Source organism: Centruroides sculpturatus, unplaced genomic scaffold (assembly GCF_000671375.1).
Source record: "Centruroides sculpturatus isolate CEXI.00-Female unplaced genomic scaffold, Cexi_2.0 scaffold2167, whole genome shotgun sequence".
NCBI classification, from domain to species: Eukaryota; Metazoa; Arthropoda; class Arachnida; order Scorpiones; family Buthidae; genus Centruroides; species Centruroides sculpturatus.
Genome location: NW_019386363.1, coordinates 1 through 56,259, shown reverse-complemented (window position 1 = coordinate 56,259; position 56,259 = coordinate 1). Strand labels below are relative to the sequence as shown.

The following is a 56,259-nucleotide window of genomic DNA, read 5'->3' as shown; positions in this document are numbered from 1 at the left end:
TTAAAAATTATTTTTTTATTTTGTACAAACAAAATAAATATATTGAAAAATATAAAAACAATAAAAAATTATACTTCAGAAGTTAATTTAGTATCAAAAACGTAAAATATTTGAGTAGCCCAAGACATAGCCAAAGATTGCAGCACCACAGCACTGGTAAAAATTTATATTTGCCGACTGGAATTCTTTCGGATAATTGATGTTTCAGATAATAGACGCTCTACTGTATTACAGTTTTCCTGTTTTTAATTTAATCATACTAGTGTTCTTAAGTTCTTTTTTGATTCATCTGCAAGCACCTCCTATATAATATCCAAAATCATTTAGGACATCACTATATAACAAATTATTAAAAATAAACATACACAATAAATGCATTTAAAATTTACATGTAGAAGAAACACGGTCTTCACAATCATCCTTCTAACACCACATTTAAAATCTCAGATAGTTAAAAATATTATTATTTATTCCTTTCTGAAACACACATAACTATAATAAATAATCAATAAATTACTAAATAATCACAATTCAAGTGTGATAAATTGTAATGATGAAACATTAATGCTTCTGCATTCACAGGAAGTAAGCAAATTTTCTTGGTTGTCATAAATACTTCCAGCTTTGCTGAACTTACTGTACATTCACTAAACATTACATTTTGTGGAGCTGCCAAAAACTGACAGGCCTCAATGACAAAATTTAATTTTTTACTTTTCATTACATAATAATAACTTTTTAATGTTAAAAATGTATACAATCTTTATTATTAAATAGAAAATGCTGCTCTCCACTTTATTCTAATGTAAGGTGACCAGATTTTAACATTGTTGAAGCAGGACAAAATTGACAAGGGAGGGGTTGTCTTGTTGAAAAAAATTGTTCTAGAGCAACAAAATTTTATCACCAAAGAACACAAAAATTGTATTGTATTATATTTTTTTAAATTTTAACATATGTAAAATTTACAAATATAATAAATATATATACTATTACAAATCTTTAAAAACTCTATTATTTTGCATATTTCTCAGTTGATTGAATTTTTTTAGTAAATTGCTATCATTTAAAATGTTATGAAATTTTTCACAAGAATTTGTTAAATTATATTTCACATATAATATGGCTTTCAAAGTCTCAACATTTAATTGTGATTTATCAGATGCCCACACTTTATTTAAGGTAGAAAAAAAATGCATTCAGTTGAGGCATTAGTTTATGGTAAGGACAGCGTGTATTCCACAATTTTTAATGCATTATTGTATGGAACATAATTTGTTTCAAAATGATAAAATATGTCTAACCATTTGTTCTCTGTTGAGATTTTTGATGATGCCCAAGATTTAATCTTTTCCTTATCAATATATTTTTTTAATAATGACTAAGACAAAAATATTAAAAATCTTAAATAGTTCTAGCTCCAAATGAATAGTTTTTTTAATGATGATACTTCATTAAAAAGATCATTTTTGGAAATATTACTATCTGGAAAATGTGATCGAATGATTTTTACACATCTTTCCAATTAAGTTCTTGTTTTAATATAACCCAATGAAAATGTTCAATATCATTGTAATGTACTGTCCACTCTTCTAAATAATCTAAGTTGTTACTATAGAACTTTTTGACGTGATTCATGAAATCTGTTAGAAGAACAAGGTGCAATAAATCATAAAATGATTTATTGCACCTTGTTCTTCTAACTGACTTACACTATTACAGATTATACTATATTTTACAATTATTTTAATCCTTCTTATTTCTTTCTAAATAATAACAATACTAACTTGTATTACTTTTCCTCTGAATTTGCCCTGAGTGTCACTTTATTATTGTAATTTTTTATTATATAATACTGTCAAAACCAAAATGAGCCCCAGCCCAACTGCTAGCAATAGAACAATGCAAACCAATGTGCTTACTCTTGCTAGTCACTAGCTTTCTACGGTGGCGACAGACGAGAGCTCTGCACCATGTAACATGCAAAAAACAAAATGTTCACTTGTTTGGACAGCCTGTGAACACGCGCTGCTCTGTTGCATGCCCCAAACCATTTTCTGTTGGTCTTTGCCACAAACTCAAAGAATTTTGTCAGCACAGCATTCTTTATTTCCGATGCTTACACACACCTTGGTATTGATACGTGTGATACAAAATAAACTTTACAAATTTTAAACATAAGACATGTTTATGACACATAATTGACAAAAACTTAATTTTTCCAAAACTTGGGCCTTTTTTAAAATGCTGCGGGATGCAGGACAAATTGTCAAAAATCAGGACTGTCCCACCAAAAGTGGGACATCTGGTCACCTTATTCTAATGCTGAGAGTCTAAGCCTTCTGTTTCAGGCAGTTCTAAATAAAAACAGTTGATATTAGGCTATATATTTGGTATTCAGTAGTCAGAAAAACAGGAATATTTGGTATTTGGCAACAATAACATCCAAATGATTATTTAGTATTTGTCCAAAAACTCCTATTTAGTGCATTCCTATCAATAATATTCCCACATACTAATAAAGGAAAATTTAAATAAGGATTTTTTTTATAGATTCTTGGTTTTGTATTTTATTTGAGTGATCTTAAATTATTTGTGAGTAGTTACAGTAAAAGTCATTAATTGACAATTTATGTTTTAAAATGAAAAGCTAAATTTTAAACTATTTAAAAGCATCATCTTAAATTATATTTAATTGTTGTTTCAAGTCAGGTTGCTCTAATTCAGTGTTTCTCAACCTCTAACGAATCATCACCCCCTTCAACATAGTATCGCTCCTTCAATAAAACCATTACGTAGTATTGTCCCCTTCACTTCAAGATTCCAATGCCAAGGGCCACGGCTAATGCCAAATTCATACTGCATTGAATAGATTAGTGACTAGTATAATGTTATTTGTTTAATTATTGTAAGCTATAACGAATAAAATATCTAAGTATTCTTAATATAATGTTTTACTATATCGCCCAGAAAATTGTTTTTTGCCCCCAAAAATATATATTGTTACTAATCACCCCCTCAACATGGAAAAACGCCCACATGAGGGCGATATCGCCCCAGTTGAGAAACACTGCTCTAATTCAAACTCCAAAAATGTTGAAATATGAAGATTAAGTTACAGACTTTGAAAACATTAATTCTATTACATAAATTTCAAATTTCTCTACTATTAAATATTTTTTGAATTTCTTCAGATCATCAAATTCAGAGAGAGAAAAAACATAATATATAAAGTTATGAATATACAGGTACCCCCGTATAACACGGGAGTTACATTCCAGAAAATTGCTGTGTTATGCGAATCTGTGTTATACAAAACAAAGAACTAGTGCAAAAAGGGGGTTAGGTTCCAAAAATTAAAAAACATGTTGTTAAATCCTTATTTAAATCGGATTTATTATTCATTTTTTTTCCATAGGTAAAATACATATTTATTATTTAAGTAAATATTTTACCAGAGGATTATTCATTTTATATGATGATCTCAGCATAAGCATCATCAACTGGTAACAGTTTTTGGGTTCATTCTGTGTGTGGTTAATAGTGGTCACTCTGCAATGGGAGTGCGCTGCTGCTTGTAAGCATTTAGGAATGACAGTGAAAGAAAGATGGCAGTGCCCACACTATCGATAGTGTCATGTGGAAAAATCTATAATTCTAAAATGAGCTTTTAGAGGCAAAAGAAGGGTCCCATTTGTAAATTTAACCATTAAACGGATTATTTGTTGAAAGAGCATTCAAAGTAGCCACGAAAACAATTAGAATGTTCGCGTGGAGTTACGCTGAGGTATAAAAGAACGCACCCTTTATTACATTTTATGTTGTACGAGGGTTTTACCCAATTCCCGAACCGTGTTAGAGTGAACCTGTGCTATAAAAGCACTGTGTTATACGGGGGATGTTCCCAATTCTTGAATTGTGTTAGAGTGAATCTGTGCTATAGAAGTGCCGTGTTATACAAGGGTTACCTGTACTTAAAAAAGTAAATGTGAATATTAAAAATTAAATTATATACAACATATATATTTATCAAAATGTTTTACATGTTTTGAATATTTAATATTTTTTGCTTTCCTAAATAACTGATAACAATTATAAAACAATTGTTTTAATACAAAATTTTATTTTGCAGTGAACTTTATATCATCATTTATTCAGATTATAATAAAAATGATTATTATAATCTAAAAAAAATAACCAAATAAGAATATATATTTAAAATAAATTCAAATCTTAATGACTGTAAAGTTTTATAGATAAATTTACAATATTTTGTCTTGTTTTAAAGTTTTTGGATTTCTCTATAATAATTCTTTATGTACAATATCACATCTTATGTCATCAACCAAAATTTAATTTTAAAATACCAATTTTGCATTTTTTGTAATGACAATAGTATCTGAATTTATTTAAATAAATATTTAAGTTGGATGTTGTAAGTACATAGTAAGCATAAGTTTTAATGTATTAGCATTTTTATATTTATACATTCTCTAATATTGTAGAAAAGTTTACTTATAAATAATATAAAATATAAGATTTATATTAAACACATGACTATATTTTATAAATTATATTCATTATTATATATGAAGTATATTACATTTCTCTATTATTATGTAAACATAATAATAGAGAAATGCTATAATTTATCTAATATAACAATCATTAATATGAAGCAAAACCATCAGAAATTTAAGAAGACATGCTACTTGTGTTCACATGAAATTTAATATGTTCATAGATATAACAATGGTAATTTTTTTCTAATAATTGATTTTTTGATTAATCAATAATTTTGTATTCTATAATCAAGATATCGATTAATTGGTTTGATTCAATATTGAATATATTCTAATCGTTAGTGCAGTAGGCCTAAACACAACACACAAAAAAGAAAAAACACCCATATACACACTATGTGATATTACCATACAAAATCCACTTAACCTCACATATTGTAAAAGATTTTTTTTAATTAACAAAAAGATGCAGAAGCACTAGTAGGATTTCATATTGAAAAATGAAAAACAGTGGTGAACAAAGCAGCAGTAATAAAAACTAATTTAGAAGAATAACCTGGAAAATGTAAATTGATAACACTTCTATAGAACTATCAAACAAAACAATTACATTCTATCTCCTTAAATAAAGATAATGTCAAACTAGCAATAACTGTAAAAATCATGTATGCAATGAACATTCATGTTGTGTATGTGTAAATTGTCATAGTAGTAGTTTTTTCATTTCATTTTGTGCAACTTAGAATAATAAATGAAAATTCACAATCTATGCATGTTTTTGTTTATAAACAAATCCAATAACAAAAAGAATAAAATTGCAAAGATGTTTTTAAATTAATATTATTGCAAAACATTACATTGAGCTGTACATTGTAAAAATATATATGTGAAAAAGTACATTGAGCATATGACACTTTGTGTATAAACATACAGATGCACTCATAATCATGTTATGATAGCACACGATATGGGTGTATCTGTTATGCTTCATACACAAAATGTCATGATATGTCATAATCGTAGTTTAATTATGAAAGGAACATAATCAATCTCGGTGATTAATCTGCATTATAAAAATATTGATTAATGCAATTATTTTAATCACGATTTATCGATATTTATCTATTATAAATGATTGACCGATTGTTTAATTTTCATGACCATTGTTTAATAAATGACTGTAATATAGATAAAAATAATGTTAAAATCCTATACAAAGAGAAAAATATGTATAATAGAAAATTTAAAGAAAGTATCTCAATCTTAACAGCCAAAAACTGTATCAAATAAATCTGTAATCTGAAAACTGTATCAAATAAAAATTTAAGTGTAAAAATAAATGAGAATTGGATGAAAATATTATAATATACGCAATATACATTAATGTCGATTGTAATTATCTATAAGAGTTATGCTGTTGTTAATATTAATAATAACTTCCTTTGTAATATGCAAATCAGTACAACACTGCAATGCAGTATGTAANCGTCTTATGTAAATTAGAGGAAAGAGTCTTAGTAAGCTTACAACACAATATCCTTAGCTATACGCGTTATTTGTAGATGATATTTTGATTATATGGAAAACCAAACCTGATATAGGAGAGGTGTTAAAAGTTTTTAACAACAACACCTACGGCCTAACACTAGAATTAGATCAGGAAAGTCGCACAGAGGTTAGCTACTTGGATATCAAGATTAGTATGGCGAATAAAAATATAACCACATCTATTTACCGCAAACCCACATACATTTCCCTCTTTATACCTGCTAACTCAGCAGACCCTTGGCCTTTTAAGGTAGCGGCTTTCCGGGCTCTAGTTGCTAGGGCTTTCTCCCATTGCTCGGACATTTCCAATACACACATGGAACTGAAATGCATCAAGTCTATAGCATCTGCACACGGGTACCACCAATCCTTAATAAACAGGCTCACTGCCAATCAGCTATCTACGATAACTACCACCGACACGAGGCTTAATGATGCAGAATGCAAGCGGGTGGATATAGCTTACGAACCATCCCTCCAACAGAACAAAACAAATTTTTCGAATCTTATCTAATGCAAAAGACAAGTCTGAGGACAAGAAAGCATCAGGAGTGTACCGCATTCCATTGCAAGATAATCGTTTCAATAGGCATATAACATACATCAGGTCAATGTATCAATCTCTAAAGACTAGAATACAAGACCACAAGTATGATGTGTCCAAGGGGAAGTATAATACTGCACTAGCCCAGTATGCTACTGAACCCGGAATTTCTCCTTGTTGGGATGAAGCTACGCTTTTACACAGGGTGTTTGACCAACATGACTTACGTTCGTTGGAGGCTATTGAAATTTATATAGTGGGCATGAAGGGAGGTTACATTAACTCCAACTATATTTCAATTCCACAATCCTGGAAGTATTATTTACAAAGCCACAAAGCATAACTATGATTTTTTAGCATAAAGTTAGCTTTAGGCGATGTAAAGGAAACAATTTTTCCCTATCGCACATTGTTTATACATTAAAACATCAGGCTAACTTTTAACAATGACTATATTATTACCACCATATATATTATTTTATATATTAACACCATATATATTATTATTGTATTTATTTAAAACTTTATTTATAAATATTTTAATTATATGTTGTAATACATAATGATCTTTGTATTCAACATTGTTTAAATGTTAAAAATTAGAACACAGCTATGTTTGAAAACTGTGAAAAAGATAGAACTGTTTTTCTATTCCATGCAATTTTTCCTGACGAGGGCATCTGAAAGACGGCCGAAAACGTTTGAACATTAAAATTTTTTTGTTGTTCATTTGCTGGAATTATCGCTTAGGTGTGAAGTGGTTGCTTTAGTATATATTTCCAGTTTGTGTGCCAGTTTTATGTCTGATCTACGCCATCTAGCACCAGTGCCCGTGGTCTTATCCACTTGGCTATCACTGCTAAACTTTCAGACTTAGGCCTCTGAAAATTCATTGTTTAGCTTATATTTTTCAGAAACAATTGAGAAGTGGGTCCTATTATTTGGACAAGGAGCTTTTGTGTTTAAGGCTACATGCTCACCAGGCTTCGTTCAAATCAGAGAGTCAAACGTATGGCCCTCTTCTTGTTAGCAATAAGGAGAGGATGCTTTTTGATTTAATTTCAAACTGAATGTCAAAATAAGCAAACTAGGCTTTTCATCATCACTTGCTACCATCAGTATTATATTTTTATTGCCACATTAATAAATGAAGTGCGATCCCTGCCACTGTGAAATGATTGTTCTTGCATAACTTGATGGATTAATCGATAGGATGATATTTGGTATGTGTCATTAGATGATGTTGATGGACAAAATTTTACATATCTTTTTATCTATTCTAAATAATTCAAAATATTTTTAAAAAAATTACACTGGAGTATAGTTCTGCTCCACACTGTAATCCCTCTTTCTGCATAAGGGGACCACTTTGAGCTTGTCTCTTTGGTGGTCACATTAGCAGGTTTCACTGTATTTTGTATATTTACACTTGATGTCATTGGCTGCATTCAGCAGACTCAACAGTTGTAACTGAGAAAATCTGTAGCCGTTACGTAGCAATCTGGATCTACCGAACAACAAGTGATGTATGCATTGGAACAAAAAGCTTCATTGGTCAGTTTCAGGTAGTAATAGGTAGCATAAATGAAAGACACTACCAAATGTGACATCAAAACACCAAACATGTTCTGAAAGAGCGTTGCTGTAGAGAGCATTCGGCAAAAAATACTCAACAGTTCCGAACTGTCGAGTTTGCTAAATGCAGCCATTGTATTGATAAGCTACATTATTTTATTGTACTTTTATATAATCTATTTTGTTTGTTAAAAACACATAGCAAATTACTTTAAAAAGACTTTAGATTGGTATTATATCAAAGATTTTTCAAGCAGAATTTTTATTTTACACATGATGATTTGGACTGATTTGTTTAAATAAAAAAATTGGGAAAATCCTCATATTACATAAAATTATATACAATCTATTTGCCATCTATTTTACTTACCCATCAGTTTTTTCACCTTTCGCTAACTTTTCAGCGCATGAAAAAGCACCTTTGTGTAACCAACAATAAGTATCTACCGCAACTGTACAACCACTAAAATTTTTAATATTAACTTCTTTTTTCGCTTTTTTCAGAAACGGCAATAATCCTTGTATACCCATTCTGTTGTCAATTTCCAAATTCCCGCGATTTCTCACTATCTATCAAACTTTCCCGGAATTTTCCCTGAACCGAATAAATAATTTACGTAAAATTCTTACGCATCCTTACATATACCTTATTAAACCTTAATACTATTAAGTTTAAATAATAATATGAAATACTGGTATAAATTAATAAATTAAATACAAAATTAATTGACGAAGATAAAATTTACTTTAATAATTTCCCTTTTTTAAATCAATTTATAAAAATAAATTTCTTACGTATTAATTTTGTATTCCTAACAAAAAAAAATAATTTATCTTATAGAATAAACTTTTCATATTTCTAATTAAAAATATTTATTTAATTTATATTTCTATAATAACAAAAAATATTTCTCGTTTCCAAAGGGATATTTCCTGGACAACGGTATCGATGTAGAAAACGACAGTAAAGCCATCTTTTGATATCATTTAGAACTATAATGGCGAATCTCCGTGTTAATATATTTGCATCAAATCGAATTCTATATACAGTAATATGAGTAAAAATAATTTTTAACTATTTTTAGTCTGTAGCAGAATATTAACGATATTGACGCAAACGTTATATATATAATAACATTTTAAAAAATTAATATTAATATTTATAATACGATAAGTTTATGAGTGAGGTGTAGCATCACGTTAAAGGGACTTTAAATGGTTTAAAACTTAGCAAATGTTTACAATCTGATTCTATGGTATCCTCTGTAATTACGAATTTTAAACTATATCCATCGATATCTTCGTAATGTATAATCAGGGATTCAATAACGAGAATGGACAAAGTTCAGATTCAAGTTCAAATACATCCACTAGTTACGTGAAAATTGGTATTGATGGCACAGAACCATTTACGAATGATGATTCCAGTCGCAACGCAATGCATGTAAGTGGTTCAACGATTAAAGAACGATCAGAATATAATTTAGGTTTGAAAGATGTGGATGATTTTGCATTTGTACCATCTACAGATACCTCAGGTAAGGATATTTTTATGTGAAATTGAAACAATTTTTATTCTGTACATTTCACAAGCTTCAGATTATTTGAAATTATAATGAGTCATACTGTTACTAATACAAACAATAGAAATATTAATTATGCATTTGAAACATTTAAAAGTTATTCATTTCAACTTTAAAATATTTAAAACTATATATTAATACATATATTTTTGAATAAAAATAACATATACCAGTATATGTAAATTCAATTTACATGGTTGTTTAAATCTCAGCTCTCTAATTAAATAAATGCTTTAAAATTTATTATAGACGTATGTGCAGTTTAATTATTATTAACGACTGTTTATAAGACTGTTTTATGACAAAAAAAATTAATAAATAAGCAAAATTTTCAAATATTTTGTATCAACTGGATAGATTATAATAAAAAAACCACACCTTTAAAAAATCCAGCAATGAAATTTAATAAATAAATAAAAATCAATCGAAAATGTTTATTTATTAAATTTCATTGCTGGATTTTTAAAGGTGTTTTTTTATTTATTAAAATTTTCAAAGTAGGATGAAAAAATAATGATAATCTATTGCAGGGATGTCCAACCCACGGCCCATTTAATATTTTTATGTGGCCCACTACACCCTAAATTTTTTACATACATTTTTCATTTACTGTATTTTGGTAAAGTATGTTATAAAAATTATTGTTTCACTGGATACACTTTGTTATCGTAATGACATAATTAATGCTTGAAAACTGTACTATCCCACATGCATAACATACTGTTGTGAGCAATTCTTTTCGTGCATGAAAAACATCAAAACTGCTGAAAGAAATAAGTTGAGTGATTCCTATTTAACTAAGATTCTTAGAATTCAGACTAGTACCATAAAAGCAGATATTGACAATATTATACAAAAATCACATTGAATTTATTTTTATTTTGTGTGAGTATAATTTTTTTTTTTCGCTGTCAATAATTCAGTATTTTTGTAATTATATATATTTGTTATTAAAATTTGATATTCACATTTTGAACTTTTTAAAAGTGTATATTTATATAAAGTATTTTTGTGGCCTACTGAATATATTAAAATTTCTAATTTGGCACATTAGGAAAAAAGGTTGGACAATCCTGATCTGTTGAATTAAGATTAATAAAAAATACTTTAAATGCATGAAAAATACAATAAAATTTGGACAATAGATTGATTAAAAGAATCATTTTGCAAATGACATAAAAATGATAAGAAGAAAATAAAATTGGTGACAGGTAGATTTGAAGAAAAAATTTGGAATAGTTTGGAAACAGAAGTACCAGTACCTTAGAAAAATTTACTAAATGCATGAAATGAGTCATTATTGAGGATAGTAAAGCAGAATTCAAAAGTAAATTTACTAAAAGTAGCTTCTGAGATGGAAATGTTTTTTGGGAATTTTTAAATTCAGAAACAATATTAAAAAACAACAAAAAAGTGAAGAATAACTAGAAATAAACTATTGGAAGTCTTAATAAGATGACAAAATTACAAACCTTTGTTCCTAAATTTTTAGGAGTTTTAAATTTCTTTTATAAGTATTAGCTATTGTTTATAACAATAATACTTTTATCAAAAATTCAAAACTCCTAAAAATATATATGTTATGGACTAAGTGATTATTATAGGCATTATTCATGTTGCCTGTTTTTCATTATGAATAATGAAAAACAAAATTGGACACTGTAATAAATTTCAGGATTTTTATCACAATTTTTTAGATTGATCGGTCACTATGAATACTGCTATCACTTGGTCGGGCAAAGTGATGATAATACCTCGAGGAGTGATCATCTGACTTACGGTAGCCAATCGGCACTCGTTGCTGATTTGCACATGCAAATTGCATATAGTATCAAATTTAAAAAATTTATGCGATCAGTAGTTAATATTGTATGAGAGTTTAATTTTACTTTTGCCTCTTAAAATATTGTTTTCTTCAATTAGTAATTAAAATTCACTGTGTTTAGTGTTATTACTCGTTTTTTCGTTAATTCGAGTGCTTTCGATGAATATATATTTCCGTCGTCTTCAGGCGAATAAAATGTTTTAATCGAACATGAACGTTCGATAGAAGAACACATAAATTTAAAATTAAATAATTTTCCATACGATTCCGCAACGGTTTGAATTACGTGCGATGTTACGAATATTACATCATATTCGTAACATCGCACGTAATTCAAACCGTTGCGGAATCGTATGGAAAATTATTTAATTTTAAATTTATGTGTTCTTCTATCGAACGTTCATGTTCGATTAAAACATTTTATTCGCCTGAAGACGACGGAAATATATATTCATCGAAAGCACTCGAATTAACGAAAAAACGAGTAATAACACTAAACACAGTGAATTTTAATTACTAATTGAAGAAAACAATATTTTAAGAGGCAAAAGTAAAATTAAACTCTCATACAATATTAACTACTGATCGCATAAATTTTTTAAATTTGATACTATATGCAATTTGCATGTGCAAATCAGCAACGAGTGCCGATTGGCTACCGTAAGTCAGATGATCACTCCTCGAGGTATTATCATCACTTTGCCCGACCAAGTGATAGCAGTATTCATAGTGACCGATCAATCTAAAAAATTGTGATAAAAATCCTGAAATTTATTACAGTGTCCAATTTTGTTTTTCATTATTCATAATGAAAAACAGGCAACATGAATAATGCCTATAATAATCACTTAGTCCATAACATATATATTTTTAGGAGTTTTGAATTTTTGATAAAAGTATTATTGTTATAAACAATAGCTAATACTTATAAAAGAAATTTAAAACTCCTAAAAATTTAGGAACAAAGGTTTGTAATTTTGTCATCTTATTAAGACTTCCAATAGTTTATTTCTAGTTATTCTTCACTTTTTTGTTGTTTTTTAATATTGTTTCTGAATTTAAAAATTCCCAAAAAACATTTCCATCTCAGAAGCTACTTTTAGTAAATTTACTTTTGAATTCTGCTTTACTATCCTCAATAATGACTCATTTCATGCATTTAGTAAATTTTTCTAAGGTACTGGTACTTCTGTTTCCAAACTATTCCAAATTTTTTCTTCAAATCTACCTGTCACCAATTTTATTTTCTTCTTATCATTTTTATGTCATTTGCAAAATGATTCTTTTAATCAATCTATTGTCCAAATTTTATTGTATTTTTCATGCATTTAAAGTATTTTTTATTAATCTTAATTCAACAGATCAGGATTGTCCAACCTTTTTTCCTAATGTGCCAAATTAGAAATTTTAATATATTCAGTAGGCCACAAAAATACTTTATATAAATATACACTTTTAAAAAGTTCAAAATGTGAATATCAAATTTTAATAACAAATATATATAATTACAAAAATACTGAATTATTGACAGCGAAAAAAAAAAATTATACTCACACAAAATAAAAATAAATTCAATGTGATTTTTGTATAATATTGTCAATATCTGCTTTTATGGTACTAGTCTGAATTCTAAGAATCTTAGTTAAATAGGAATCACTCAACTTATTTCTTTCAGCAGTTTTGATGTTTTTCATGCACGAAAAGAATTGCTCACAACAGTATGTTATGCATGTGGGATAGTACAGTTTTCAAGCATTAATTATGTCATTACGATAACAAAGTGTATCCAGTGAAACAATAATTTTTATAACATACTTTACCAAAATACAGTAAATGAAAAATGTATGTAAAAAATTTAGGGTGTAGTGGGCCACATAAAAATATTAAATGGGCCGTGGGTTGGACATCCCTGCAATAGATTATCATTATTTTTTCATCCTACTTTGAAAATTTTAATAAATAAAAAAACACCTTTAAAAATCCAGCAATGAAATTTAATAAATAAACATTTTCGATTGATTTTTATTTATTTATTAAATTTCATTGCTGGATTTTTTAAAGGTGTGGTTTTTTTATTATAATCTATCCAGTTGATACAAAATATTTGAAAATTTTGCTTATTTATTAATTTTTTTTGTCATAAAACAGTCTTATAAACAGTCGTTAATAATAATTAAACTGCACATACGTCTATAATAAATTTTAAAGCATTTATTTAATTAGAGAGCTGAGATTTAAACAACCATGTAAATTGAATTTACATATACTGGTATATGTTATTTTTATTCAAAAATATATGTATTAATATATAGTTTTAAATATTTTAAAGTTGAAATGAATAACTTTTAAATGTTTCAAATGCATAATTAATATTTCTATTGTTTGTATTAGTAACAGTATGACTCATTATAATTTCAAATAATCTGAAGCTTGTGAAATGTACAGAATAAAAATTGTTTCAATTTCACATAAAAATATCCTTACCTGAGGTATCTGTAGATGGTACAAATGCAAAATCATCCACATCTTTCAAACCTAAATTATATTCTGATCGTTCTTTAATCGTTGAACCACTTACATGCATTGCGTTGCGACTGGAATCATCATTCGTAAATGGTTCTGTGCCATCAATACCAATTTTCACGTAACTAGTGGATGTATTTGAACTTGAATCTGAACTTTGTCCATTCTCGTTATTGAATCCCTGATTATACATTACGAAGATATCGATGGATATAGTTTAAAATTCGTAATTACAGAGGATACCATAGAATCAGATTGTAAACATTTGCTAAGTTTTAAACCATTTAAAGTCCCTTTAACGTGATGCTACACCTCACTCATAAACTTATCGTATTATAAATATTAATATTAATTTTTTAAAATGTTATTATATATATAACGTTTGCGTCAATATCGTTAATATTCTGCTACAGACTAAAAATAGTTAAAAATTATTTTTACTCATATTACTGTATATAGAATTCGATTTGATGCAAATATATTAACACGGAGATTCGCCATTATAGTTCTAAATGATATCAAAAGATGGCTTTACTGTCGTTTTCTACATCGATACCGTTGTCCAGGAAATATCCCTTTGGAAACGAGAAATATTTTTTGTTATTATAGAAATATAAATTAAATAAATATTTTTAATTAGAAATATGAAAAGTTTATTCTATAAGATAAATTATTTTTTTTTGTTAGGAATACAAAATTAATACGTAAGAAATTTATTTTTATAAATTGATTTAAAAAAGGGAAATTATTAAAGTAAATTTTATCTTCGTCAATTAATTTTGTATTTAATTTATTAATTTATACCAGTATTTCATATTATTATTTAAACTTAATAGTATTAAGGTTTAATAAGGTATATGTAAGGATGCGTAAGAATTTTACGTAAATTATTTATTCGGTTCAGGGAAAATTCCGGGAAAGTTTGATAGATAGTGAGAAATCGCGGGAATTTGGAAATTGACAACAGAATGGGTATACAAGGATTATTGCCGTTTCTGAAAAAAGCGAAAAAAGAAGTTAATATTAAAAATTTTAGTGGTTGTACAGTTGCGGTAGATACTTATTGTTGGTTACACAAAGGTGCTTTTTCATGCGCTGAAAAGTTAGCGAAAGGTGAAAAAACTGATGGGTAAGTAAAATAGATGGCAAATAGATTGTATATAATTTTATGTAATATGAGGATTTTCCCAATTTTTTTATTTAAACAAATCAGTCCAAATCATCATGTGTAAAATAAAAATTCTGCTTGAAAAATCTTTGATATAATACCAATCTAAAGTCTTTTTAAAGTAATTTGCTATGTGTTTTTAACAAACAAAATAGATTATATAAAAGTACAATAAAATAATGTAGCTTATCAATACAATGGCTGCATTTAGCAAACTCGACAGTTCGGAACTGTTGAGTATTTTTTGCCGAATGCTCTCTACAGCAACGCTCTTTCAGAACATGTTTGGTGTTTTGATGTCACATTTGGTAGTGTCTTTCATTTATGCTACCTATTACTACCTGAAACTGACCAATGAAGCTTTTTGTTCCAATGCATACATCACTTGTTGTTCGGTAGATCCAGATTGCTACGTAACGGCTACAGATTTTCTCAGTTACAACTGTTGAGTCTGCTGAATGCAGCCAATGACATCAAGTGTAAATATACAAAATACAGTGAAACCTGCTAATGTGACCACCAAAGAGACAAGCTCAAAGTGGTCCCCTTATGCAGAAAGAGGGATTACAGTGTGGAGCAGAACTATACTCCAGTGTAATTTTTTTAAAAATATTTTGAATTATTTAGAATAGATAAAAAGATATGTAAAATTTTGTCCATCAACATCATCTAATGACACATACCAAATATCATCCTATCGATTAATCCATCAAGTTATGCAAGAACAATCATTTCACAGTGGCAGGGATCGCACTTCATTTATTAATGTGGCAATAAAAATATAATACTGATGGTAGCAAGTGATGATGAAAAGCCTAGTTTGCTTATTTTGACATTCAGTTTGAAATTAAATCAAAAAGCATCCTCTCCTTATTGCTAACAAGAAGAGGGCCATACGTTTGACTCTCTGATTTGAACGAAGCCTGGTGAGCATGTAGCCTTAAACACAAAAGCTCCTTGTCCAAATAATAGGACCCACTTCTCAATTGTTTCTGAAAAATATAAGCTAAACAATGAATTTTCAGAGGCCTAAGTCTGAAAGTTTAGCAGTGATAGCCAAGTGGATAAGACCACGGGCACTGGTGCTAGATGGCGTAGATCAGACATAAAACTGGCACACAAACTGGAAATATATACTAAAGCAACCACTTCACACCTAAGCGATAATTCCAGCAAATGAACAACAAAAAAATTTTAATGTTCAAACGTTTTCGGCCGTCTTTCAGATGCCCTCGTCAGGAAAAATTGCATGGAATAGAAAAACAGTTCTATCTTTTTCACANATCATTTATTCAGATTATAATAAAAATGATTATTATAATCTAAAAAAAATAACCAAATAAGAATATATATTTAAAATAAATTCAAATCTTAATGACTGTAAAGTTTTATAGATAAATTTACAATATTTTGTCTTGTTTTAAAGTTTTTGGATTTCTCTATAATAATTCTTTATGTACAATATCACATCTTATGTCATCAACCAAAATTTAATTTTAAAATACCAATTTTGCATTTTTTGTAATGACAATAGTATCTGAATTTATTTAAATAAATATTTAAGTTGGATGTTGTAAGTACATAGTAAGCATAAGTTTTAATGTATTAGCATTTTTATATTTATACATTCTCTAATATTGTAGAAAAGTTTACTTATAAATAATATAAAATATAAGATTTATATTAAACACATGACTATATTTTATAAATTATATTCATTATTATATATGAAGTATATTACATTTCTCTATTATTATGTAAACATAATAATAGAGAAATGCTATAATTTATCTAATATAACAATCATTAATATGAAGCAAAACCATCAGAAATTTAAGAAGACATGCTACTTGTGTTCACATGAAATTTAATATGTTCATAGATATAACAATGGTAATTTTTTTCTAATAATTGATTTTTTGATTAATCAATAATTTTGTATTCTATAATCAAGATATCGATTAATTGGTTTGATTCAATATTGAATATATTCTAATCGTTAGTGCAGTAGGCCTAAACACAACACACAAAAAAGAAAAAACACCCATATACACACTATGTGATATTACCATACAAAATCCACTTAACCTCACATATTGTAAAAGATTTTTTTTAATTAACAAAAAGATGCAGAAGCACTAGTAGGATTTCATATTGAAAAATGAAAAACAGTGGTGAACAAAGCAGCAGTAATAAAAACTAATTTAGAAGAATAACCTGGAAAATGTAAATTGATAACACTTCTATAGAACTATCAAACAAAACAATTACATTCTATCTCCTTAAATAAAGATAATGTCAAACTAGCAATAACTGTAAAAATCATGTATGCAATGAACATTCATGTTGTGTATGTGTAAATTGTCATAGTAGTAGTTTTTTCATTTCATTTTGTGCAACTTAGAATAATAAATGAAAATTCACAATCTATGCATGTTTTTGTTTATAAACAAATCCAATAACAAAAAGAATAAAATTGCAAAGATGTTTTTAAATTAATATTATTGCAAAACATTACATTGAGCTGTACATTGTAAAAATATATATGTGAAAAAGTACATTGAGCATATGACACTTTGTGTATAAACATACAGATGCACTCATAATCATGTTATGATAGCACACGATATGGGTGTATCTGTTATGCTTCATACACAAAATGTCATGATATGTCATAATCGTAGTTTAATTATGAAAGGAACATAATCAATCTCGGTGATTAATCTGCATTATAAAAATATTGATTAATGCAATTATTTTAATCACGATTTATCGATATTTATCTATTATAAATGATTGACCGATTGTTTAATTTTCATGACCATTGTTTAATAAATGACTGTAATATAGATAAAAATAATGTTAAAATCCTATACAAAGAGAAAAATATGTATAATAGAAAATTTAAAGAAAGTATCTCAATCTTAACAGCCAAAAACTGTATCAAATAAATCTGTAATCTGCAAACTGTATCAAATAAAAATTTAAGTGTAAAAATAAATGAGAATTGGATGAAAATATTATAATATACGCAATATACATTAATGTCGATTGTAATTATCTATAAGAGTTATGCTGTTGTTAATATTAATAATAACTTCCTTTGTAATATGCAAATCAGTACAACACTGCAATGCAGTATGTAATGCAGGTACAGTTAAAAAACAATAATGTAAAAAATTGTCTATTTCGATTTTGAGATGTGTATGTGATTATGTCTAAGACTCCTGGATATTGTCAAATATATAAAAGATCATTTATAACAAATTTTAATGAAATTACTCCACTTATTGTAAAATAAGTTGTGCGCACCAATTAAGACCTTGTATGTATAACAGATTAAAAATGGATATGGTAAGAAATATACATTATTTTAATTCTGTTTTGTAAGATATTTTATGTAATGTTAAAAATTGTATTTTTTTTAGTTGACTGATGAGGGGCTTTATGCCCGAAACATGCTGTTGTCACGTATCAACTAAAAATAATGGAAATAAAGCCAAGTGTTTAATTATAACTCAAATGTGAGTTTGAAGTCCAACATATTCGCAAAACACGGTTTCAAAAACAACATAGATATACTTATAGGAGTGAAAAAACCAAAAAGAAGTTTAGACCCAAGAGTAATTCTTCACAAGATATTCCATTGCAAGTTTCTCTAATATCCCTTCTTATTAAACTAGACATAAAAATACTGTTCATAGATTAAAGAGCCTCTCAAGTGCTCACTAAAAAAACTATAATCTGCATATCATATACAGTGAAATTCCATTAACCTGGCATCCAGTGGACCATGTGTTCTAAATATGTCCGTGAGTAATCATATATTGGCAATACACTCAAATTATATAAGCATTTTTGATTCCCTATTGTCAAATGAGAAACATCAGATTTTAAATATTCTTTTAGATCAGGGGTCGCCAAACTTTTTTAACTGTCGACCCCCAACCACTTTCCAAAACCTCACATTGACCCCCACCGTAAAGTTTTATTATAAGTGTAAGTGTATGAGCAAAATAAAATACGTTGTGATCTCTGATATCTGTATAAGAAAAAAAAACAAGGTTGTAACCCATTGCCACATCGACCCCCTAATCGACCCCCTAGCCGCATCGACCCCCCAATGATGTTGCATCGATATAGACCACTTTGGCGACCCCTGTTTTAGATCAAAAGCCAGTGTACATCCAAAGAAAATTATACTTTGTATCTAGTGGATTTTTAGGAGTTGATCCATTATGTGTTGTTGATCAGCAATCAAAATTATTGTTACAGAGAAAAACTGCTCTCAATTAAACAATTTAAAAACAACTATTAAGGAAGAACAACCTGTACTAATAAAAAAACATGTTCTATCATAACAATGCCAGATCATGCACATCTTTGGTCATTAGACAGAACTTGTTGGAGTTCAGCTAGATGTGCTATTCCAGTGGTTCCCAATTAGCTTTTCCTGTGTACTACTTCAAGAAAGAGCTCAAACTCGCGTACCCCTTATAGCAGAAATTCCTATTAATCCATACTAATATTATAAATTCGAAGGTAATTCTGTCTGTTGTCTGTTACCTTTTCATGTCTAAACCGCTGAACAGGTCTTAATAAAATTTGGCACAGAGATAGCTTACATGTTGGAGATGGACATAGGCTACATTTTACTGCAAGAAAATATCTTACTCCAGCAAGAAAATTCGATATAATATGGGTGAAGCTGTGGATAGACAGCTAGTGATTTTTACATTTATTACCTTTAAAATACAATTCTAATAATAATGAAAACAATATAATTTTAATGCGACAAATGTGCACGATTTTCTTTACACAACTTTGTAAAATCTAGTTGCTTTTTGGTCAGCTTCAGTCTCAAGTCATCTTCGAGTTGAAGTTGGTGACGATGTTTAGTTTTCATGTTTGTCATGGCCTAAAATCCGCTCTCGCAGACGTATGTTGTGCAAATGGTAGTAAATATTTTATTGCCGCTTCGCAGACATGATGATAATGATAATTTTTGTTTCTTGCCTAAGAATTTCATTTAGGTATTGTCACAAATGCATTTTTTTTTAATGAAATTTCGAGAATATTTTTAGTTATAAATAAACGAACTTGTGCATTCGACATCATGTTGTAAATTGCCGAATTTTTGATGGTCCATCCATTATTTTTTTGATTGCTTCATCTCATGCATTTAAATTTTAAATCGACTGATTTTAGATTGTCACACGTACCCCTTCATGCAATTTTGCGTACCCCCAGGGATACGCATACCACTAATTGGGAACCATGGTGCTATTCTATTCTCCATATTTGCCAGATCCTGTGCTCTCAGAGTATCATTCTGTTTTTGTTGTTTCAAAATAGTTCAAATGAAAAATAATTAGAGAATTTAGAGGCAATTAAACTGCACCTAGATACCTTTTCATGGAAAAAACAATCAAATTTTTATGATGAGAATTACAAAATTACCCAAAAGAAGGGGAAAAACACAAAATAATGGCAATTATATTATTAAATGAAATTACATTTAAATTTAAAAATTAGTGGTTAACCTATATTTCTAATTCAAATTTTTAGTACAGTAGAGTCCCAAAAACTCGGCCTAATATGGACTGAAGGGTGGCCGAGTTTCTGAAAATGCCAGATTATCTGGAATGGGGTTAAAAAAGAATAAGTATGAATTTTTCCTCAGAAAATACTGTACTGTACTTGTATGTATTGTTTGCTTGAGAATACAACAGAGAATAAACTGCCCAAATACCCTTCAACAAAAGAAAAGTACATACCTTATGAAGGTACAGAGCCTTTACTACATGAAAATGAAAATTAATGAATACACAGTGTACAGTAATTTACCTGATAATACAAACCTCAAAAATACTTTATAAGGCATAAAGCTGTCTATAATGAAAATTAACTAGCTGACTTTGCAAAAACTGGCTACTTTTTTTAAAAAAACGCGTAATGTCCTGTTGTCTTATGCAATGCACTCTGCGTTTTGCTGCTTCATCACAAAGACAACGAAGGAACAGTAAGTCCATTACCGATGCACCTTGTTGTTCAAAATACTGAAGGGCAGTTTAGACAGCCTTTAGTCCCTCACTATGTGATATTTTAGGAGCTTGTACGATGGAGTCCTCAACATCATTTTCCGATATATTTTCATTAACTGTGACAGCAGCAATAATTTCTGCATCAGACATAATGTCTTGCTCAGTATCATTCTGGAACCACTGTTCAATGTCATTTTCATCGGCTTCTGCACATCCAGGAACTCTTTTCAGGATGTCGAGTAAGTTTACATTTTCTGCAACATTACGTTCAACAAACTCATTTCCCTCGTGATCAAGGAGTTTTCACCAGGAACGAACTAGTGTTAATAACTCTTACTCATTCCATGCATCCGCCACCCAGCCAACATCCAATAGGTTAATTTTCTTTAAGTTCTGATAAGACCTTGACCATCATCGTTTGCAGAAAGAAGGGAGGATAACAGCTTGCGCCGAGTTATCTGGACTGCCAAGTTTTCGGGACTACTGTATCAATATATATGTTATGGACCAAGTGCATAGGACCATTATTTATAATGCCCAGCCATTATGAATAATGACTAAAATGACTGCACAGCCTGATAAATATTGATTAAATTATTAAATTGACCAGACATTGTGAATACAGCTACATTTCCTTAGGCAATTTGATTTAAAAAAAAAATGCCACTTTTTTTCATTAAGAATTATTTTTGTGAATTATTTCAATGTATTTTAAAAACAATATGTGATCTTTTAAAAGTAAGTATTATTAACAGTATCAATTAAACTTCTGAAATGTCAGTTTTTGGTATAAATCATATTACGTCAATCAAAATTCAACTTAAAGGAAACTTCTGGAATATCATTTTTGTTATATAAAACTTTATTGTTGTTAGTTTTAAAGAGAGTTTCTAAATCTTTCTCTGTATTAATTAATGTTGGTCAATGATTCATCATATATATAATTCTTTAGTCCAACTTTTTGCTCCAAACATGACCTCATTAGAGCTGCAGTTTATACCAGTATGATGCCCTCGATTTTTCATCAGTTGTACAACACGTAATCCTTCCGACCACTTGTTAATATTGTTAGTCTCCAACCAAGAACTAAACATACTTTTCTACGTCTTGATTTCATCTTTCTACTCAACACTAACTTTGAGAGTGCTTGAGCTTTCCGTGCTCTAGCCTAATTCAGGCCGCATATTACTCAGTTCTTCAATGACATTATTGGCGAATTCTCTGCCGTTATCGTTTTGAAGAATACCGGGTGCACCTAAAATTGTAAAAATGTCTATAAGGACATAGGCTACATCTTCAGCCCTTTTTGGTTTTTAATGGTCGTAGTTAAATGAATTCAGATCAAGTGGTCTTGGGTCACGAGTATAAATTTGTATTGCTCATCGGCTTGCGACTGCATATCTGTAAGATCGATCTGACATCTCGAGTTCATTTCATTACTAAAATTGGTTTAACTACCAAGCCTTTTTAAGAAATCTTCTGATTTTTCTGATAAATTTCACATAAGTTCAAGTAAACTATGATCACATTTTGTATTCTTTGTAATATTTTTATATTTTGTACTTAATTCTTTTTCNATAAAAATAAATTCAATGTGATTTTTGTATAATATTGTCAATATCTGCTTTTATGGTACTAGTCTGAATTCTAAGAATCTTAGTTAAATAGGAATATTCAAGCAATTAAGATTTTGATGACATTGGAATTACATAATATATTTTTCAAACAATTTTCAGCAGCATCAACTATATAGCCTTATATATATATATATATATACTGTATATATAGTCTTACTATCAACTGTATATAGCTTTGGCCTCCAGAAAGTGATGACATTCTTGCACAACCTCTAAGTGAAATTTCTACACTCGGTACATCTCCAACAGAAATGAAATTTTCTTTACAAACAGTAAATTGGTTTCTGAAATATAATATATAATATGCCATGTTTGGTACCCAGTTTGTAAAGGTTTTTATCTTCAACCACAACAACAACAGCTAAAATATTTTTTCCATAACTGCAGGCTCCATATACATCTGGTACATGAATCTTTACTCTGTCACCAACATTAGCTGTTGGGTATTTGGAATTCAATGTATCAATCATTTTTTCCTGCTTGCCTTTTTTAAGATTAGATAAGGCAATTTCCTGTTTTAGACACTTATTTTTTCTTCTATTTTTGAATCAACTGTTTTTCTTCATCACCAACTCTGTAGTACTAATAACATCCTGGTTTTTGGAAATCAGCATGGTTAGGTCTTTTTCATGTGAAAGAAACATTTTGTTTTTTGCTGACAGATTTCACATAAGTTCAAATGAATTATGATCTCCCTTGCAATATTTTTATATTTCGTACTTAATTCTTTTTCATATGGTTTCTGCCACTATGGCCAATAGCAATATGGGCATCAGGCAATAGAAATATTACACTGAAGAAATATTACATTCACACTGAAATATTTCTTCAGTGTGAATGTAATATTTAATCAGGCACAATTAATTTTCCTATTTCTCTGATAGATACAACCTCATATCTATGTAAATGCATATTCTTCCGATAACTTCTAAGTCACTTTGATTTTTTACACTTTCACTTTTTGTATCATTGTCAAATATGTTGATTTTGTAAAAATTTGACTGTTTTGACCTTTTGATACTATTAACTTGTTTAATCAGTTGTTGAAGTGGTTATTCATATCACAATGATTGCTGCATGATCATTACTTTTTTCAAAGAAGAAAACAGTATAGGCTAGTATGCTATTCACGCCAAGTAACATTAATTAGTAATTAAAACTCACTGTGTTTAGTGTTATTACTCGTTTTTTCGTTAATTCGAGTGCTTTCGACGAATATATATTTCCGTCGTCTTCAGGCGAATAAAATGTTTTAATCGAACANATCCTCTCCTTATTGCTAACAAGAAGAGGGCCATACGTTTGACTCTCTGATTTGAACGAAGCCTGGTGAGCATGTAGCCTTAAACACAAAAGCTCCTTGTCCAAATAATAGGACCCACTTCTCAATTGTTTCTGAAAAATATAAGCTAAACAATGAATTTTCAGAGGCCTAAGTCTGAAAGTTTAGCAGTGATAGCCAAGTGGATAAGACCACGGGCACTGGTGCTAGATGGCGTAGATCAGACATAAAACTGGCACACAAACTGGAAATATATACTAAAGCAACCACTTCACACCTAAGCGATAATTCCAGCAAATGAACAACAAAAAAATTTTAATGTTCAAACGTTTTCGGCCGTCTTTCAGATGCCCTCGTCAGGAAAAATTGCATGGAATAGAAAAACAGTTCTATCTTTTTCACAGTTTTCAAACATAGCTGTGTTCTAATTTTTAACATTTAAACAATGTTGAATACAAAGATCATTATGTATTACAACATATAATTAAAATATTTATAAATAAAGTTTTAAATAAATACAATAATAATATATATGGTGTTAATATATAAAATAATATATATGGTGGTAATAATATAGTCATTGTTAAAAGTTAGCCTGATGTTTTAATGTATAAACAATGTGCGATAGGGAAAAATTGTTTCCTTTACATCGCCTAAAGCTAACTTTATGCTAAAAAATCATAGTTATGCTTTGTGGCTTTGTAAATAATACTTCCAGGATTGTGGAATTGAAATATAGTTGGAGTTAATGTAACCTCCCTTCATGCCCACTATATAAATTTCAATAGCCTCCAACGAACGTAAGTCATGTTGGTCAAACACCCTGTGTAAAAGCGTAGCTTCATCCCAACAAGGAGAAATTCCGGGTTCAGTAGCATACTGGGCTAGTGCAGTATTATACTTCCCCTTGGACACATCATACTTGTGGTCTTGTATTCTAGTCTTTAGAGATTGATACATTGACCTGATGTATGTTATATGCCTATTGAAACGATTATCTTGCAATGGAATGCGGTACACTCCTGATGCTTTCTTGTCCTCAGACTTGTCTTTTGCATTAGATAAGATTCGAAAAATTTGTTTTGTTCTGTTGGAGGGATGGTTCGTAAGCTATATCCACCCGCTTGCATTCTGCATCATTAAGCCTCGTGTCGGTGGTAGTTATCGTAGATAGCTGATTGGCAGTGAGCCTGTTTATTAAGGATTGGTGGTACCCGTGTGCAGATGCTATAGACTTGATGCATTTCAGTTCCATGTGTGTATTGGAAATGTCCGAGCAATGGGAGAAAGCCCTAGCAACTAGAGCCCGGAAAGCCGCTACCTTAAAAGGCCAAGGGTCTGCTGAGTTAGCAGGTATAAAGAGGGAAATGTATGTGGGTTTGCGGTAAATAGATGTGGTTATATTTTTATTCGCCATACTAATCTTGATATCCAAGTAGCTAACCTCTGTGCGACTTTCCTGATCTAATTCTAGTGTTAGGCCGTAGGTGTTGTTGTTAAAAACTTTTAACACCTCTCCTATATCAGGTTTGGTTTTCCATATAATCAAAATATCATCTACAAATAACGCGTATAGCTAAGGATATTGTGTTGTAAGCTTACTAAGACTCTTTCCTCTAATTTACATAAGACGAGTTTGCACAGATCCCCCGAGATAGGGCTACCCATCAGTACTCCTCTTGTTTGGATGTAAGTTTGACCATCAAAGTAGAAAAAGGAAGAATAGCATAATATATGCGTCAGCTCTAATATTTGGGAATGGAATCTCTGGACGTCAGGTGTGGTGGTGAGAAAGAAATCTCTTAGTGCACAGAAATATGGTTCCAAACAAATGGAAGGGAACATTGATACAAAATTGAATACAGTAAGATATTCGTTCCCATTAAGATTTATATTTTGAAGTTTGGTGAGGTTTTGTAACAATTGATGGATACGTTTCTCTAACAAGAACATAGGAGATCTGGATTCATCAATTACCGGTTGGTAGTCGATGACGATGATGTCACTGGTAAGATGATACCTATGTAAACATTGACATCGTTTAAATTTTTACCAACCGACACTCTAACAGACCACAGTGTACCTGAAGAAGGCCGAAAACATTTGCCCTTGTGTATAAACGGCTAGAAACTAGTGAGAAAGGTTTTGTCTTGGTCATTATTCCTGATGTTTAAAGCTTATAAATCAAAAGATTAAAAATTGTGACATTATTTTCTCTTTAGCAAAAACAAACCTCTTTAGATTTAACTCTTTTACATTGTTAAATAAGATTTTTATTTCTCATTTTTTTCACATATTTTACATATTATGTCCTCACAAGCAAATAAGCTTCAGATATTACTGCACATGGATGAAAAAGATAAGTCTGATATGAATATAGGGTAGCACAGTCATAGCATTTTATTTTATTTTTTTTTTTATTTTTAAAACTGAACAATTTCCTGATATCCTCATGTTTGTTACTTTTCAAATATCACAATACTAACATATCTGTAAATAAAAATGAAGAAATAAAAATGTTTTTTAACAAAGTAAAAGAGTTAATCTATAGAGACTTGCTTTCGTTAAACAGAAAATGATGTCACAATTTTTAATAAGCTTTAAAAGTGAGGTATAACAGTAATAATAATTATTATAGCAATTGCTTTTAGCCCCAAGTATAATTAATTTCAGTAATAATAATGCTAATGATGCAGTAAAATAATAATGTTACACATAACGAAAACAAAACTAAATTTAAATTTTGAAGGTTTAAACCTACATTGCTTAGAGCCTAACGTCTTATCCATTGGCTAATTCTGCTCAGAGATGCGAAACTTTCTAAGACTATAAGCTAAACACTAAATTTTCAGAAATGCTTGAGAAGTGGGTCCTATTATTTGGACAAGGAGCTGTTTGTGCTTAAGGCTATGTGCTCACCAGATTTTGTTCAAATCAGAGACCCAAATGTCTGGTCCTCTCCTTGTAAGATTGGTCCTTGGCTTATCATGTTACTTTTGCTGTCCAGACACCAAATTGATAAGGCTACCAGCACCTGCATTAATCAGTTAGTAAAACTGGTAGCAAATTATTTGAAGTGGTGAAAAAAATTTATAACTGGCGAGTAGTTGGAGATATTTTTAAATTTTCCACAGCAATCCCTGCAGTGGTGCAAAATTATATGCCAGATATGTACAAATAGATTAGTATGGTAAGAATATAAATTTTTAATGTATAATGCTGAAGGTAAGTGAATACTGCATTTTTTTTTTTTTTTTTTACTTAGAAATCAAAGTGTAAGTTTCAGCTTAAACATTTGAGCACATTTTAACTATGCCTTGATGAAAGGTGCTAACTGAGTTTGAACAAAGTCAGATTGATGGTTTACACTCAAATGGCAAGTCAATAAGTGAAATATCTGCTATCATTTGATGCTCTAGAGATGCCATTACAAAATACAATAATCCAGACAGTTATCACAGTAAGATGAAATGAAGATTAAGTGAAGATTGAAGGTTGATCATCTTCACATTTAAACCTTGACAAAAGTCCTACCCCTCTCAAGATATATTACCCTCTCTATCTCCCCACCCTCTCGGCCTTTTACCACCAAAATATAATAGCATCAATGGCCCTCATATACAAGCCACCATGCCAAATTTTGTTTCTTAATGCTTACTCTATTCTGAGATATTAATTGAAATAGACACCAACACACACATACATGGAATTTCTTTGCCTTTATTATTATTATTATTCAGGTGGTCTCAAAACTTTGAGATTTGCAGAAAACTTGGAGGGTCAAATTTGACACAATTTCAATACTTTTACTTGTTATGTATACATAACAGCCAGGAAAGTAAAAATAGAATAATTACAAAGACAAAATAGAATGAAAATCTAGCTGCAAAGAAATTGGTAAATAAACATCTCGTACAAAAAGATAGAAAGTTGTCACTTTTGTTGGGTTTTAAAAAGCAAGCAATTTTAAGTAAAATTTGCTCCTTATAGTAAAATCTTGTTAAATTGAAAATTTTCATACAATGAAGAGATAAGAGTAATATACACCAACATTTACAGTAGATAAGACATCTGTCATTTGGTCTGTAATGAATAAAAACACAAAATGAGAACAAAAAACAAGCACTTTCAATAACTAAATTTATTATTTCACAAATGATATAACATGAATTAAGTGCAAACATTATAGAATATCAATAGCACACTGAACAAAATTTAAATTTAAAAATTACTTAACAATGTTTTGAATTTAACAAGAGAAGGATAACAATAAAATAAATTAGAACATAAAATTTAAATTTAGAAAGATTCATTTGAAAATTATATTATACAAAATATTTAAGTTTTTTGTTTTTACTTAAAACTTACTATTTGCAAAAGTGAGAATGATTGATGAAAATTTCTGTATATATTTTCAAAGAACCCGTTTTAACTCAAAGCTTTAAAAAATTAACTCAGTGCTCGGGTAAGAAAAAACTGGACTGATTATAGTGACTGCGACATAGAATGTGTAGTATGTAAATCAAACACTACAAGTTTCAAGTTAAAATATGTTCTTTAAAAATACATACAAAAATTTTTGTAATCTGTTATTTTTCCTTTTTGCTAATAAGTTTTTAATAGAATGAAAAACTTAAATAATTTTATAAAATGTAATTTTGCATACATTTTTACTTTTCCAGATGTTATGTATACATAACAGGGAAAAGTATTAGAATCATGTCAAATTTGACCTTCTGGGTTTTTTGCAAATTTCCACACTTTGGGACCTCCTAAATCCAAAAAAACAAGAAAATGACAAAAAAAAATTTGTGTGTATTGATGTTTGTTTCATTTAATATCTCAGAATGGGATGAAGATTAAGAAACAAAATTTGGCATGATAGCTTGTATATAAGAAGCATTGATGATATTGAATTTTAGTGGTTAAAAGTCAAGAAGTTGGGGAAAATATCTCAAGAGGAGTTGGATTTAATGAAAATTTTACTCGTTATTAGCATTTACATTTTTTATTTTATAAAACCCATTTTGACCCTCAAAATTAAGGTTTTTGACTTTTTATAGTAATTAATAATATAAAGATTTTTTTATAACAAAATCTCATAACAAACAATTTATTTATTAATAGCATGATTAATAATTTAAATTTTTATGTGTTGTGTTTTATTTTTAAATCAAAAGCTGCTAAATTAAACATTAACATTTTTATGTATTTTATTATTATTCTTTTGTTAAATTCAAAATTTTATGTGCTATTAATATTCTAGAATGTTTGTACTTAATTCTGTTTGAGTTATATCTTTTGTCTGATAATGTAAATTTATTTACTGAAAGTGCTTGCTTTTTGTTCTATTTTTTTTTTTTTTTTTTTTTGTAATACCAAAAGATAGTTGTGTCCTGTTTTATTTATTTTTCATACTAGTTTTTCTTTTTGCTTATTATTTTAAATTTCTTAATTAAATGTAATATTTGAATTGTCTAAAATCTATTTAGGTACGTACATTATTGTATGAAAATGGTAAATATGCTACTAGCAGCTGGAACCAAACCAATAATGGTATTTGATGGAAGAAATTTACCATTTAAAAGTATTACAGAAGAAAAAAGAAGAGAGTAAGTTTTATTTTAAAATATTGCAATGTTATACTATAAACCTGAGCTTATTATTAATGTTACCTTGAATAAAATATTCTTTTTAATTTGTATGTTTTTATTTGTACATTTAATATGTTTTCAGAGAACTCAAATGTAAAACTATACAAATAGATCAAATATTAAATTTATTGAATGAAATCAAATGTTAGTTTTTAATTGGTGGCTGGTTGTTAGGGACCAGAGAGGCTAGGATTTATCTAAAATTTTATCAAAAAAACCAAAACACTTTTATTTAGCTGCCACACCAAGCATGCACATCTGTGGATATCTTTGAAGTTCATTGAAAAAAATGAAGGAAAAATGTTTTAAAAAATCATTAGAAAACTACTATTATTTGGTGGAATTATTCTTTTTCTTCAAATAATGAACTAATGAACTGATACAAAAACTTGTGCCAAAATCCTTGCCATTTTAAAACCCCATAAAGAAGCAGATGACCCAAAAAATTTCCATCCAATTTCTCTCTTCTGCATACCTTTTAAAGTTATTCAAATGTATACTACTGCAAAGAATCACATCAATAATTGAACCATTTCTGCCTCCAGAACAAGCTGGCTTCCAACAAGGATGTAACTGCTGTGAACACGTACTCACACTGACTAACAGTATTGAAACAGGCTTTGAGCACAAACTAAGAACATGTGGAGTGTTTATAGACCTCTCAGCAGCTTATGACACAATGTGGAAAAATGGATTATTACTAAAAATAGAAAAAATTATTTGCTGCAAATCTGTACTAAGAACATTAAATCAGATGCTATCAAAACCCTAAGCTTCAGGTAAACTTAGGAGGAAAAAAGGCAGGTATAAAATCTTACAAAATGGCGTGCCTCAAGGGCCCATTCTTTTGCCCACTCTCTCCAATGTTTGTACTGGTGATTTACCTAGACTAAATTGCAAAAAGTTCATCTAATGCAGATGATATTGCTTTAATCATCCAAAATCATAGTTTCTAAGAACTGGAAAAGGTCATCAGTACCAATTTGGAAAAATTGGAAACTTATCTATGTGAGGTCAGCCGATTAGGGATGGGGTGTTCGACAGCCGAGCGGTTCTTTCTGTCGTGTGGGCGCTGACTGACTTCCTGAGACAGGTTTACCATATAACCGTTTATTAAACATAGAAATTTTCCTTACAAATTACTTGTTAGACGAGGTAGCACCCCAAAGCGCACGGATAAAGTTCGAAATAAAGTTCGTAAAAGTCGGTTTTCGTCACTAGTGGATGGACACTGTCGGTGAAACACTCGGTGGGCCCCGGGGCGTTGATTACGGCTTTCGGCGACTTCTCACGGACGAACCGACGAATCTGTCGATTGCTAGGAGCACCCAGAGAACGATGCTTCCACGATGTTCCAAAATGTCCTTTTTTTTTTTTCTAAGATCTGGAGCACGCCCGTCCAGGAGACGACACACTACGTATCCAAACACCAAGAACCAAAAACCAAAAACCAAGCCCCTTTGTCTCTTGAGTCGCACGGTTTTATAGATTTCTTAACCGTCGTCGCCTCTCCATTGGTCTCTCATAGTCACCTGGTGACAATTTGAAACCTAATGAAGGGCGCGGGAGAGGTCAACGTTGCGACTGAANGCTGAAAATGCCACTAAAAGGAACCCGAATTTAGTCGAGAGAAGACATCATGCGAAATCCGACGGACCGGCTGATGGCCATTCCAAAAGATGCGTTCCAGCAGTGTTTCCAGCAATGGCAGGAACACTGGGAGAAGTGTATACATTACCAAGGAGACTACTTTGAAGGGGATTAGGGTTTTGTACCTCAAAAATAAATTAATTTTTACTGACCAAAGGTCCGATACTTTTTGAACAAACCTCGTTTACTAAAATTCTGTAGGTTTAGGAGTTTTAAAGATTTTTGAAGTTACTTCAAATTTTTTTTGTGATCTCATTCTACCTGCTATGAAATTATTTATATTTATTTCTTATTTAGTTGGTCTAAATTTCTTCAAGATAAAAGTATTATCTACTTGTAGATTTCTGTTATTGAGCATAAATCCTAGAAACATTTCAAGAATGAAAACATATACAAAAAATAAAAATTTTCTCAAGATAAATAATAGGGAGGCCAGTGCCAAACTCAACATCAAATTTTGTAATAAAATTCCAGATCATAGTCCTAACCTGACTTATCTTGGGGTTACATTGGATTGTAGCCTTACATATACACAGCACTTATTAAAACTAAAATCAAAAATTGCCACAAGAATTAATCTTATCACCAAACTAGATAACATGGAGCAGAAATGCCCATATCCTATGCACTGCTTTGTTGGCTTTTGTCTATTCCTCAGCTGAATATTGTGCTCCAGTCTGATATCATAGTAATTATAACTGTCTGGTGGATGCAATTAAATAATACAATGAGAACAATTACTGGAACTATAAGATCCATGCCTTAGTCGTGGCTTCCAACACTTGCTACCATAGCCCTGCCATGCGTCAGAAAATGTAGTGTCAAAAATATATTGCAAAATATCCTCATAATACCCTACACTACCCATATATAATGACTTAGGATTATCATCTTCCCAGAGGAGAAGTGGAAACAGAGATGGACCTCATATAACTTTAAAATAAACATTTGGTAGAGGATCCTACTACCAAAAAACCTGGCTTTGAACTACCAAGAGAATATTGGACACAAATTAATAGATTATGGACAGCTCAAGGAAGATGTGCATTCCTCTTACATAAATGATCAATGTCACCATCCTCACTCTGCCCATTAGAGCTGTGAAGACTACTGTTCATATTGCAGAGGAGTGTTTTATTTATTTTGTAACAGAGGGCTTGAAAGTCATTAACAAGGCAACCCTGAAGTGATCTAATGGTTGAGCTTGATTGATACTTGATTGATATGAAACTTTAGGGATCCTCACCACACAAACCCAATGGTGAAATTGACTAAAGACTGTAGTTACATGAGGCTACATGAGTCAGAGTGCCATCTCATGTATGTCTGTGTGCTTTTATGGCCATAAAGTCATATGCTTAATAATAATCATCAGCATTAAGATATTTATCCTAAGTAAATTAAACTTCACTCTGACACCAGGGATGAAATACTAAATACGGATCCTGTTACCGGTGTAATTTTGCGTGAAAAAATCTTCCTTTCACAAATGTTACAGCTCGAAAACATTTGTGAAAGGAATATTTATCCTATCTATCAATAAGACAGAACACACTTATAAAAACTATACAGATTGTTTGGGAGACCAGTTTTTTGATAACTAACTTAGCTTCTATGCCTAATGTGAATCTTTGTCTTTTAACAACCTGCAGATATAATAGTTAAACAGCAATAGATCTTGAGTATAAAAACAGTAAAAAAAAAAATCTTTCATTCAAAATACTGTAGTAACTATGGAAGTAGCAGGATATTATTAGTTACAAACTGTTAATATCTCCATATCATACAGAAAAGCCTCTTGTTAAATTGCCTTTTCACTTGGACTTAATTACCTCAACTTGTCTAAATGTGATGGAGTAGCTTTTAAAATTGATTTGTTGTCATATTGTTGCCATTCCAGAAACATCACAATCTTCAGAGAAGACTTTAGTGTAAGCTTTTAACCTTTAGTGATATTACAGGAGTTGTCTGGCAGAGATGATGATGAATTCTTTTACTGCATTGATATGCAGGAAGTTTTGGGGTTTAAATGATGGAATCTATGCAAACTCTGAGAAATGGACAATGTGATTATATGGATGGCTTGCTCTTACATAAGTTATCTCAAAGTATAACTAGTTATAACTATACGATTTATGGGATATTTTCAATCCACATTCTGACTTTCATTTGAACACTACATTCATATCTATGATGAAATTCTTTTATTCATTAATAGTTCTTTACTGTAAATTTTCATAAATCTTATGTACAAGGTCTGTTCAAAAAGTATCGGACCTTTTTTTTTCCGCGTAAACCAATGATGTGCGAGAGGCCTCCTTCAGTGGAGTTGTGGAGGGGACAGTCATGCACAGCCCTGAATTTTTTCCCGCTTGCAGGAAGCATCAGTCGTTGGCAATCGGCCTATGAGTGAGGTAATGTAGTGTGCTCTCGTCGGATTCCACTAAGCTGGAAAATGACTGAACAACGTGAGCAGCGATATTACATCAAATTTTGCCAAAAACCTTGGCGATACCCGAGTGTAAACCATTCGCAAGATTCAGCAGGCTTTCGGGGACGATCCTCGAGGCCAAAAAAAGCGCGGCAGGTCCGCAGCAATATCAAAGGTCATGTTGACAGTTTTTTCGACTCTCGTGGGGTGGTGTGTCGTGAGTACGCACCACAAGGCCAAACCATCGCAAAGGAGTACTACCAGGAGGTCCTTCGTCGTCTTTCCGATACAGTGCGACGCAAACGACCGGATCTGTGGTCGATCAAAACTTGGCAGCTCCATCGTGATAACGCATCCGCCCATTCTGCGCATCTGATTCGGGCTTTCGTCGTCAAACACAATACTCCTGTGGTTCGTCACGCTCCGTACTCTCCCCATATGGCTCCGTGTGACCTTTGGCTATTTCCCAAGCTGAAAATGCCACTAAAAGGAACCCGAATTTAGTCGAGAGAAGACATCATGCGAAATCCGACGGACCGGCTGATGGCCATTCCAAAAGATGCGTTCCAGCAGTGTTTCCAGCAATGGCAGGAACACTGGGAGAAGTGTATACATTACCAAGGAGACTACTTTGAAGGGGATTAGGGTTTTGTACCTCAAAAATAAATTAATTTTTACTGACCAAAGGTCCGATACTTTTTGAACAAACCTCGTTTACTAAAATTCTGTAGGTTTAGGAGTTTTAAAGATTTTTGAAGTTACTTCAAATTTTTTTTGTGATCTCATTCTACCTGCTATGAAATTATTTATATTTATTTCTTATTTAGTTGGTCTAAATTTCTTCAAGATAAAAGTATTATCTACTTGTAGATTTCTGTTATTGAGCATAAATCCTAGAAACATTTCAAGAATGAAAACATATACAAAAAATAAAAATTTTCTCAAGATAATTTTTATATTAACCAATAGTATTTAATTATAGTTTTATTTGAAATTAGTTTTTATTGATTTGTAGAAGAAGAAATAAGAATAAAATTCAAGGAAAAGAATTTTTACGTGAAGGCAAATTGAAAGAAGCCAAAGAATGCTTTCAGCGTTGTGTTGATATTACTCCTGAAATGGCACATGATGTTATTTTGGTATTGTTGTTATTTTATTTTATTTTTTTAAATATTTGTATTATATTTTAATTGATTATAATATATAAGGTAATGTAATAATGATCTGAGACTGAATCATAGAAGCAAATCATAAAATAGATCCTGTACCTCAAAAGATTTATTAGCTATAAAAAAAATTTAATATTTTTCTCTTATAAAATAACTATCACAATATTCCATAACAAAATTACATATTTCTCTGATATTTGAATAAAGAATATAATATTAATGTAATGAGTTAAATTTATCTTTTTGAAAAAGAAACTAATACTCTTTTTGCTTCAGAACATGCATTAGCATGTTCTGAAGCAAAATCTGATCACTACATTCCTAACAATTTTATTCAACTTTTAAAATTTTTTAAAGACAATTTTTTAGGGCTTAAAGGAAAATTTAATGTTTGAGAATAAACATTTTATTAAATTTATTAAAATTTTGCTTTAAGCCTATTGTAAGTTTAAAGCTTTTATTTTTGACAATATTTCATTTATTGTATTTTAGCTTAAAAATGAATTTGTAAGTGTTTTTTTAATTAGTTAATTAAATTTACCGAATAGAAACAACATATTTTTTCCAGCTACTTGATGAATGTAATGTACAATAAAGATAATAAACTAACTTAAAAACCAAACAACACCTGGATTACATCAGTTTACTTTTTCATGATTATGTTTAATTAATTACTAAATAATTTGTCACTAGAGGGAGGCATTAGGCACCATCTCTTATCAATTTTAATAATTATAATTAAATTAATATTTATTAAATAATTTAGAATATTCTAGAAGAAAAGAATCTGCCTGGAGCAGGACTTAACTCCCATTAACTCCTGCTTATTGTGTAGATGTGTTGCCAGTTATGCTGCTTGAGCCTCCACTCTGATCTCCTCTTCCAGACATATTTAAATATGTTATAACTATCCTCGGTTACTTATGGTGCTGACTGGGGATGCCTTCAGCACCCTCATCCTATAAACTTAAAAACTAACTTAAAAACTTAACATTTTTGAAGCTTCTCAAATGCTACAGTTTTTGGAACTTATGAAATAGCTAATGATTATTTAATATTTTTAACACTACAATTAGAATGAATATTCAACATTCATTGATGTTTAAGTTTTAAAAATTATAGTATTTGAAAATGAAGTCAAGTGCTTCAATGAGTAAAACCAGGATTTTTAAATCTTCTTAAGCAAATTGTTTTATAAACTTGATTATAAATTAATTTTCTGAATAAAAATTCTAAATCTATGTTAGAAATAAGAGTATTTCTAATCTGCTCTTCATGTATCAAAATGGGCAAATTATGTAAAATTTTTCCAAACAGTAGGATATTGATTTTATTTATTTTGACTAAAAAATATTCCACTTTACTAAAAAAAGTTACACTACTCCAAATAATAGATTATCTGAGTAAGAAATTTCAAAATGTTGACAATTATTAAAGAAAATCTGACTTGGCTATCAATCTATGTCAGTTGCTTCTCTTCTGATAATAGACTTGGTTTCTCAAAAAGTACTAGAGAAACTATTATTTAGTATAAGCGAGCTCCAATAGGAAAGATTTTTGTTATTATTTTAAGAAATTGTTTTTATTATTAAGTCATTAAAATATTTGAAAGGTGTTAAACCTGGTATGAATTGTGAATGTTAATCTAAATATGATCATATTTTGCTGATAAATTGTTTTGTGTGGTTTTGATGGCCTGAAATGCAGGTAGGTCATGTCAACCATTTTTGCAAAGAATTTTGACTGTTTGGCATCTGCCAAACAGTCAAAATTCTTTGCATTTTTATCTGACATCTGAATCTGACATCTGAAATAATCTATAAGAATGAGAATGACATCTGAAATAATCAATAAGATTACATATGGAGCAATGTCTGCTTTCAGGTGCAGGATATGCAGTTGGGCATGTTATGCAAAGACTTTATTTTCATTCTAGCAATTTTCTTTGCAGTTTATACTGTGTTGTATATGATAAACCATGTATTAAATGCACAAAAATATGGTAATGAAAAGGATGGAAACAGGAAGGAGATTTATGCATATCAGACTTTATGGTAGTATGAATATTACAGTAATGATTACTTTAACGTTTTTGCATGATGATTACATCCTTAGGAGGTAGGATTGTTAATAGGTGCATTATTTTATTGATGGAAGATATTGAAATAATTTTGTTAATTTTCTCAGCAAAATTTCTAATTTTGATTTTATAATTTATTGGATAGAAAAAGCCCTNTATTAATTGTTATAAAAGATTTTTCTATTGTTATAAATTATTTTTTCTAGTAATCATCTCTTTTTGTTTATAGGAAGCTCATATTAGATAATTGAATTATTTATTTTATTTAAAAAAAATACATATTGTGTTTTTATATTTAAATCACTTTTCACTCTGTTTATATAATTGCAAAATTGCAAAATATGATCATGGTATGTAATATTTTAAAATTTCTGAAGCAACAAATAAATTCTTAATTTGTTTCTTTTTTTTTTCTTTTTTGACAATGCATTTTTCATTTTATAAAAATTTATAATTTTCTAAAATCATGAATGTATAATATAATGTTCTTTATTATTAAAAACTTACATTTAACATGTTTGCATGTTGTGAGATTGTTGTTTTAAAACAAATGTTCAAAACAATGTTTAAAAGATCTGTTTTAAACAAAAAAAGTTTTAAATAGTGCAGAATTAAGCTAATTTTGTTATAAAAAAAAAAAAAGTAAAAGTTTGTCTAGTACAACAAATGTGTTATGGAACTCAGTATACTAAAGTATAGATCTGCTGAACTCTGAATACTGTATCTTTATATATTATGTCATTACTAAATATTATAACTGATATTACTAGATTTTTGTACTTTTAAATTTTTGAATAAATGGAAGAATTTAATCTATTTTCATATATCATGTAACTAAACATGATTGTGTAGTTGTTAAATAAAATGTTAGAAATTTTGATCATGATTATTAAAATAGTTCTTATTAAAGTTAATCATTTTAAAATATTATACTGACAAACATTCTAATATATATTATTTACTTGTTAGTCTATCAGTAATTCAACTTTCAAATCATTCTATATTTATAATATTAAAAGATAAAGCTAAAATTTATTTCATAGGCATGTAGACAAAAAGGAATTGATTGTATTGTTGCTCCATATGAAGCAGATGCACAACTTGCTTATTTAAATAAATGTGGAATTGCACAAATAATCATTACAGAAGATTCTGATCTTATCTTATTTGGATGTGAAAAGGTAAAAAAATACTTAATTTTGAAAAAATAATTATTTATTGATGTATTTAATTTATGTGATGTAATACTTTGTTTTTATCACAAACAAAGTATTTAAGATATATACAGTAAATCTCAAAAATTATTTTAGTTTAAAAAATGTTTAAATTCTTAAATTTAATTTGCAATTGATAAAACAAATATATCTCAAATAAACATTGCAATTATTTTCACAATCAACTCTTACTGTACTGTACATTCTAATGTGCATATCGACTTTCTTTTAAATTTAAAAAACATTCAAAAACATACAAATCTTGAATATTGTTCAGAGTATACAATTAAATCTTTTCAACAGTTCAGCAAATAAATTAGGCTGTTATATCGTATGTTATTAATGTTTTTGGTCATTTTATACTTGGCCTTTCTCAGGAATTAGCAAAAAATGAATAAAAAATCCTGCAACAAATTGCATAACTTTCCTGGCTATTATCAGATTTTATTTAGAAAATAACTTTTTATGTTTTTAATTTGTATTTTGAGACTATGAAATATTGATATTAGACACTAGAACTTTTTCACATCCACTTTATTCTCTTTTGTACTTTACAGCCTAGAAACTAATTGTGTCAAGTGCTAATATGTGTTTTTGGCCAGTGCTCCTCATCTATTGGCTAACAATGTTTATCAATACATAGTATTAACAAAATAGCTCTTTACAAAAATTTTTTCTTTCAGACATATCTGATACACGTTCTTTACACTGATTTTTATACTATTGTCGACATACATAAAGTGGATGTGGAAAAGGTCTAGTGTATAATATCAACACTTCATAATGTCTGAAAACACAAATTTAAAAAAGGCAGTTTCAAACCAGTGTGATGGAGTCAGTAAAGAAATAGTCTAACTCCAATCTGTCACACTATAATTCCTTTTATAAAGAAGTTACCACTAGGTATCTGAATATTTTTATGTAAAATTTCTCTATAAAAGTTGTACTAAAATTGATGGTGAGAATAAAAAAATGGATATAACAAATTTACCTTGGAAAAACTTTTGAGTACATAAAGAAACATATATCTTAATCAACCAGACAAATTCAACTTTTATTACTTAATTATCAAAAATTGATTTAAATTTAATCATTTTAAAAATAAAATAATAAATGAAAAGAACAATGATTTGATTAATGAATGACATAATAAATTGGTTTGCAAAATAGTTTCTCTGGCTCCAACTACTATAAGAATAGTTAATTTCCAAACAACAGTTGACTAAAGTCAAGTTTATTACAGAATTTTAAACTATGAATTTTGGGAAAAATATACCAGTTATGATAACAGATGCATACAATCCTGCCCAAGAAATTAAACCAGTGAATAATAAGCTGTAACAATCCTATTAATTACATTTTGCAGTTTTACTTCCTCCTCTAGTTTGTTGCAGTTAGATTCTGATCTCAATAAAATTTTTTATTGTGACTGTTTTAAGACCAAATTATGTTATAGAGGGCAGTGAAAAAGTTAATTAGTCAAAAACAATTGATATCCAAAGAAAAACATCCAAGATAAAAAAAAATATTGCACTAAGTAAAAATTATGGCACCCGAAATAAAGGTCGAATATTTTCTTGGGAGTTTTTCTTTGGTAAAGATAAGCTTGGCACTTCAAAGCCATACCATAAACTTCTTATTATTGTCTTTGCACTTGAACTTAAACTGCTTAAACAACACAATGACATGGTGGAGCTTTCAAGAACAAATTTCAAAGATATTCTTTGTTTTAAAATTTAATGGTGGTTAAGCTTTTATATCGGCTTCTAGTCTGAGGACTTATCACACTTTTTGAAATATTTTTACTTGGACATCGAGAGACCTTTTTTGGCTTTACTATTTTATTAAATATGTTTCTCTTCAGTTTAAAGCAAATGCATTTTGAATTAAAAGTTCTTTTACAAATTCACTGAAGACTATATTAAATGTATAATAATTTTTTTTATTACATTCTTGTTTTTTATTGGTTTTATCTGAGACAATTTCTAACGATATATTATATATACAGTCAATTCCATTTAATTGGGCCGCCGGTTAATCGGGGAAGCTGCTTTATTGGGCAAAATCTCGAAGAACGGAAACCAAACTAATAAATTAATACATAATTTAATTGTTTGATTGGGACAGTAGCAGAAAAGGAATTTAGCAATTTTTGATATATTTTAGTAATCTTCCTAAAATATGTAGTCACTACGTACTCCAATGTCGTGTAAGTCTAACGGTTGGCAGAAATAAAGTGATTTTGTCTTTTGCTTGGCAGTTCGGTTTTTCTGGAGGGGATCAGCATAGTGGGATGTATTACATGGATATTTCGTCTGAGGTGGACCTGAATGCAAGTTACTAACCCTTCTCTGGATTGGACTGAACGATCCCATTAAAAGTGAAGGGACAAAGATCGCCAGACAATTTTTCAGTCTCTTGACTGAGTTGGAAGACAGCTAGAGTTTCCTTGGAAGGTATTGTGTGCATAATTACATCTAGATTCAGACAGCAGCCATCTGATCGTTGAGACCAGCATCAAGCTGGTGGATTCAATGGACACTCCTGCTGAAGTGGCCCGTAAAGGAAACTGCTCAAAGGAAGACCATAAAATGACTTTTGGACAAACCCTTTTCTTTCTCCCTTATTAGTTAGAACATGTTCTAACTAAAAAGAAAGAAATGAAAATTGTTCAATCAGGAATGGATTGAATGTTCAACCTTTGTGTACATCATTACTAATATTTGGCAACACTAGCATTATGTGAATCAGTTATCTATTGTTGTGAGTCTGGCAAATTTATAGTACAAATATTTTTGTATTTTGGTTTAATAAAGCATTAAAATAGGTACCTAATTATTATTTTTTACCTACTTATTTATTTACCTATATATTACATATTTTATTATAGAATTTATTATTAGTTTGTTTAACTGGAGCAACCGCTGACACAACACTTAACACCTCAATACTACTTCCAGCAGTCAAAAGATTTTAATATTCTAACGTTTTCGGCCGTCTTTTAGAGGCCCCTCTTCAGGATGAAACATTAAAAAACAGTTCTATCTTTTGAAGGATTCTAATAATCGAATACAAGTCTTGTATAAAATAAAAGATTTATTTATTTTATACAAGACTACAATTTTTCATTTTTTCCTTAAAATGATCTAGACATCCTATTATCTATTATTAGTACTGTACAGGTGCTGTCTTTACATGTATATTCTGAGCTACTACGATGTTTATACGTGTCATTATATACGTTCATTGCTTTTCTCATATATTGAAAGATGGCTAGACGATTGATCAGTACAGACTGTTGCCACAAAGGATCGAAGATCAAATCCTGGTCAAGGTTGCTGCAAAAAGTTTTCCACATAGAACCACTTGTGTTTCTTCTTTATCCAACACCCATACTGCAACAGTGGCTAAGCAGATTCAATCCCTAAACAATGGTAGTCTGCTTGGGTTTGCACTTGGAATGACAGGCTGGCCAGGTGTTCCAGATTTTATTTGCATTGATAATGTCCATGTAGGAGCCACTTTTTCTTAAAACAACACCTGGAAGGCACATTCCCTCGATTGCAGATTGTGTTGCATATCTAAAACCAATCAATTGATACACTAGCACATTAAAAAAGTTATTTGCTTTTTGAATGGTTTATATGCTAGTTTTAATTTTTTTCACATAATTTTAATTTGCATAGCATACAAGCTATTCAAAACAAATATCTTAAACTTATTAATATAATTTATATAATATAATCTTTTTACAAATGCAAAGCCAGTCGAGTATCTATTGTGCCATGTTTTTTAATTTTTATTGGATACTAGCAAAAACATACCTATATAGCACTCACCAAATCAACATACCTAGCCTGGTGTGTGTTATATAGAAAATATAGCTTTCTAGCAATGTGATAATATTCGTGTACAGAGCATGTTGCATGCAATATGCTAAGGCCGCGAACGCCTATGGACGCCATGAGAGGGCCTCGCGAGGGTGACGTCAGGACATAGAGAGATTCCCACTCCTTTTCGATCTACCACGAGGAAGATCTGTTGTGTATGACTGAGACTTAACACTTTGACCAGACAAGGACTATAGTGCTCGACGATTACAGCCTACAATGCATAGAGGCAATGAAATGGCCTTTATAGGTGAATATATTTTGTGAATATAGGTGAATATGTCTAAATTTATCACAGTGTCCGTTTTCTAAGAAATTTTTCTTTAGATACTAATTAAAAAGTATCTTTCATACTTTACACTTTACCAACAGTAAAATTCAGAGTAGGAGTCACTGGAGTCAAAAGAATTTTACCGACTCTGACTCCACTCTAAAACATCCGACTCTAGTGACTCCACTTCCACGACACTGGTTTCAACACAAAGAAGATATTTATATTTTTTGAAATGACTAATCATATCCAACTAAAGAATATGAAGACATGCCAGATAAAAAACAAAATTCCAGGAGACCAACACTGGAAAAACATTATAAAAGGTGAATGTTAGATTCAAAAACAATTAATAGACATAAATTAATTTAAAATACATTTAATGGAGAAGAAAACACTAACAACATTATCAGTACTGAAGTCTATAGCTAAAATAATACTGTACAGAGAAAAAGAAAAAATTAACCACAATATACTAAAGGTAGCAATTAAATTTAAATATATATAAATTAGAAGAATAAAAAGAAAGTTAAAATAATTACAAATAAAACAAGATAATGTTGTAGGAGAAGTATGGAAAAATAAAATAGAAAAATATAATTGTAATAAGCAACAGAAATTAAATGAAAAAAATAAGAATTTAAAAATAAAATGAACCCCTAGAGTTGCCTCTCTTCATCAGACAAAATTATTGTTAAAATTAATAAGCATATTTTGTCATTCTGTATTGCATATAGTTACTTCCCACTAAAACAAAGGAAATATGGCAGTCTTCCAAATAATAATGTCTCTCTTCCTAGTCATCCTCTTCATCAGCTTCCACATATTCCGTCAACTCTCCAAAGTTATAGGTAAAGTTAGAATAAATTTTCATTTATTCTAAGTTTACCTATAACTCTGGGATTTTTTATGATTTATGCATGTTAAGCTTGTAAACTTCTTGTTATATTTGTGTTAAATTCTAGTTAAAAGTCTTTTATAAGTGTATTTTTTGTGGTCTGGAAAGGATTAATCTAATTTACATTATTCCTTATGAAAAAAATTCGTTCTATATCTGAACAGATTGGCACTTGAGCAGCCTTCTGGAATAAATTAAGAGGGCAAAGATAACAATGTTTAACTTTACTAAACAAAGAGAGTATGTATCAGATAAACATATGTCTGATACATATTTTTTTTATTACTTTGTTTGTTACTTGTTAATTACTTTATTGTGTATACAATATTGTTTTTAAATATTATTAACTAACTTCAAACACTGAAAATATTGTTACATGGACTATTAGTGTAGAAAATGTGATATTCTAAAATAAAAAGAACAAATAAACAATGCTAAAATGCTGTAGGTATTTAGGTTCTTTACTAGACACAACACTTAACACCTCAATACTACTTCCAGCAGTCAAAAGATTTTAATATTCTAACGTTTTCGGCCGTCTTTTAGAGGCCCTCTTCAGGATGAAACATTAAAAAACAGTTCTATCTTTTGAAGGATTCTAATAATCGAATACAGCTGTATTCGATTATTAGAATCCTTCAAAAGATAGAACTGTTTTTTAATGTTTCATCCTGAAGAGGGCCTCTAAAAGACGGCCGAAAACGTTAGAATATTAAAATCTTTTGACTGCTGGAAGTAGTATTGAGGTGTTAAGTGTTGTGTCTAGTATATCTTTCCAGTTTACGTGTGTTAATTTTTAGTTTCTTTACTTTTGCATTTTATCTATGCATTCTTTTCCAATAAAGAATTTCTGTAATTTTATTGTAACAAACAGTAACTTGCTATATGATGATATATGAATGTATAATTCTAAACCAATAGGTATTTGGAAAAAAGAAAAATTAGAAAATAAAAAGTTGGCTTAAATTGAATAATTTATTTTGTGAATCTGTATAAACTTTTTAATAAAAATATAATTATGCATTATTACAAGATGTATTTACATTATTTAGTAACAAAATTAACTTTTTTATCTTTAGGTAATTTTTAAAATGGACAGTGGAGGATCAGGAATACTGATAGAAGCAACATCTCTTTACAAATGTATGGGATTACATTCTGAAAATTTTACTTTTGATAAGTTCCGTTACATGTGTATTCTGTCTGGTTGTGATTATCTTCCATCTCTCCCTGGTATTGGGCTTGCTAAATCATGTAAATTTTTCAGTAAGACTACAAATCCAAATTTGCATATGGTATGTTTTTAAATTGCAAAATCAAAATGTTGAATTTATATTTTAATCTAGTTATTTTTTAATTTTTTGAATTTGCATGAATAATAATTGGAATATTTTAAATTAAAAAGAATGTCTTTCATTTTTACTGATTTAGTTTGATAACATTTGATACTGAAAACATAGTGTCAACTCTGTTGCAATAATATTTTGAAGACAAGAATAGATGATGATGATGTTATGTTACAATATCAAAGTTTTGAGTAAATTGATATTTGAGTTTTATTACATAACTATTTCAGTGTAAATGTATCCACAAAATAGTATATTGCAGAGAGTATTATTAGTGTTATTTAATTTCTGAGATATTTGATGGTGGTATTGTGAGATCAGCCGAGGTTACGGAGTAAGTGTACTCTTGTAACACTTAATCGGCACTATTCCATGAGAATAGTTCTCCGAGTTTCGGATCGAGAGATCCGATCTTATGTCAAGATTTGTTTGACCGGGAGAGCGGTAATATTTAGGGAAAAAGGAATTCAAGACTGTGAGGTCTTTATCCCAAATGTCAGAGTCCCGACACCAGTTAATCAATCTTATTATACGCGGATTAACACGTGTAAGAGATCTTATTACGATTCAAATTAAGAGCCATATCTTATATAAAACAAACAAAAGTAAATTTAATGATTCTATAAGTAAAACTAATACAAATATCAAGGAACGAGGGATATAATTACGACAATTAAGATACACAATATATGCATGGACTTATACTATACCGATGCGCGATCGAGAGAGAGAGCTCACAAAATCGTTATAAAACATACAACCTGTTTTAGTTGTCGTTCGTCTTCTTCTCTGTATGCAAGGGACACTTTGGAGATAAAGTTCATTTACTTCTTCGTATGGGAGATCAATATGTGCACAAAATCCAAGTATGTTTTCTAAGTGCTAACTCTGGAATTATTCTGTATGTGACTCGTCTAAGGACGTTGGTCATCAGGAGGAAAATGTATGGAGTTCGGACACTCTCTATGTCTGTCGATGAACTCCCCGAATTCTGACAAATTTCCCCTATATTTCAGGATTTTCGACCAATCATCGGCCAGTAACTCTTTCATGAGAACGGATGAAAGGGGAATGAATGAGGGGTAAACATTTCCCATCTGAGCGGGATTTTAACCAGATAAGGCAGGGGTCGGCAACCTTTTGAGTTGGAAGAGCCAAAAATTACAATTTACAAAATTTCAAAGTTTTTAAAGAGTCACAAATTTTTTTCTTGCCAACAATAAATAGTACTCGCATAAATAAAGTTTTTTTATTAAAAAAACTAATCTATTTATTCATAAAAAAAATTGTCTTGCGTCGAAAGCGAATTAAAACTCATAGAAACATCCGACGATGGCGTCATTCGAGAGCTTCCAACGGACTGACGACAGTGACGACACGTGTCACGGGGGAGGGGTGCGATGAAAAGCGAGTACAAGTGGCTGAGAGATAGAATCGGTGCCTAATCCTCGTTAATCGATTCAGAACGATTTTTAAATGTTTTTTTTTTTTTTTTTGATAAAATAAATAATATTTGCATATGGAACTAAAGAGCCGCAGCTTCACATCCAAAGAGCCGCATGTGGCTCGCGAGCCGCAGGTTGCCGACCCCTGAGATAAGGGAAAGTCAGAGGATGTTCTAACTTCTGTGAAAGGAAGTAACATCTGTTATCTGCCTTTTCCCACGTTAAAACATTATTTTTCTCACCAAAAATGAAGTAATATTTGGTGACAATATTTAACATAATTAATAAATTATTAATTTAGACCCAGGGGCCTTACAGGTCTCACAGTATATGTGAGAATCAAACAAGTTAAGGGAAAACAACCTGAGAATGACCTCATCAGAAGCTAGTATATGTCAACTTCCTGAGTTGAGAGAATGTCAGCTTAGGCTTTCTCAGAGTCAATAATGACACCTTATGACACCTTTCCCTCAACTTTCAGTAACCTATAAGGAATTTGCAACCTTGAATATGACAAAGAATGGTCGAGTTTAGTCAGTGTCAGTCATTGCTTGTTCTTCATCACATTAAGATCTGTGCCTATGTGCTATTACTGTCTGCAGTTTCATTTGTTTGCCTCCTTTGGATTTCTCATTGTCCTTCTGCTTGTGTACTACTACTGTCCAGAACTATTAATTAACATCAAGGGCTAAATTTTTTAAATGTGGGATTTCTAGTTTGGACTTGTAAGGTACCAAAATTTGTGAACTCTCTCTCTCTCTCTCCATGATTAAAATGCACATAAATGCAAATACTATGTCTTACATGTGTAAGATAATGTACAAACTTTGTGCCATCCAATAAATGTTTAAGTGTAGTTAATTGTGTTCAGTGACTCCTTCCAACTGAATCTTGTCATTTCCTAATCCATCTCTTACCCCTAGTCTCATATACGAGGCCACATTATTGCCATCCACAAAAATGTTCAAAAATTTGAGTAGCAGGCATAACTTACTTGGTTTCAGAAATTTCCGAATGTAAACACTTACATTTGGTGAAAGAAGGCTCAAAAGGCCATATAAATTAAGGTCACTGATGTCAATTAAGTCAGCATGGAGCCTTATATTGAGATATCAAAAAAACCCATCAATAGGGGATCCTCACACATGCAAGAGATGGATACATTACACCTATGCAGGACAATCAGGTTTTGAATGATTGTAACATAACACCTTCATTCACTCATGTTTTCATTTATCAGTGTGATACAGCCTTACTTTGAATTGATCCATCTGTATTTATTTAATGATATGGAATAGTAAAACAATGATTATAAAATATAATGTAATCTTTACATGCTTTTAAAGCTATTTAAAAATTAAGTTATATATTATTATAACATGCAGTAATTAAGATGATTACAATGAAATGCATTTTCTTATTCTTAAGCATTGATTTGTAAAAATACAAAGAATTATAGCAAATTTTTATTCCAGTTTTCTTGGATACAAAGATATTTTGGATTCTATGATCTATGCTTTAAAAGTTTTAAATATTTAATTTTTTTTTAACTGAATGATTCTATTAATTGTTATAAAAGATTTTTCTATTGTTATAAATTATTTTTTCTAGTAATCATCTCTTTTTGTTTATAGGAAGCTCATATTAGATAATTGAATTATTTATTTTATTTAAAAAAAATACATATTGTGTTTTTATATTTAAATCACTTTTCACTCTGTTTATATAATTGCAAAATTGCAAAATATGATCATGGTATGTAATATTTTAAAATTTCTGAAGCAACAAATAAATTCTTAATTTGTTTCTTTTTTTTTTCTTTTTTGACAATGCATTTTTCATTTTATAAAAATTTATAATTTTCTAAAATCATGAATGTATAATATAATGTTCTTTATTATTAAAAACTTACATTTAACATGTTTGCATGTTGTGAGATTGTTGTTTTAAAACAAATGTTCAAAACAATGTTTAAAAGATCTGTTTTAAACAAAAAAAGTTTTAAATAGTGCAGAATTAAGCTAATTTTGTTATAAAAAAAAAAAAAGTAAAAGTTTGTCTAGTACAACAAATGTGTTATGGAACTCAGTATACTAAAGTATAGATCTGCTGAACTCTGAATACTGTATCTTTATATATTATGTCAAGAACACTCATGTATTTTTTACATAATAAAGTAATAAATATTTAAACATTATAGAATAAATTAATAATAAATGCAATTCATATATTTCACACATAAACATGTGTTTTAAAAAACTTAATAAAGAGTGCTAATGATTAAAGAACACAAACAGAAACTCATATTTATGAATACAATTAGAACAGTATAACACTTTTTTTAAAATATTTTTCAATAATATCCTATTAGTATTTTGTATGAACTATGAAGTTCTATGAACATTGAACAAATATTGTAGAGAAAAGTGAAAAAACAATGAAAATTAAATTTATAAAAATACATTTATTTTAAATGCCTTAATTTCAGTATTCACTTGAAAATTTAAGTTGGTTAAAAAAATGGTGCAGTGGAAAATAAGGAAAGTAATTATAGGCAGATTTATGAGTTTGTGAGTTCATAGGTGAAAAAAATGTGAAAGAGTAAGTTTAAATAAGACTCATTTACTTTTAGTTTTATTTTATTCTATACTAAAAGATAACTTGAGAAGGATAAGCTCTTTTAGTGAAAAAATCAATTTTCTTTTCATTAGTTCAAAAAAATATATAATTCCAAGTTGTTTAATTTTGTGAAAGAACCCCATTATTAAGCAGCGAGAAGAGTTGAAGATTACAGAAACTTCAGATTACTCAATATTATGGCCAAAGCTAAAGAAATTGCAAATAAATTTAGTCAGCACATTTGTGAAAGATGTATAGGAAATTCTCATTGATTCAAATTCCTTTTAGTTCATAACTGTACTTTTGTCCCAGCAGCAGATATAGACACATGTTAAGGAATTTGGTTAGTTTTAAATATAGCTACTTTAATATTCAAAGTAAAAATTCTGTCCAAACTGTGATATGCATATGTTAATTCATTTGTTTAGATCAAAATGCCTCTATGCTGTAAGAGAACAATAGACCAAGAACAATTCTAATCTGGTCAATATGACTTTTCTTTTACAGTAACACATTTTTAGGTGTCACCTTACACATGGACTGCATTTTTTTCTCTTATTTCATAAAATATAGATGGGTTTTGGGATTGCAAGATTGGCTACAAGTAGCAGATTGAGATATCTGTAAGACTCTAGGCCATTACTTTTGGGCCACTTTAAAAATAATTTTGGCCACATTTCCAGGAATTCTGCTTTACTTTTTATAAAACTTATTTGGCAGCCTGTGAGGTTCTTGGCAGACAATTGTTATTTACCTGCAGTATATATATATTATTATTAATTATTAATTAACAAAAATAGCATTCTGTATAAGTAGCCATATTCCATTTGCTTAATAAATTACATCAGTTATGTGGCATTTGGCATATTATATAGGAAATATGTAAATCTCTGATAATTTGAAGTTGTGAACATTTTATCCCCTGAATTTTGAACTAATAAGGATTTCCTGTAGCATTGTCATCTTTTTATCATTATTTTATAACTCCATTATTTTAACAATAACACATCCAAAACCTTTAAATTTTCGGTACGAAACAAATGAAGTCACTGAACTAACATTTTCAATCTCTAACCAAGATCTTCATCAGGTTCGTTGTCATTCTAAAAATGGAATATTGAGAATATAGAACGTTTTCGAATATAAAAAATTAAATCTTCTCTAGTATGTAATAAAGAGCAAATATTTTGAGTTAATTAAGTAGACTGAAGTCTTCCATAATAATAATGTGGACCCTCTTCCAAGAAATAATATATTATTACCCGTGTGGATGCTCATCACAAATATAGCGCTATATTTTGAACTAATAAGGATTTATATTTGTATTTTATTTTTTGACACTTCCTCCAATTCTGCAATAGTTTTTTTTATGAACTTTTTCAGATGCTCATCACAAATATAGTGCTATATTTGTGATGAGCATCCACACGGGTAATCATATATTATTTCTTGGAAGAGGGTCCACATTATTATTATGGAAGACTTCTGTCTACTTAATTAACTCAAAATATTTGCTCTTTATTACATACTAGAGATGATTTAATTTTTTATATTTGAAAACGTTCTATATTCTCAATATTCCATTTTTAGAATGACAACGAACCTGATGAAGATCTTGGTTAGAGATTGAAAATGTTAGTTCAGTGACTTNCCTGTATAATCTAGATGAATTTGCACTGTTTTTAAATTTCTCTTTTATTAATGATTTAATACTCTTATATCTGGATTGTAATATTTATAAATTACTGAAAAAAATTTGTTTTTCTCTTTATAAAATAATAAAACATGCTTATTGCAAATGTGATTTACATGCCATTTTTACTTTCCTGGCTTTTATGTATACATAACAAGGGAATGTATTCTAATCAAATTTGATCCTCCAAGGTTTTTTGCAAATCTGCATATTTTCAGACCTCCTAGATCAAAAAAAGGCAAAAAGATTTCCATGGATGTGTGGGGGTATGCATGTGTGTGTTGGCATCTATTTCACTTATTATCTCAGGATGGGTAAACATTAAGTCCTGAAGGGAATCACCATCACAATGTTTACAAAAAATTTACAATATTTACAAAAAATAAAAACAGCTTTAAGTAAATTATAAAACTATTAGTTTTGGATTTAAGAAATACTACTAATAAATTTATCCAATTATTGTCATAATAAATGGATGATTCCTTGAACTTTTAGTAGTGCAGTAACATTTATTTTATGGCAGTTTGTTTTGAGATGATTCAGAATAATGATAGTTTTGAAATTAGCTAGCCAATAATACCAGAATGTTATTCAAATTTTTTTAAATGTAATTACACTGAATTGGATATCATTAAACTGATAGAAGGAAGAGAGAAAGAAAGATAATGAGCTTCCTCTAAAGTCTGTGAAAAACCACTGATCTACAGCACATCTTTTCAGCCTTAAAGATTCTTGTGGATGCACTTTATAAGATTGACTATTACTGCAAAGTGTGAAAGTGAAAAGCAGCTTAATGCTATCCATTAGCTCTTAATTGAAGATTCTTGAAGAAATAGAAAATCTCAAAAATTCACACTATATACTTTCTGCAAGAAAGGGGAAGCTAATCAAGCAGGAACTTTATAAGAGAAGTAAAACTCTCTGCATTATACCATTGTTGTAAATAATCAATGCAGAGACCTCACAGTGACATTCAGAAAATATTTTGTTTTGGACTATTAAAGTAAATATACAAAATGTATTTGTTTGGCTATTTTATGATGTATTACATTTAATTGGTTTATATTTATAAAAACCATATTTTTACATTCACATTTCAGTGCTTTAAAATAATGCTAATAATAATATATTATGTCAGTTTTGAGAGTTGTTTAAAACATAATTCATTGACTTCCAATTAGCTTACATTTACTTTATATAAATTTTTTTAATTGTTTCTTTCAGAAACAAAGCCATATTGTAAACCAAGGACTAGTTTTTTAAATGCTAACTATTGAATCATAGTATCAAAAGAATTATTTACTTTTGGTTTATTGTTTGTTTTTATGATTATGCCCTCTTATGTAATTACATGCTAATATCACTATGCTTCCTGATAACACTATGTCTGTATTAATATAATGTAATGCACTTTATCTGTAATGCTTGCTTTTAAATTGTTTTCTCTATAATTTTATTCTTGATTTGCTTTGTATAGCAGTCATAAATTCAATTTTCCTAAAGAGGCGTCACTTTGAGACAGTCAAAATATTGACAAAACTGACAAATGTTGTAAGATACATTGTAGCTTCTACAACTTCAGTGCTTTTTCTATGTCCATAATTTTGATTAACATTGTAGAATGCCTACCATGTACTTTTTACCTTCCCTGATATTATGTATACACAACAGAGAGTATTGTAATAGTGTCAAATTTGACCCTCCCAGTTTTTTGCAAATCATGTTTTGAGACCCCCTGAATCCAAAAATGTCAAAAAACGGAAAAAATTTGTGTATTGACATCTATTTCATTTAATATCTCAGGATGGGTAAACATTAAGAAATTTGGCACAGTAGCTTGTGTGTAAGGGACATTGAAGGTGTTAAATTTTGGTGGTTAAAGGTCCCCTTTATCTCCCCACTCCCTCAGAGTGGGGAGATAAAAGGGACTGTGTGTCATATCTACTTAGAGTCAGACTTAATGAAGATTTTACTCATTACATGTATTAGCATTTATAGTTTTTTTTTTATAAAACTCATCACCATCATCAAAATTAAGCTTTTTGCCATACTATAATAATTAATAATATAAAAAGTTTTTTATAACAAAATCTCATAACAGATGGTACCACATATAATTTTATTTATTATGATTAATAATATAAATGTTATTTTTGAAATAAAATTTTATAACAGCTGGGAAAGTTATACAACTCATTATTAGATAATCTACATTTAAAATTCTTAGGAAACCTCAGTTTTTGCATTTGCTTGACTTGAGGTTTATTATGTCAATGAATCCTTATGTTTTCTCTTTATAAAGAAGAGTCACCCTTTTTAAAGCAGATTTTGGACAGTGATTATTTTTTGTTAATACTGTTTATAGTACAATACTATAACAGTACAATAAACAAAAAAACTACAGTACTGTACTGTTATAGTACTGTTTTTCTGGTTTTTTTTTCTAGTTTCATATTTTTCCATTGTACAAGTATGTATATATAATGTACATTTATTTATTGCTGTATTTATGTTTTACATTTAGATATGTTATTAATATTGAATTTAATCTGTTACTGCAAGAAATTTTTTTACAAAGAATTGGTCAGTTCATTATTCGGAATAATTTTCTTGTTGATAATTGAACTTTTAAGCCATACCCACAGGTTGAGAAATTGATCTTTTTTTTCTTCTTGTTTATGATGGAGTCTGTTGTGAAGATCATTAACTGTTTTGTTTTAGCATCAGTGTTATTTAATTATGTTATAGAACTGAATATCATTATGAATTTAATATAAAATGTTTCGTTATATTACCAAAATGAAATGAATTTTAATTGAATTGCTTTTTTTCTAGATAAAGAATTATTTGACATGTATGGTGAATTGGAAGACAGTTTTGTTAATCCATCTATGAATAAAAGGCAAAAAACAGATAATGTGTGTGAAAAAACTGAAAATATTACAGATAAAACATCATTAAAAGATAAACCTATAAATATTTTTAAAATAAATGCATCAGCTTTACCTAAAGTTGTGAAAAGCAGGTAATTATAGCTAATTATTATTATTAAGTAAAGTGTTGACTTTAACATTTACTCAGATGCAAAAGAGATCTTTTCACCATATTTATGCATGCATAGTTTCACTGCCATGTTTACAGTAAAATAAATAAATCCATTCAAAAAAGATAGATGTAAATTGTGTGGGTAGTTTCAACACATTCAAATCCATTATTCTTGCTCTCTTCTGAGAGCAAGAATAATGGAAAAGAATCATTTTATGATTTAGCAGAACCTACAAAGAACTTTGACTGTAAAGGATAAAAACCAACATTACATAAAACAAAACTATTAGTTTTATTTTGCTGTAGTACATCTTCAAAATGACCACTATCTTCAGCAGCAATATAAAAGTGTAGATAGTTGAAAGTGGTGTTATGGGTAACACATGGCATACCTCATATACCTCACATCACTGCCCTAAAAGCCTCCTGTACTTGCTTTACAGCTTGCCAATATCACGTGGTGCTGCTGGGTATGCATTGTAAACTGGTGCTTTCAAATGAAAAAATCCAGCAGTGTCAAGTTCAGGGAACATAATAGTCATGAACAGGACTATGTTGTGTCCACTGTATCAATGATCAAACCAATATGAATCACTGACACATCTGCCTGGGAATGAACTGGTGTGCCATTTTGCTGATACCAGGTCTGCTGTAGTACAGTATCAAGCAGGGCTTTGGAACGGAGCTGGAGCATGGAGTAGGTAGAGCAACGGATTTTTACTCGGAGCAGGAGCGGAGCTGGAGCATGGAAATTTGTAATGCTCCACTGCTCTGATATATATATTTAATATTTGAGATGGTGAGAATGGAAGTGACATAAGTTGTAATATTACAAATGTTAAGAATACAATAATTGAACTAAAAAGAAAGGTGATCACAAGCATAGATGAATTTTACGTCCATCCCACATATCTCCCATGTGAAAGGTGGGAGCCTTTCTCTCCAGTCTCCACTATCCCCTAACCAAGCTATTCCTTCCCCTTCGTGACCCCCCAGTTCTCTGAAATAATGAGAATAGCAGATGGGAGTGGAGTTAATGGGGAGAGGTACTAATGAGTAGCAGATTTTAAACTGCTTACAGGTGGCTTTAGTCATAAGCACAAATTCACCACTAGGAGCAGCACTAATATTCATTTCTTACATTTATAATATAGTGATAGACAGCACGCTAATAATTTGTTACAAAAACTTTTATCATATAAGCGTTAAATTAAATACGTATGTCACTAAATTGACGAGCACTTTCGACGATACACACTTTCATCTTCTTCAGGTCATTAGAAGATATATATAAGGCGGCATTATAAAGAACAAATGGACGTGCGCAATCGAATCTCGGAAGATTGTAGAGCATGCGTTTTTAGAATTACCGTTAGGCAAGTTTAAATTCTTTACGTCGATCCTGAAGAAGGTCTGTTAATCTGACCGAAAACGTTTGATAACTGTTTAAAATAGACTGCATTTTAAAGGTATGATGGAGTTTATTAATTAATAATGCAGTTAGAGATATAAAGATATATTTTGTGTCTTGATAAATGTTAAAGTGTGTAGGTATAATTTAAAATAATAATAGAATATTTAATTTCAGTATTTCTAAAAAATTTTTGAAAGATTTAGCAAGAACTTTTAAATGAAAACTTAAATTTTCTCTAATTTTAAGTAATAAGTCATAAATTGTTTTATTTCAATAAATGATAACACCCAATTTATTTTAAAATAAAGTTATCTGTTTAAGTAAAAACTGAGATCACAATACTGTAGAATTTGCTTATTGTAATCACTTACCAATAATTGATTAATAAAATTAAGCAGAGTAAGTAAATAAGATTACAGTTAGTGGAAGTTCTGGTTTTGTTGACTTTGTCATTAAAAAGACATATTAAAAATGATTAAAAAATGTATAACTTTGTTATAATTATTATTATTGTTATATACTGGATAAATTACTATTCATTTATAACTGAACTAAGAAATACTAGCAATTTAAACTATTGTACTGAGGTTAAATAACAATTAAAATGATGAATGTTATTGTTGAAGCAATGGTTAAGAGTGATTACAGTAATTCATAATATATAACTGGTAATGCATAATCTTTAAGGCCAATAAAAGGAAAAGATTGCTTAAAAATAGCCATATACCTAAACAAAATGATAACTATGATTAAAATTCTGGTTTTAATAAGTGAAAATATAGTAGAGTTTTGGGACCTGCTAATTTTTATAATATTAAGTGACTGATAACAATATCTGTGATTACAATAAGTGGATTATATTGTATATAAATTATAAAAATACCTTAAAAAGAAATTAAGACTCAGACAAAAATTATGTGAAACCTTTGGACAAAATCCAAATTCCACTTTTTGTTAATTTTGTTAAAGTTAATTTTATTAGAAAGCAGGTAATATAGTAGTTAATTTGATAATATTTGGAATGTTTGAATTTGTTAATAATACAATTCATTTATTGGTAGTTTTCATCCTGTATCAAAATTTATTTTGTCTAGTTGTAACTTCTTTCAATTGGTTATATATTAGTTTGCATATTGAATATATTTTCAAGTATTTAGTGTGTATATATACATATAAAATACACTATAC

The 56,259-nt window shown here is 29.6% G+C and overlaps 1 protein-coding gene and 1 pseudogene across 1 annotated transcript; one reads left to right on the top strand and one right to left on the bottom strand.

Annotated features, from left to right (window-relative positions):
• Positions 1-1,055: 1,055 nt before the first annotated feature.
• LOC111614684 lies at positions 1,056-8,721 on the bottom strand (annotated as a pseudogene).
• Positions 8,722-15,017: 6,296 nt separating this feature from the next.
• LOC111614683 (exonuclease 1-like) lies at positions 15,018-53,530 on the top strand (the record flags this gene model as incomplete). The annotated part of the gene is made up of 7 exons (XM_023356049.1): positions 15,018-15,250; positions 29,745-29,864; positions 35,003-35,126; positions 38,280-38,417; positions 44,589-44,804; positions 50,510-50,537; positions 53,448-53,530. Coding segments are annotated over exons 1-7 (870 nt in total), but the record flags the coding sequence as incomplete, so codon positions are not given.
• Between the last annotated feature and the right edge of the window lie 2,729 nt (positions 53,531-56,259).